We start from the raw sequence: 72,089 nt of genomic DNA on the forward strand, positions 1-72,089 counted from the left end.
CCAGGAGACTCCTGTGCTAGAAGTCGTCACAAATAGCAAAAAGAAAGAGCGAGAGCACTGCTTGTTTCAGTTCGATTTGCTAACTCAAGGAAACAGTGATTTATTTTTTTTACTGGGCACTTAGTTGTGGGCATTATTTCTTTTTATAACTCCAATAGCTGTCTGAAAGGACTTGGAAACACACCAAATTCCTTTTTTTCTTTTCTTTTTTAAAATGTTATGAAAAGAACAGTTTGAAGGTCTGCGTGTGCTGTGGGTCGTTAATAGAGATAATTGTCAGAAGTGGACAAGGCTATAGCTTCCTGAGTGGTGACCAAAAGAAAAATGAGGTGTCATTTTATTCAGCCCTTTTCAGTTCCTTTGTAAAACATCACTACTCCTTAAATAGAACTGAACCGCTCTTACATCCTCCTCACTGCAACCTATTTATCAAAAAACATTGATGTGGCCAAATGCACTGAGTGAAGCTGGGGCAACTCCTGAATTGCCCAGAGCATCTTCAGTGGTGCCCAGCTTCCTCTCTTAAACAACTTCACTTTAAGACTATCAATGTACTTCTGACTCACAAGCATCTGTTATTTGACTTTTACCCGTGGATTAGAGCCTCTTTCCCTCTCTCTCCTCCATCCCTGTAGTGCTTCACGAACCCATTCCCCGGCGTGATGTTCCCCAGCTGCTGCTGCTGGTCACAGGCAGCTGAAGCTCGTGGTTCTCCTGCATCTGCTGTTGGCGTTTCCTGGTGGGTGCAAGGCTGACACCACCGAAACAAATAACTCTTCAGTCCTTGAAAAGCAGCAGAAACCCCGGCGCGGCTCAGTCCAGCCCTTAGGGTGGGAATAACAGACGCTTTGCAACTTCTTTAAAAAAATGACAGCGGGGACATGAAACTGATGGATGTCTTAATATATTTATTTCTGGCATTTTGATCAAGTGCTGTGCTGATGGGAAGGGATATGTTTGCAATTAAAGCCAATGAGTTAACTGTAATCTTTTTTTTTTTTTTCCATCTTTTAAAAGAAAACATGCTTTTAAAAGGAATCAAAAAGAACTTTGGAATTTTCAATAGTACAGAATTGCTTTTGGAAAGGAAAATCTGTCGAACCGAGAGCAGCTATTTTGCAAGTAGCTGTAAGGAAAGAAGGAAATTAAGACATCCCTCCTCTCTTTTTCTTCTCCTAGTTATCAAACAATTTGATTAAAAAAAAACCCCAAAACTTTAGAATTATTAAAACCCAGTAAAAGAAATCCTAGTAAATGTAATAATTATAATGTAGAATTTTTAATCTGCTCTTAGGAATAGTTCTCTCTTCTTTGTACTTAACAATTCAAAGTTCTCATTTATGGGGTTTCACAACATACATTACAATATTTTGACAATTAATTTGTTACTCCTTTTCAAGAAGTAGAAGGAATTATTAATTATACCCTTATTCAGAAGTCTTAGTAAAGCTTTAAGTTAACATTTCCTAATAGGCATTTAATTCTGATTTAATAAGACATTTATGGCATTATAAACAAATATCAATTGATTATTAAACACATTTATTTTGGATTAGCAGCAATTCCATAGATATGATAGCCATTAAATATCAATGAAAAGACTTTCATTAATAAGCTGATTTATTTACCATGGCATAAGTGTCCTGTTCAATCTAAATTAAATATCTATTTGGGATCCTCAGCCTGTAGTGTTACCAAAGGCATCTTCATGTTTGAACGCTGCGCAAAAAGCATTTCTAGTTCAGATTTGCAAGATGCAATCTCAAAAATAATCAATCCGTATAAAAAAGACTTTGGTTACTGCTAGATAACTAATTATACAGACACAGCCTTTGTGCATGTCTATATGAGATATTCTTTGTTATTCTCTTTCTTCTGAACTTTGATGCTATTTAAAAATAAATTTCATTACCCAGTGGTTATTTACACTGCATTTATTTCTTCCATCTAGAATTCTTTTCAAATTTAAAACCTGAAGGTCACTATCATTTTAGAGCAGTTTATTATTCATGTGTATTGCAAAATTTCCAGGGAGAAAAATTGCTTTATTTTAAAATTGAAATGCAAGAAAAGAATTGTAAAATTGACTGCACTGGGCCTGATCCTGTGGTGCCTTGTAGCAGCTGTTTTGCTAAATAAAAACTACAGGATTAGGCCCAATATTTTTCTTCATTAATAACAATAATTTTAAAACTACCACTTAAAAAAAAAGTGCCTCTGTGTGTGACATACATATTTATGAAAAGATGACAGGATATCTATCTTTTTTTCTAGGGTTTTCAACATGATTTTTATGGGTCTTATCTGGTAAATTTGCACGAGGAAAATTACTCACATATACAAGAGTTAGCAAGGATGTGCTTTGTGTCCATTTTTCTTTGTTTCATTTTTTAGAGGCCAGATGTGACATGCAGCTGCAGACCTTCGTAACCTAATAAAACAATTTAGAGTAGCTAAATTGTTACATTATATTTGTTACATTGCTGATTTTTTTATTTTTAAGAAGGTATTTTTTTAAAGAATGTTTAAAAGGTCTTTTTCTATTGTAATAACCCAGTTAAATGCATAGATGACCTTAGAAAGATCAACCAGGTTTTGCCACTCAGGCATCTCTATGTCTTCCCAGACAAGGCTGTTGAGGCCAGGACCCTGCTGCCACATTTAGTTTCAGGTGTTTTGAAGAAAGATGGGAGAAACTGGGGATTTGCCTGCTGTAGGGGACACTTAATTTGGCTCCTGTAGGTTAGAAGTCTCCATGCTGAACTGCAGTGGTGGAGGGACAGGGGGAATTTAAGTCTTTGAAGGGCAGCAGAGGAGTGTGCTCATCCTGCTGCTTTCTCTTTCCCTTGCTCAGGGCCGAGGAGCGAGCAGCATCACTGAAAGTTAAAATGAGAGCAGCAGGAGGAAACGCTTCTGTGAGCGAGTGCAGCGGCCTCGTAAAACCTGCTGCTGCCTGGAGTTGGGAGGCTGCTGCTGAGGCGCAGCAAAGAGCAGGTAAGGTGATGGTGGCAGATGATGTGGAGTCAAAGAAAGGGTAATCTTAGTCCTGGTTTGCAAGGGACAGATTTATCACTCTCTGGGTCAGGAAGCAATGCTCTGTGAATGCAGAATGCCTGGTTTATGGTCCTGTCCTCGGACCCCAGCAGAGCAAACAGGCGTTTGGGGACAAGCGGACATCAGGAATGGTGTGTTTCAGCTCTCCCTGCTGTCATCTTGTCTTTGGGTCCACACAGCTCCGTGTTCAGCCACTGTCACTTCCAGGGATGGTAGTGGAGGGCAGCCTTAACTGGGTTATTTGGAGATCTCTGTCCCAGCTGGATGAAAATGTAGGAGGAAATTTTCTTCCTCTAAAGCAGTGACAGTGGCCAGGACTGGAAAAGTAGCAGAGGTTAAATGAGCTGTGTTAGGATTTTTGTACTATGGCTTTTTGTTTCTTGAGGTCGCATATAAAAATGGTGATTCCTGTCTCCTTCCCCTATAGCTCTGAAACAATTACTCTGGAAAAAACGATGGTCAAGAGGTGCTCATTCCCCCGGCCTGCACTGAGGCTGGGGGGCAGCAGGTGATGAAAGATATGGGACATTTTCTTTTGATCAGATTGTCTAGCATTTAACAAAAATGAAATAAAGCATGTGAGTGAATGAGTGGGGGATTACTCCTCTATTTGTGTTTGTGCAAAGGACTCAGCAAAGCTGTGACAACTTTGCCCAAGAGCAGAAAGTGGAGCTGAGTTCCTGATTGAATTATTTCTCTCCCCCTTTCCCCTGTTTTTGTGCATCAATTTTTGCTGAATGCCTTTGGATCAAACTGTAGTATTTGTAACTGTGCTTTACATGTGATTTCCTGGGGGTAATGACTTGAGACCCCAAGACTTGTTGCCCTTGTGACCTCCATCAGATCTGACCTGCAGCTGAAGGCTAGGCAGGCTGCTGTTCGCTAGGTGAAATGTCTCCTCCTATAGCTATCTGTTGATGGGTCTCCTCTTCCCTCAAAAAGAAAAGATCTTGTTAAGATCTTCTTTAGACTGAGAGAGAAGTGAGGGATTAAACCAAGAATGTTAGGTGCAAAGCTCCCCTCCTCCTTCTCCAAAGATGCTGAAGATGCATTGTACGTAGAGCTCCTTGCTCTATTTGTCTCTGCTTTCACTTAAGACTTAATTAAGTCAAATGATCAACTTACTAATGGGAATTGGCCAAAAGTTAGTCAAACCTGAATTGTGATGGGAAACACCTATTTGGATAAGTTGCTGTGGATGGTGTAATCAGGTCTGGAGCCAAAGGCAGAGATTTTCACTTGTGTGGAAAAGCTGGAATTAGCCAGAAATACCTTCCCTCTTTTAGCGTTATGGCTCTGCAGTGTAATTTCTACATGGCCATGTGCGGGTTGTTACTGACATGGGTCTGGTGCCGATACCACTGTCTGACAGCTCTGCTTTTTGTGGGGCATCTAAATTTCTTTCCCATGTTTCTTCTATCTTCTGTATTATTGTTTTTAAATCACTCTTCCTTTAATTGGCTCAGGAGAAAGGGCTTATTCCTTTGCCTCTAACTTTTCTTTTTTCCCATAAAGTATTTAGGAAAAAAATTGCCGAGTATGTAAACTAGAGATCATTAGAGGTTGTGGGGTTTTTTTGTTGCTGTTGTTTTTTTTGTTGTTTTTTTTTTTTTTTTTAAAGACCAGATTCAGCAAAATATTGTTTTCTCCCAGGCTCTGGGTCTCTATTTAGGTGATTTTAAGCTCTGTTATTTATTTATATATTTATTCATTAGATAGGCCCACAGTCAAGGAGAAGGGGAACGCGGGGTTATTAATCTTTCCTGTCATCCATTCACAGATGTGAAGTTCACACCACAGCAAATGTGAAGTCAGCAGTACGCACCCACAAGGTGGAAACTTCAAGCAAAACAGGCAGCGAGGGACGGGGGTGGGAGAAGGAGAACAGGAGGGGAAGAGGGGGAAAACAAGGGGGAAGGGGAAAAAAAAGGACAAGGGAGTGATGAATGACAAAAGGGAGGGGAGAAAGATGGATGAACAAGGGAAATGGAAAGAGAAATGAGACAGATGGAAAAGGGTAAAGAGGAAAGGAAGATAAGAGAGAAGAAAGTCTGAAGAAAGAGTAAGAGAGAAATGAGAGATACTGAGACAGAATATTTCAGATAGGGTGTTAATGTAGCTGGGCCTGTCTGGGTGCTTGGATATCCTGAAGATGTAAAGGGTAATCACTCTCTCAGCATGTATATGCTATTGATATGTTAATATAATTTTCTTTTTCATCTGAAAGCAATGAAGTTTTCAAACTGGCTGATTAACTGGGTCTGGCTGGTCCTGTGTACGTACAAGTATTCACAAACACACGTCGTATATAAATATTTATACTCTATACACAATAGTGTCTGAAAATTCCCATAAAACAGCAGCCAGCATTAAAAGTCCTATTAGTATTGATGTGACATTGGACAGGCATGTTTGTGCTGATATAACCTACCACAATATCAATCCTAATGTGGCTTTTTGGGAACCCAGAATGTAAACAGGCGATATTAGTAGAAACATTGAGTATGTTATATTAAAAACAAGTCTGCGATAATGCAATATAAGGGGTCTCAGACCACATATGGCTACAGGTCATAATATGGGCAGTCTTCCTTGCAATTATATAGTTTATCTTATAGGGTTTTTAAAAATGAGTAATTTCTCTGTTGCGTTGTGAGACTTAGCTCCTAATACATGCTTATATATTCACACATCCTACAAATTACTTGTTAAATCATTGTTTCAGTTAATTTACGGAGATGACCATTTAGAGAAATAACTCATTAAATCAGTTAAATGATCATTTTGGTCAGCTCACAAGAAGGAGTGACATGATCACCCCAGCTGCGGGCCCACGTAGCAAAGCCAGGCTGTTTGTTCCTCCTCTGGCTGTTTCAGAAATTCTGCAAGTTCATCAGTAGTTTTAAACCACAAGCTGCACAATTTAGTGGGGCGCTCCGAAGCCAACCACGGAGTCAGGATCTCTGTGGGACTGGGGAAAAGCTGAAGAGGGGCAGGTTGAAAAACCTCAGCTTCTCTGTATAGGTCAGCAAAAGCAGCCTGGCACTTTTGGCTTGTTTTTTCCCTTTGAAAAGGTTTAAGAACTCCTCTTGCTTGTGCTGGCCAGAGAACTTTTATCTGTCTGAAGTCTAAAGCTAAAATCTAACCCAAAGTACTTTCAGAGTACTTGCCCCTTGTTTGCAGAGTAGGGAAAAACATTTAATATAGTTTACAGAAATCTTACTGTCTTCACCTGGAATACTTCTGTGAAACATCTCTGAAAGAGTAATTTTTTTTTTTTTTTTGGAGTTAAATGGGCCCCATCCTGCATTCAGATACTCACAGAATAACTTGTATAGAAGCCTTGCATTTTGGTTGGTTTACCTGATAACCTGCTAGATATCTTGTTTACTGGACTTTTGGTGTTCAGAAGATTTCTGCTGGCTTCTGTGAGTTACTGTGTATCTGTTAATAGTCTTTTTGTATAACGCATCTGGGATCAGCAGCGTCAGAATTTAAATGTATCATCTGCTTTGTTCTTGTATCAGTTCATAATGTTAGCATGCTTGGGTAAATCAAGGAAATAGCTATGTAATTTATACCATATGTTAATATTTATTGTACTACTGGATCTGTGCTACAAGGTGACTGAGTCTTTCTGTTGCTTACCTCTCACTGACGATCAGAGCCATGCAATTGGACTTTTCCTTTGCTTTCTGCACAATGAGCAAGCATGGAATCTGTACATGTGGGACTGTACAGGAGAGACCCTGTTTTAATGTCTATTAAAAATCTCCTATGTAATATTAACACTGCTCATTAGGAACTGAGGAATATCAGCTTTCTGCTACCAGGATTCGTACAAAATGGGAATTTGTTATTCCTACTTAAAAGTGTGTGCTCAGTGTGGATTACTTGGTAATGCTGGTTGTGAATAGGCCAGAAATAAGCCAGGGGATTTTGGGGTATATCAGTGGAATTAATGTGACCAGTTATTTTGGTTTCATTTATAGAATCTGGGAAGTTGGCCCTTTTCACTTGAATACTGAGTTTCAGCAAATTAATTCAGAAGCCTCCACAACCCAGAACACTTCATCTCCTACTCTTCCTAGCCCAATTCTCAAATTCCAGATTGAATGCCACTTCCTTGTGAATTTCTGGCTTTGGTCCCTTGTATGTGTATGCGATGAAATTGATTTTCTTTTTTCTAAGCAGGGAAAAAGTAGAAATGAGACAAACTTCCCCTCCCTTCTGCAAAGGTTCAAGACAGAAGGGGATAAAAAAAAAAAAAAAAGAACAAAATAAAAACATAGCTGTATTTTTTCCCCCTTTGGAAGGACCTCCCACTGACTATATCATTATCTGTCTCATGTAGAATATTGGATTCAGGATCTATAGCAGCGAGCTATGTTATTATTGAATCTCATTTGATTTAATAAACCTCCCTTCTCCCTTGCCTGCTCAGTCTTTCCAGTCTTTTTCAGACATAAATAGCTCTCCCATAGTTTTGGCTGTAGAGGGACATATAATGCACCTCCTTCTTTATACAGCAATGTGGGGACCTTCATCCTCCGTTGGAAATGCAGATTCTTATTTTGCAAGTATAGCCCCTTCCTCTTTCCCTCCCTTTACACATATAAGCCATGTAGCCCACTCCATACGTATGTTGTTTGCTTGTTGTTATTCTCTATAGTGGGACCCATTTACAGTGAACTTGGTCATAATGAAACATTTATATTGAGCAGACTGAAGATCTGGAATTATTTTCTGTTTCTCCAGTATACGAAGTATAGTTTTGGAGATAATCTGAAGATTTCGGGGGAGGGAAGAGAACAGGGAGTAAGATTCAATTTAAGATCAAAAGGAGCATCAAAAGTGTTGTCAATGGACATTTTCAATGTATTAGAAAAAGCAGGATATAAAGAGAGTAAAATTTCAAACCTTGCAAAATTAACTACGTAGCAAAAGCTATGCTTCAGGAAGAGAGAACGTTTGGAACCTGTCTTTAATTTTCAAATGGGAGTTCTTTTGCTGAATGTGATGAGGCTTGGCATGTCTCTTGGCATGTATATGGATATGCAAGCTCTGTGTCTATGGGCTCTAATTTCCCTAGAAGAATTTAAGTAAACCTTTCTCAAGCCAATAGGAGTTAACTGTATGGTAAGAAACCGTGCTCTATGTCTATATTAAACTTGGAAAAAATGAAATGCTGTTCTCTGCTCTAATGTGTCAGGCAAAGCTGGCTTCAGAGAATGTGCAGAGGCAAGATTTCATTTTGAGAACTGGAAAAGGCTGAAGCTTGATTACAGGCAGGCAAACTGGCAATCCTTCTTAGCTTGTTTTAAGCATATACTGTGAAAGAGATTAAGTTTCCACAAGTTTCATTAAGATAGGGTGGCCAGTGTTAAAGGATTCTAGCTACAGAAAAAAACTGTATTAATGAGTACAACACCTTATTAGACTCCAGAGAATACACAAGAGCAAGCCAATAGGAATATGCTTACCAAAACCTCATCAGACCCTGTTATAATGGGGGTAATCCAAAGATGTGATGTTAATCTGTAAGGTATGATAACTGGTGGAACAACTTGCTTTGAAGCTAGGATGCTGTGGCCTTAGAAGTCAAAGTCCTATATGTCCTTGCTGACTATTTATACCAAGCATGTTTCTAAAATCGACCTGCTTCTCTTGTACATTACTAACTCAGAATTAGCAGTGAAAACACGGATCCCAGTGATTTCCAACATACTTTTTTGGACCACTGAAGTACTAGAAGTGACTCTTGGACAAGAGGGCCAAATCCCTGCCCTAAATATACTGAAAGCATTTGGGGTGCCTCGACCAGACTCTCATCGGTCTTTTTGCCTTCATAAAGGGTGTGTGTTTGTCAATCTCGAAAGCTTCTGCATCTCCTACAGCATCATCCAATGATGCCAGGCAATGGGAAAGGTGAGAACTGTTGCTTTGAATTGTAAAATCACCGTATCCATAATGCATGAAAAGACCTATGCCATAGCACAGGGTTTCAGTCCTCCTGCAGCTCTGGAAAATTGGACAACTTCATAGTCTTTTATGAAAATATAATGTATCTTTTCTGCCTTTTGAGTAGTAAATTATGAATTTGAAAGTGACAAATATTAGCAACTTGCCTTTATTGCTAACAAAACTGTGTAGGAGAGAAAAGGAGTCTGCGGAGCCTTTGACAGAATGTTTAATAACTTTGTGATTACTGTTTCCCAGAGGTGATGCGTATAATATGTATTTTCCCTCTTTCATTTTATCATAACACTTATGCTGGAGACTGTTGTTGTGTCTCTGCACTCCTGAACTTCTTCCTCAGTCAAAGGTTAGAGTGATTTGAGCAACCACAGTCAAAGCAAAGTTGTGAAGCCTTCTGCTTCCTTTAATGGCAAAATTGCACTGCTTTAGTTTGGCCCATTATGGTATGAAAATCGGCCATAGCCATATGGTAAACAAACAGTGAGGTATTAAAAAGTCTGCAGTACTGGGGCAGCTGAGACTGAAACTGTGACAATCATTTTGCAGACGGATGGAGACTAATCACAGAAGGTGTCAAAATAGACACCATCTCAGGTGTGTTCTGCTAGAAGAAAATTCATGTTCATTGTGGGTCCCTTCCTGTTCAGGAAACTTAAAATTTTGGACAGCCTTGGTACCTTGGCATAGAAATGTTCACAAATTTGTATATAAAAATTGATCACCAGATAAAATTTCAAGAGGTAACGTTCTTAACTTCAATTAAAAAGCAATATTTTGGACTTGGCAGCTAGAGCACATGTTTTATTGATGTGAAGGAAGAACAGAGGATGGGGAAGGCATGTGTGCCCCTCGAGAGAGATACAGCTTGGGAGGTGCAGAGTCAGGGAGCTTTTCAAGGATGCAGTTCAAGAATTAGGTGCTAACAGGCTGAGGTAGCAAGATATGTTTAGGAAGATTTTACGAGTAATGAGGATCACTTCTCCTTCCGAAGGAAAACACCGCAGATGGGGTGAAGGCTGAGTTCGCACTGAACTATGAGAAATGGTCCCACAGCTTCTAAACTGGGAGGGAGGATCACATCTATTCCTTTGCCTCTGTTTTTGTAAGTGCAGAAAGGACTGCTCAGACTGGTTTAATTTCAAGTGAGTAATGCTTGGATGAAAGCTGGTACCAGCAACAGGGCAAGGATGTAGTTCAAACCATCAGAAACCATCTCTCTTGTAAGGCCAAAGCACTGGAGCGCCAAACAAAGACTAGCCATGTTATGGAAAAATGATGGACAAGTCATCCTTTCACCAATCTATCAGCTATATCACACAAAGGCAATTTAATCAAGTATTAAAAGAGTGCATTGGTGAATACAACAGTTAAAGTAGTGCACATGTGCTGCTGTTCCCTGGGTCTTTTGCTGGGTGGGTTCCAGATAGAAGCTGGATCCAAAGCTGAACTCTGTCTCTGAAATCATGGTTGGTTTCTTGTAACAAAGCTCAAGCTACAGCCAGGCAAACATGCTGAAACTTAGTATGTGCTTTTGCTGCCTGGAGTTCAGGATGGGCTGTCTCTAGCTTTACTTCACTTCAATCTAGAAAACTATTCAAACCCTGACTGTTGCCTTGAGTGTAATCATCTTTAACATTTGTAAAGCCATCTCAAGCACACTGATGTGTGCACTCTTCCTGGTCTTCAACTTGCGCTCTCTGTACTCTGAGTTTCTTTCCAGGTATGGCTTTGCAGTCCACTTCATGGCACCTTCAGGTGAGAAAACATATTCTAGTTTCCATCACAACATGTTTCTTTTCCTTCAAACCAGATTTCAGTACCTTTTTTCCTAATCTTTTGTATCTTGTTCTTTGATTTTTTTGGTTCCATTAAATGGTCAGTGAGATGAGGGGAACATGGTGTTACTCCAAATGTTTTCTGTTTTCAGGCAGAGTGGCATGGTAATATTTTGCTTCTTTGCAATTTGTTGATAACCTCATATTCAATGTTATCAGAAAGCAAATTATTAGCTTCACCATCTCAAAAATGAGAACAGATCACAGAAAGGGTGATAGAAAGTAACTTGAACTGTGTTTGTTGCTGGCTGTAGAAAGCCCAAGAAGTGTCCAAGTTTGGAGATGCACTAAGTGTGGGAAGTGAGACCACGTGATGATATTTTTATTTGGCTGCTGAGAAAGGAACAACCAATGGAATGATGCCCAAAAGTCTTTCTTTTGTACAAATGTGCTTACATCATTAAAAGTCACTGGAACTCAGGATACTTGGTTCTTAAATCAGCTTGAAAATAGGCTTAGGGACACAAACTGCACAGGCTCTTCTGAAGAGTTTACTTTGAGGGAGCTTCTTCCTGGGATTTTCTCCCAGGGAGCAGCCCCCAAAACTTCTAAGTCAAGGATGAGGAATCTGCAGTCATCATAGAAGTTCATTGGCAGCACAGTTTGGAGTTAGTTATAAATAGCTTTTTCACTGTGAAATATTTGATATTTTAAAAATTAAGACAGTGTTATTTACTCTCTTCCCCTGCCCACCCCGCCATGGCTGGTGTTGCTTATGTGCTGTTGGCAGATGGGATGTGGATCATTTTAATTAGATTTTATTGGACTGTTATACAGCCCATAATTGTGATCATTACTCATTTTCACTGTGGTTCAGACAGATCCTCTATTTAGACATGATGATATTTTGATGAGACAAGTCCCATGTAACTTGTTATGTTAGGGGCCAGTAGCCAAAGCAGTGGAATTAGGTATTTTCACAGCATAAAAATTGGAGTAGATTAATAAAGGACGTAATGGTCAATTTGTGTTTCTAATTGTGCCCAGATTGCGGATGTTATGGGCAGAATGTCTCTTTGGGCTGCTGGGTCCTGCTGAAGGCTGCAGGAAACAAAGAGCCCTTGCAGCTGAAGCCCAGGTAGCGAGACATGGCATGGAGAGGGAGCAATTCCCTGTTTCACCTTCAGGGAGCGGGGCAAATCAGTTGTTGGTGTCAATGAGTGACCTTTTACCAAATCAAAGCTGTTGTGCTTATGTTCATACCAGCTCTATGTTTAGTCCCGTATGCTTTTTCTCCTTTTCTGTTGTGGTTTTTTTGCATGGCTGTTCTTGTAAATCACTGCAAGGAGACTAGAACTGCCGGCTAAGTCTGAACTGGGAATAGATCTGTAACTTCTCTACAACTGGGGGCATCTTTTCTTCTGCTGATGGCCCTCTGCTGGTTTTTGAGCAGCTGTGCTCAGGCACTGAGCTGTTCCCTTTGCTTCTTACACAACGGCTCTTCGGGAGGGTGTGGGGTCCTGCCATGTAACAGTAATGACGGTGTTCTGGCAAAGCCTTTTCTAGGAGCTTGTGTCCTATTGTCAGACAGAACCATCTTCTCACCTGTACCCCATGGTTTTCTTATTGTTTAGTGATCAGTCTTAGCTTTTTCCTCTTGACTTTTCAGAACCACGGCTGGTATTTGGACATAATACTTGTAGAGTACAGATCTAGCTCCCCCTTTGTGTCCTGAGGAACATTGGTCAGTATGAAAGTCACACACTACTGCCAGGAGTCATGGTTCAAGGGAACTGTCAAAAATATTTGAAAGAAAGATTTAGATTTTGAGTTTTTCCCCCTTATTTGTGAATAAAGTTGCCTTTGGCTAACTCTCTAAAAAATTTGTTTCTCTTTTAAAAAATAACTTCTAATCCCAACTACACTGCGTTTGCAGGAGCCAAGGTCGTTGGAGAATTGAAAATGTTGGGGCTCATGGGCTTTGGGGTGCAAATACTAACAGTTGCTTGTGTGCAAATGTTATCTAAAATGCACCTGTCTCTAGCCCAGTAACAAATCAGTAAAGTTAGTTTAATATAAAAATCAACTGCAGCTAAAGAGATAGGACACTACAAATAGTTCCAGCCTCCTGTAACAGAGCAGGGGATGCTTCAGTGCCATCTTCACGCTGGTGTGGGGGACACAGAATTTGACTCAGTCTGCTTATGTTCATCTGGACACACACCTTTAAAAGGATTCTGTTAAGGTACTGCCCGGAATTATAATTGCATTTAACGTAAATCTCAAGTCAGATTTTAGTAAGAATTGACTCGGATTACACTTTGCATATGGAAATGAGGCCAGTTATTCCTCCAGCTGCCCAGTTTGTGTGCATCGGCGGTCTCTGGAGCTGCCTGTGCAAACTGGAAAGGAGCTGAGCTGCAAGGTAGAGGAGAATACCATCTGAATCCACCCCTCTGGTCCGTGGGGTTTCTTTGCCATCTTCATCCTTTATTTAAACCAACCAAACAAAAAAATTCCAAATATTTTAGCATTTCTATGCAAAGACACAAGGTTTATTTCTTCTCTGCTCGTCCAAACAGGTCCATTGAGATCTAGATGCTACTCCAGTTAGGGCTGTTGTAGATTCCTCCTGTGTGATTGATTTTGCAGTCTGTTAGAAACTAGGGCCTAATTTACTGCTGGGTAACCTACCTTAACTTCTTGCTTCATTATCTCCTTCCACTCCCTTATATCTGGAATTCTTCTCTAGATGCAATATACAATAAAGTCTCACTTCTCACCTCTGTGGAAAAATAAATGTGATAATCTCAACAGATCCCTTCTCTGTTTTACCTTAACTGTCTTTTCATTCTTTTAAATTATGACTGTAACACAGCAGAATATTATAACAAATGGACAGACAAAACTGACTTACAAATCACTTCACTGGCTGTTCTGCTGTTGCTTATTTTCAATGATACTCTCACAGCTCAAAATTATAAATTAGTCCAAGTCAAATGCTCCATGTAAAGAATCAGTTTCAAACTCATCCACATTTTTCTGTTTAGCAAAAAATATTTTATTTTATTAAAATGCACTCATTTTTGGTAGGTGTTTTTTTGGCAGTTTTTTTTTCTGGGAATTAAACCAGCTCACCTTAGAAAATTATTTTTCTCTTTTGGTTAGTGTTAATGGACTCCAAATCAGTGTTGCTCCATGGGATGAGAGAACCTTTCCTAACAAGAGAATAATAATCACTGAATTCTGGTATGAATTTTCACACAAAGAATGTGTACTAAAATGGATGAAACATCATGCTTCATTTTCTCATGCTGATTTTTCAAGTGAATAATTGCAAGCCATGATTAATGTCACCCCAGAAATCTGGCATGCTTATTTGTGAACATATTAATGAGTCTAGTTTTATTACTATTCGACCAACTCTAATGCCTTAGTGAAAGCCTTATCTTTCCCAGCTTCTCTATTCTATGGAATATTACTTTTTTTCCCATTGGCTTTACAATCCAAATTTTAAGGACAGTAGATTTTGACTTTTCAAGATTTTATGAGTCCCCTGTGTGCTGATGGCACTCTAGAAATCATAGATACTGCTTTCCTTGTGCCATTTGAACTTGTCTCCTTCTTGCTAAGCCCCACTGTGATGGCTGCTGTGGACACACGGGATAGGCAAAATTATTATACCATGAGTATTGGATGTATCTTTTTTGTTTGGGTCCTGAGTATGTTCTTGACTAAATGATAAAGAATGTTACCTATCGAGACTGAAACCACTGGATGGAAAACGCATGCAAATTTTCACCACAAGTAAAGTAGGAAGCCTTTCCAAGTTATATGTTTTAAGGAGAGAGAAGTGGATTGGTTTTGCCTGGTTCAAGGTAAGCCATGGGCTAGAATTCAAGTGATTTAAGGCTAAAATTCACACATTGCCACAATTCAGTATGCTCTACAGCACACTGAACACAAAGCCAACACCTCTTAATTTAAGGTCATTAAATGAGGGTTTTAAGTTAAAATATGACCACCTGTTTCTGTCCAGGTGACAGTTTTGTTTTGTGAAAGCTGTTTTGTCAGTGCTTCGTCCTGCCATCTCCCAGTGAAATGGTTAAGATGGCTTTAAATGAGATTAACTATTGCATTACATTGGACAAAGATTTAGGAAGTCTCTTGATATTGAGTGGGTGATGAAGTGGATAAAATTTCATGTTGTTAAATGCAAAGGAAAGGAAATGGGGAAAATCAGTCCTAACTTTGTATACTCAGTAATGGGCTTTGAGCAAGATATTACTACTTGGGGGAAAGAGATCAGGGAGTCATTTCCATAGAACTCTCTCACTTATCCACTCACTGTAAGTATCTTTGGTGTGCCCACAGTCTGAATAGTCTGTGAAGTGTTTGTCCTCCTATCTCAAGTGCATATTTAAAACAGCAAAGGTGCAACAAAGGGCAATAAAGGTGATTAAATGTATGATACAATTAGTCACTATGGGATAACGGGATGAGTGAAGTTTACCTAGGTTCAATTAGCCTAATTCATGGGAAAAAAAAAATAAATCACTAGATACTGAGTATGTTGTTATATATTTTGCATTGCTAAGTCTACTTGACTTGTTCCTACATTTTGTTTTTCCCAAGCAGGCTGCTGTTGGAGGAGGGTTACAGGAGCAGCTAGGCTTTTAACCTGCCCCTGTTCTGTCATTATGCTGTAATGATTTCAGGAGGGATGTGAAAAGGATCCCAAAGGCCTGACATCTAAATTAATTCCCTGTCAGGGCACCAAAAAGGGGTCAAAGAAGCAGTTAACTTGGAGGCTAACACTTTCAGGTCTGTAGTGGCTGTCACCTGGATGAATTTGTTTCAGCAAAGCCCTGTGGAAGTCCCTAAGAAATACTTGCATGCAAGTTGCTGCAAAATCTGAGTTTATTTATGTGTTGCCCTGGACAGGAATGAGATGAGGAGTGTAATGTTAGGGTGGCAGAAAGCGGGGTAAGGATGAGGGGAAAATCAGCAAAAAGCAAAGTCCAGCTTCACCTACTGAGGGTGAATCAGATAAGGAAATGTCTGGCGATGTTCACAATAATTCAGACATTGTCCCAGACCTTAATTACTGGCACAGGCAACTGTGGACCTGGTAGGAGGGAGGTGGATCGCGTCTGTGCGCTCCATCTGCTGCCTGCAGAGATGGGAACGTTCCAGGCCAGGTGTTGCTGAGCATTGCTCTTGTCTAGCAGCAAGATAAGTTTAATTAAAGGGCTAATTATTGCCACTCTGGAATGGACCTATCATTGTACTTGCAATCACATTCTAACTCTTTTCCTCTGGTGTTCATGCGTTATACATTTATCTTCCATTGTCACATTACTGACTTGTTTTGCTTAAGTGAGGATAAGTCTTTGGTGCATGTGAAAATTGGAAACAAAGGGAATTGGCTAGACTTGAGTCTAGGTGATACTTCATTGTAATGGCATTTGTCAGCACAAAAAGGCGTTTCCTGCTGGCTTTCTAACTTTCTTGTGAAATAGGTATTTTACAGTTGTGGTAACTAAGGGCTTGGATCAGTGGGGAATTGGACCCAGATGTTTGTGTTCTGCTGCAACTATTAAGAGCATCAGGCAAAACTTCTCCTTCAGTTAAACCAGCAGTAACCCACTCCTGATTTCCAAAGAGTTGCTGGATTTTTTTTCAGAATAACAGACCATGGGATTATGTCTATTGAAGTTTTATCCTTTTTTTACATTCAGTTTGAAAGCTGTGGTGTAACCCATGCTTTCTTTCTCTGGCTTTGTGGACTCTGGAGAGCTCTGATTCTTCTCACCACTAATGGCGCATAGTCTTCTAGCTCTAAGTATTAGAAAGTTGCTCTTCAAGATGTGATCTTACCTTTCTTTTGACACTTTTTGACCTTACTTGAAGACACCCTATTTAGGTAAAACCTTAGTTTCGAGCCAGGTCATTTTCCTCAAGCTCCTGAAATTTACTGTCCTTTCATAGACCAAAGGCTGATGTCCTGTTTTTACAGGGTCAATAGAATGGAGTGACATGGATCACCATGTTGTCAGGCAGTAGAGAGCTATTTGTTGGGAACAAGAGTACTTCAAGGAAAACCTATCTTTAAAAACAAGGAGCTTAATTGTATTTTTGTTCTACTGTTTTGCATAATACAGTGAGGACTGTGGGGTCTGCATATGCCCTGATAGACTGGGAAGGGACAGGGAATGCTCCTCTGCCTAGTTGTGTGCCTATGAGATCTTAAACACAAGTGATGGTTTCCTCCAGGCTAGGACCTCTATTTTACGTCATTTAGGACCTTTTGTTGGTTAAAGCATTGAGTCTGGTCAAATTGATATGTGAGATTTTCCCCCCTTCCTCTTGTGGCCAAACTTCAAAAGACATATTACTCATACCGCTTTAGCATTCAAGGCTTGCATTAATTACCCACTAATGGCTTCATTTTTTTGCAGGAAGCACTTTATATTTTACTTATGGAGCCAGGAGAACTATCACTAGGATGGATAAGAATATACACGTAGTGTTTGTAACTTTAATATAATCTCTGAATATTCCATGATTCTGTAATGTCTGTCATGCTGGGCTTGAGCCCTGTTGCTGATGAACTGCCTGGGGCACTGTGTAGCAAATGCATTCTTTCACAGGCTAAAACAAAGCAGAGAAAACCATATAATGAATTCCAGTCGTGTAACATTATGGGCTAAGTAGAAGTGCCACTCCTTTACTAGGATAGTTGTAAGAAGACATTTTTGAAACCACATAGCTTAAGTGATAGCAGCCACCTGCCAAAACCCAAACACGTGTCTGCATATGAAACAGGCACATGTGGAATAGATGCTAAAGCTTTGGAGTGTTTTGTAAAACACATTTGTAGAAAGACCATGAAACCCGAGAGACAGCAGTGCAAAATACATTGTGAAAATAATTTCAAGAAAACCTAGAGAGAGATTTTTGGGCTGAGTGCTGGTCAGAAAGGCGATGGTGGGAGCAGTTCTGTGGAACAACCCTTTCTCACAATTTATGCCATGGAAGGAAGAATGGGACTTTTTATGTCCTTTATAAACAAATAGGATTTGCTCATCGACTCCGCCTTCAGTTATTTTCTTTTTACACTAGAAAAAACATGCAAGTACCAAAATTTTTTGGCTAACTGTCAAGGTCAAAAAGGGATAATAATAATGTACAATCTCTTGAAGCCTATGTGATATATAGTATATATAGCCTATGTAGGATTTATTATACTTTGATAGGCAATAATTAGGCTCTGAGAGCTCCTACCGAAGTTTTTAACATAAACATGTCTAACTTGCATCTCACAAGTATGATTGAAAGATGGGGGGGAACCCCCCAAAACCACAATTAAAAATTTTCGTTTCACAGGGAGACCTGAAAATGTAAAACAGTGGCAATGGGACTCAGACTTGGCAAAGTTTATCTAAAGGTATGTTCATTTGTTGTAACTTAAATTTTGAAAATACAGTGTTTCGGCAGGAGTATGTATTACAGCAGTGTTGTGAAACCAAAGAAAAGGTATGTGATGGTCTTGTCAAAATCAGCATGGGAAGGATAGGGACAGCCAGCAGTGGACGAACAAATATTTAAGGACTTCTCAGAGAAGTTTGACGTATTTGAACTTATGGGGTCAGATGGAATTCACCTGAAGATGATGAAAAAGTGATTGTGATTGTGAGGCTGCTGTGTATGAAACATCATGGTGATATGGGGGAGGTCCCTGATGACTGTAAAAAGGCTGATGTTACTCCAGGCTGCTAGAAAGGCAATGAGCAGGACCCAGGCAACAGTTAGCCCAGTCAGTCAGTCTACAGTTCACGGAGCATGTCTTCTTGCAACCTATTTTCAAACATGAGCTTGGAAGGACTAGATGACAATCAGAAAAATCGGCATGATTTTTTGAAGGGCAAATCATACTTGAGCAATGTGACTGCCTTTGATTAAGAAATAACTGCTTGTATGGATATAGCACAGGACAAAGAGTGTTTGTGGAACCACAGCCATGGCTGACCTGGCCTAGTGCTGGCAATGGTACTTCTCTGAGCAGGAGGTAGGATCTGAGAACTCCAAAGGTCCCTTCCACCGTTGTTTCTATGATTTTGTGGACTGCAGTAAATCAGATGCTGGACTGAAGCAAATGAGGAGCTGTCAAAACATGTGTATATGTATTTTTATAAGAAGAGAGGCTATCCCTTAACATTCAGAGCATAAACCAACTTTCTCTAATTGAATGTGGTCAGAGAGAGAGTTTATAATCAGGAAAGGTGCCTGGTCTGTAATGGGTCAGCAATGCCCAAATCTGGGGACCTGAGAAAAATATTTACATTTCCTCTGTCTTAAAATAATTAAAACTTCAAACAGTTTTCAAAACTTCAAACAGCATTCAGCCATAGTAGGGCAGATCTCAAAAAAGATCCCACTGATCTTAATTTTACTAGCCTATGTCGCTTAGGCAGGCTCAGTTTGGAGCCTGCCTTCACTTGTGCCAAGTGTCTGGGCCAGGTCTGAACCTGGCTGTGTGCTGCCCTGACGTGTTTTGCTTGCAGTGGATGGCAGAAGCCAGGCGTTACTTTTCTGGCGTTGTCTGATACGAGAGCTTGAAGCTGGGAGGTCCAGATCCTACACTGAAGTTTTCAGACTGTAATCCAGATGGCTACAGAGTGGATCAATTCTGCAATATGCCTGGACAGCCCTTGCTTTGTTTTAAACTTTTTCGGGATATCTAAGAAACTTGTAGAGTAGCATGAATTTTACAGCATTCAGGAAAGCCAAGCACCTTGCACCAGCCTCAGGGCGCGAGGAGCTGTTTAAACCAGCCTTGTACTACCAAAGGGTCCTTCTGTGTTAGTCTTAAAATGTTTCTCTAGGTGGGACAGCTTTTCTGAACTGGTAAGATGTATACTAAGAGTGTACTGTACAGCAAATGCAACTGGAAAGCCCTTTAAAAGCAACCCCTGGCACTCAGTAAACACTGCCCTGATCAGTTAGTCAGATCCTGCACGTGGAAGCCCTTTGTATTCATTATTCATGAGCACAGTATGATGTCAGGATCTGCAAGGTTTATGGACAATGAATTCTGAAATCCCTAAGAGAGGATATTTGCTATAGAAACCTGAGTCCAAGAGCTGAACGCACCCAGTTGGGGAAAGCACACACAGAAATGGTCTCTCATTTCTGGCTGCAGCTTATACAGGCAGAGCGCTTGTTTACCTAATCTGAATATTTGACCTTTATACTTTTTGGAAATGGTAATTTTTTTCTCTTAATTGTGTGGAAGGAGCACTTCCTTTCAGAGCTCTGACGGACTTCTCTATAAATAGCTACTCACATCCCAGAACCTCGCACTGAAGCCTTCAGCAAAGTCAGCATCCCTAGGACTTTTTAAGCCTGAGATAGGAACCACGTGGAGTTTAATCATTAATCACCAGTCTTTAATTAACAGCTCTGGGCTTTAAACAAAAGGTGCTTACTGCAAGGCTGCTGAGGGGCCCTGAACTCTTCAGCGTGCTTTCATTCGGGGGACCCGGTAGCCTTCCAAAGGGGGCTGGTGGAGCAGCTTTCTCCTCACGGGAAGGGTCACGGTTTCCAGGAAGAGCAGATGTTTGTGGCCTGATCTCCATTTTCACAACTGTCCTGTTGGCTGGCTGCAGGCTTGAGCTGTCTCAACGTGGGGATGCTGCCAGGTCCCCAAGGTGGACAAAGAAGTAGAGCGTCTCCAGAGCCCTGTTGCCTCCATCAGGTGAGGTGGGTTTTAACTGGTGGAAGGAGGAAAGTTGCTCCAGGCTTGGAAAATTTTATAGGGGAGTGTTCAAAATTGAGCACTCAGGAGAGAAAGAAAACATTGCTATAAAAGTTGACTCAGCCAATATTTTTTTGCATTCCTGCTGCTGTGATTGAAGATATTTGTTTTTAATATAGGTTTCTCCCATTTGTAGTCTGGCTTTCATGTAGTAAATACTAAAGGGCAGATCCTCAGCTGATATAAATTGGCTCCACTGACATTAATGGAGCCATGCTGGTTTGTACCAGCTGAGGGATCTGGCTCATGCTGCAGTGTTCGATACCCCCATTATATTGCCATGATTACGATACTAATTCAGTAAAATGGCTTCGCAGCGTAATAAAACCAACCCAGAGAATGGAAGATGAAAGGGCTTCCTCTCCAACTGACCTGGTATTTTTCAACAAAATTTTTTCCTTTATTTTATCTTTTGTCAGAAAACGCTCTCAGACAAAACTTTTTACAGCAAATGTACCCGTTCTGACAAAACTTTCCCTGGGAAAAGCTTCTTGGCTTCACCATCCTGCCTGCCTGTACGCAGAAAACACATGTAGCAAACTCAGTGGCCATGGGTCGGGGCATGTCAAGGTTTGTGCAAGAAAATGAATTGGATCTTTAAAGGGCAGGGGTGATACTGCAGAGCGGTTAAAGCCCTGAGGTAACCTTGACTTCTGAAAAATAGGAGTTATCATACTAGTAGGTAGAGCATTGATCATTTTACTCATGCTCTGCCCTGTCTAGTTTTTCTTGATCTGTCTGCACTGGGAGAAAGACCTAGTGGAGTTGTATAAAGCTGTATCCTTCCCTGTCACAGAGGTAAATGACATGTCGGTGGTTTTCCGCCTTGTGATAGGCTCTTCAGCAAGGAGAAGAAGATGCTGGGCTTGAGGAGCGAGGAGTGTGATAACCTGTGCTGCCTTATTGCTTGGAGCTGTTGAGCACCGAAGGGAATAAAAAGACACAAAGACCTAAATAAAGGCAGATAGATGCACAGCTAGATCCCTAGGATGAAATACTTTGTTTGCCATAGCACTGCTGAACTGCACAGAGGTTTTTCTGTGCCAGGAGGGATTTTTACAGGGACATTGCTAAATGGAGGCAGTAAATTTAACTTTAAAGGACCATGAATTGAAGCTTTTGGCTAAAGGCTGAGATGCTGTTACTCTTTACTGGGGCCTTTTAACTTCACTCGGAGCAAGATAGTATATTTTACTTCTAAGGCCCTTGGAAGTTGAAGGCCCTGCCTGTGGCAGGTCTCGTTCAGCTCCCTGGGAGCTGGGGCCTTGCGGAGCAGCAGTCCAACATTGCAGTGGACCTTTCAAGGTGAATACAAACCAGTCCAACTTTTCTGGGTAAAGGTGAAATACAAAAAGATCCCACCAGTGGGTTAAGGAGGGCTGTGGGTTACACTTCTACCAGCTGGGAGGAACGCCGTACCATTGCAAAACTAAATATCAGTACAATTTTAACTGTCAGAATAGCTAAATGGGCACACACACGTTTCAAAGGTGGAAAAAACAATGTCCAATGTCCTGATATGCAGGTTCAGTGGAATCTTGCTTCCAGACCTGAGCTGGTCCTCTAGCAGCAGTCATATGTATGCTGGTTCAAAGAAGTAGTTTCTGTATGTACTCAATACTTTGAAACAGCCTAGATTATTCCTGATTTTGACCCTTCTGGTGACATGATCCAATTTTAATCTATTTATACTCTCTGCTTCTTTTAAGGGAAAGCATTTGTTTTGCACTAAACCCCGTTCAGAAGCAGCAAAACTTTTCTTGTTAGTATCTAGTAGCAACTCATTGCAACCGCTTCTAAAAATGTGTCCCCAGTGTTTGAATTATTCCTGGAACTGGGATATTCAGTGTGTGGATGACAGACTGCAAGTCCCTAGTAAAGGTGGAATTTGGCTGCTTTTGGCATCCATGTTCTTGTCTTCCATGTCTTAATGAAAAACCGGAAATTCTTGCATTCGGCACAGGCTGACAGTGGAAGCCATCCTGGCTGTCTGCTCAAAGGCAAGGCTTTTGGACCAAGAGAGGACCGTTTCTCTCATCACAAGTGTTGCATGGCTGGGGTCTGAGTGCTTCAGCAGCAGGAGGCTCTGGTTACCCAAAGGGACTGGGAATCTTGCCCTAGCAGCTGGTATTTAAAAGAAGGCTTTGAAAGAAGGACCCAAGCTGGCAGGCTAAGGGGACAGAAGCATGCACCCAGGTCTTACTTTTGGGATCGATGTGCCCATTTCTTGCATTAATTAGAGAAAAGGATGATTGATCTGGAAACCTTTGCATAGCGCAGGTGTCTCTGCTTCCTTAGCCAGATGTTTGTGGCCAAGCATCTACCTGGAGCCCAATGAGCCTCAGTGCTCCTGGGCGTTAGTACCCCGTTCCTGAAAAGAGGAGGCAAAGCCTACCACCACAGCTGGAGTGGTAGGTGAAGAAAGTCATTGCTAGATCTAATCAGGCAAAGAAAACCTTTGGAGCATATGGACCCTAATGTGTGGTCCAAGTACAACAGCTTGGTGAGTGTCCTGCAGGGAGACTTTTACTAGCACTGCAACAACAATTCATCATTGCCTGAAGGTTTGATGGGTCTGGTACTCCTCGTCTTAATTGACCTCGGCTGGAGACCTGCATTTCAGTCCAGCTTTGTCACAAAGGACTTGGTCTGTGCTTGGGCCTTAAAGAGGATATTTATCAGAAAATCACTTGATTAATGGAACTGAGTGATCTCTGTTTGAGAATGGCCAGGAATTGAATTAACAGAACAGGGATTTTGGCAGGTGTGAAGCGCTGGCAAAGCTGAGACCCAAGTCTGGGGAGGCAGAGCACCCCTGGCCTCAGTGAAGTGCAGCTGCTTGTGGGGTGGGCGAGGCTTTGGGGGGTCAAGGAGGAGGTGGTCAGCTGGTAGAACTGGGGGCACAGAAGTTGGGGCTTATGTTTGGATAAAAATACTGTGAATGGATTATTAACCCTTCACACAGCAGCACCAAAATTAGTATTGCCCATGGTCCTCTGGCAGAAAGGGCAAAAGTAAATAGGAGGTTAACAGAAGTTGATATCGCCAAGTAAATGGTGATGGAGGGTGAGGAATAAATGCACAAATAAACAGAAATCATCAAATAACTTTCTTGCCTGCTTTTTTCCCCCCTCTTATTTCTTCTTCCCTCCATGTCAACACCAAACAAGACAGGACTAAAATTAATGGGGAAAGCAGCAATTAGCAAATTAGGTTAGCGGCGTGTTGCAGTGTGCCATGGCTGCCAGGTGTGAGGGGCTCTGGCAGTATATTTATTAATGGCTGTCAGAAAAGTGACACTTTGATGAATGAAGCTGGGTAATCGGCACCCTCCAACAGCGAGCACTGAGAGGCCTCAACATGCTAAACTGCAAAATCAAACCTTTTTTAACCCCCATACAAAAATACAACAACAAAAATCACTGCAAGAGGAGCGTGTTTTTCCATCAGGAACTGGAGTTCACACTCTCCTCTAAATACCCTTTTTTCTGTAACTTGCTGGGGAGGAGTTGTCAGGTTTAAAGGTTTTTCCTTTCCTTGGAATGTAGGACTCAAGAATTTATAAATTCAGGCAGCTTAAAACTGTATGGCCCGCTTGGCTGTTTTGGGTATACCCCGTTAGCGCTGTCAAAGCCAACGGTGCTACGCTCACACCTTCTGGGCTTTGCCCTTTAAACATAATGGCATTAATAATCCATAAATCGAGCTTGTGAACCAACTCCTGTGTATGATATTGCTGTCTCTTGACTGGTGGTCAGCAATTGCTCTGCTCCTAATTAATGCCACTGACACGTGCTGTCCAGGAGCCCACGCTGCATATAGGAACGGGTAAAATGTAAGAATCTATAAGGTAAAACACCTCTGACATAAAGTTTTGCCAGTGGCGTTGTTGCATCCTGATGTTTTCACTCTTGATAATTTTAGCTTTGAGTCCCTTCTGATGAATATGTTGTTACTGTTGGAAATCAATTACGCTAGTGATCGTTAAGGAGTATTGCTACATGATACGTGACAGGTGCTAGGTGCGTGGCAAGGTGCGTATCCACGGCGGAGAATGCTAATGCTGCAGATTGCTGTGTAAATTCACGGGACTCTGAACTCTTGGCCAAGAGTTTAGGGGAATTTTTGTTTTAAAAAATTTTTTTTTTTCCATAAAAAAGTTCTTGAGGAGATTAATCTGGCTTCTAGGAGAGCATCTGGATAAAAGATTGCTCTGCAAAATGCTGGGGTACGTGGAATTTTTTCCCAGGTTTTCAGACTTCGTGTTGCACACTGGAGGTAGGGTTTGTGCAGCACTTCAATAGCTCAGCACAGAGCTGCTCAAATCCCTCAGTTCCGTGGAGAAATTGAATACATTTTTATAAAATCCTAGTTCTGGTTTTGGCCAGCTAAAAGGACTGTGTAAGTTTTGATTAAAAACATGAGAATAAATGTAAATCATATCCCAGGCATTCATCTGTTCTTCTAGTTTGAAATGAAGCTGAAGGATCTTTCTGGAATTATTCATCAGGATCTGTGGGCTTGTTAAATTTGGATTGGCACTTGAAGCAAATCTGAAATTGTTCTCTTATGCTTTAATAATTGTATTTAGTTTCCTAATTTGGCTGGTAAGTTTATCAGAAGATAATTGAACTCTTAAAAGTATAATCTGACCAGATGGTAGGAAATACTTTAAAATAAACTTTCTCTCTGAAACTTTGCTCAGTTTTCGCTCTCTCTCTCACAAAAATAGTCTGTCTGCACAGCTCCAACCTGCAGAGGTGCACGTTCTTAAACCAAACAACTCCTGAACGAAACCAGGTTATTCTCTCTTATTCCAAAAGTCAACAGATCTCTGCCAAGAAAAACCAGTGGAGCCACCAAGTGCAGCCAGCTACTTGTGTTGGCTTCTGCACCAGCCTGCTGCACCCGTGAACGTCCCAGCCGGCGCGGGTGCTGTGTTCGTGCGTTTTTGTGAGTGCTCGACTCCATTAGCGCCCTTGCTCCTGTTCATGGCCTCTGCAATGCGCAGCAGCAGCAGCTCTGCCGGGAGGAGCCTGGCTCTGCCCTCCCTGCGAGGACGATGCTTTCAGGGCTCGGCAAGCCAAAGGTTGCCGATGGGTTGTGCTTTCAGGTAAAGATGGATCTGGTTTAAGTAAGGTATTGCTCTGAGCTGTTCTAAAAGAAAAAAAAAAAAACAAAAAGGAAAAAAAGAAATATTTCATAAATTATTCCAGGGAACAGGAGAAACTGTTTTCAGGTTGCTTTTGTTTCTTAATGCAACTTTTATTGTTGTTACTAAAGGATGCATGAGGGTCTTGTTTGCTTGTACACAGGAGAACTGTACAATCAGAAACAGATTCGTTGCTTGTTTTTTACCGACTCTTCCAGCCAGCACAGCACAAACTCCAGGCTCGGCAGTTGTGCAACCAGCTTTGTTAGCCGCTCGCTGGCTATCTGCTCTCGCGCGCTCTTTCTCGTTCCTCCTCTTTGCGGGCAGATGTGCTGATGCAGCCTGTGCTTGAGCGGCGCCTTGCCAGCTCCATCCACTGGGTATCTCGTATTCCAAGCTGGTTCACACACATTGTTGTTTCAGGTGACAGTGAATTTTCCTGCCCTTCACAGTTAGTTTCAATGAAGTGAGCATGTTTTCCAGTTTCAATGAGATTTAACCCAACTCCTAAATTTCTCGTAAGTGGTTCCTTGGTTTTGGGTAAGTGCAGTTCTCCAGTTTCACTGGGGGTGTGTAGAAGTTTATGGGTTCAGTGCAGACCAGTAAATCCAGGTTTTCCAAGTCCTACATTAGCATGTAAACTACCAGGCTGTTTTTCCCACTCCGCCACTCACCTTAGCCAGTTTCTTTCCTGTTTTAAAGAGGATTTGCTGCTCTTCGTGTTCTCCATTATATGAATTTGCAAAGTCTTCTGCCACTGTGGAAGCACACACCAAACATTTTTCCCACTTATTTTGGTGCTTATAGTTTACATCTACTTCCTATTGACTTGCACAGGAGTCAGCAAGGGGAAGACCTCTGACTTTGCTTTCAGTCTGTGTCGTGATGGGGAAGCCTCCCAGCTCCAGTAATCAATCATGCTGCACTGATAGCAGCTCGAAGAGTAATCAAAGATAAATGAGTTGTCCAGACTGAGCTTGTCTTGGCTTTACAAGGGGTAATACTGCTAGAAGTTCCCTCTGCGTGTCAGCCAGGTGTGATGAGAGGGTGCCTTTACCCATTGCTCGCTGTGGCTCCGGTGCAGAAATGGTCTGTTAGCATCAGCATTGCTCCTGCTCCTGGCTGATCTCTGGCCATCCTCGCCTGTATGAAGATGAGTATTTTTTCATGACAGCATGCTTGATATCCACCTGCCCGAGCTGTTTTCTGTTTTCTTGTCGCTGTCAGCTCAGCAGTGCTGTCATTTTCTGGGTACATGGTGTGTAATTAATGAGAATGTCATTTCCAGGTTGTTTTCAAAGACTAGATTGAGAGTCTGAGAAATTATTTCAGTCAATGCCTTAGGATTTTTTTTTTTTTTTTTAATTAAGAAAACTATCATCCTGGTTGCTTCGTTTGGGGATACATCTGGAGGGAAATTGCTGTGCTTATATTTTTAAGGACAGCCAGATTTGACCTCTTAATAAAGACACAAAGCTTGCATTCACATGCCACCGACCAGGGCAGTTGGGTGCACAGGGCTGGCTGGCTGGCTCTTTCCCAAATTGTGGCAGCATCGGCAGTGCCAGCCTCCACCCTGCGTGCCGTAAGGAGGATGGTCTCCTTGTGATAGTCTTGAGAAGCAGTGGTTGGTTGTGCTGTGAGTCAGGTCCTGCCCTGAGGAGCTGGAGCAGTAGAAGACGTGCTGTGACTTGGCCTGGAGTCCTCCCCAGTGCTCCTCTCAGCCCCTCAGGGCCGGCTGGGCTGGGCAGAGGTGTTGGCCGGGATATATGTATTTTATTATGCCTGTTAGTTCTTTCACAGGAGTAATAAGTCTGCTTTATGGGAGACCCCAAGTGACTCCATAAGGAGCACAGAGATTGGTTTTAGCCACCTTTGCTCCCCAGGACATTGCTGTCCCAAATGCTGGATCAGAATGCCCAGGCACAGGCTCTGATGATGCACGGCACACATCCTGGGAACTGGCCTTTGTGCTCATTTAGGGATATTCTCTGCCATTCTCCTCCTGAGCAAATACTCCGAAGTGTCTCTGCTGAGCCTTATATTGCTATATACTTTAATGTTACTTTGTTATTTGCAAAAAGGAAAGACTCTCAGGCAGCAAATACTCATCTTAGCCTCCTTTCTCCCTCAGTTGTCGAAAGCGGTATTAGCCTGTTTCTTCGCACTGATCATTCCCCCAAGTCCTACAGCATCGCTACTTTGCAGTAAGGCTCCCTGCAGAGCTCATGTCTCATGGGCTGGCAAAGGGGATGGGTGGCTTTTCTTCACAACAGTGTCCTGATCCATGCTTCTAGGCTGCCACTTTCATCAGGGAACATGCCTGTGTGTACTGGACAGGTTTATGTTTTGATTTTTTTTTTTTTTTTGAGAGGGTGAATATTCAAAAACAACGAAGTTACTGTTTGCTTCAGTGGATTTTCTGAGCATTGCAAGTATTTTATTCCAAATAATCTGCAGATGCCTCTTGGGCGGGTGAGATGCATGCAAACCTTAGCATGTGCATGTGTACATGTCTCCTGTGATATACGGAGCTTCGGCACTGCAGCTGCCATTAGTGTTAATGGGCTAAAACCCTTCACATCAAGCTGAGAATATACTCCCGCTAATTGTGTACCAGCCATCCCCTGGGACCTTTGTGAGAATGATGCATCCGAGGAGAGGCGCTTTCAGTGATACGATGCCTTGGGATAAATAAATAAGGGGCTAAAGTTAGATGCTGGTTCAGGAAGGCTGATTCAGTGCCAGCATTATAACACCGGGAAATCAGATAACAGCGATGCCAACCTTCATGCTCTTGGTCCTGGCCTAGTCCACTGCTGCACGGTACCATCTTCTGAGCCATACATCACCACTCAGCCTCACCTTGATGATGTATGATGCCCATAGATCCTTATAGCGGGAGTGCACTCTGATGTATTGCGACAATACATCATGGACAGGGTTCGCCTGGGTGATGTATTAGTGCCCTGAGAATGTATTACTCAAATGCTGGTATTGTTCAGGGATAAAGCCAAGCCAAGGAGTGGATTCAATTTAATTACAGTGCAAATGATAGCCCGGCGCCAGGAGCACTTTGGTGCCGAGATGTTGGCACCCTGTGGAAATATGAGCTGTGGCTCTGGTGCCGTTGAGTCACATCGCAATGTACCATGAGAAGAGGTGCCATATTTTAAAGGAATGGTCATTTTTTTTTAGAGAAATATAGGAGGACAGTTTTGAGAACTCTGTAGAGAGCAGTAGCGCAGTGTGCAGAAAGGCCCTGAGCAGGCAGTGTTGGTGGGCAGTGGTACAAACACGTCGCTTCTGCCTGTTTGGGATCTGTGACCTCTCAGGGTGTGAGAGGGTGGCAAAGCATTTTGAGAAGAGTGAGGCAAGGTATTTTTTGGTTTTTTTTGGTCACCTGTGACACTGAAAATTGCTGGACCCCTCTAAGCAGTGTAAAGTACACACTGACAAAACACTGTCTTCCCAATCAAGGAGATGGGCTTTGAATCCAACCTAATGCACATATTTTCTGTTGTTATTAGTAGGATGTTTTGATAGCAAATTTGAAGAGATGATTCTGTAGTTTCCTTGGGCTTACTTACATAGGTGTCATCAAAAACCTGAGGAGAAAACACTTAGACTGTTAGAAGACACCCTTGACTATCTTTGCTGGGGAACTGCCAAGTGATAGAGTTCAATGAAGAGCAGCTCTGTAAAGAATCCAGAAATGAGAAAGTAATTCCTGTGACAATCTACACTGGATGCTTGTCTCTGGTTAACTGTCCCTTCCTCTTTGCTCCCCTTTTTCACATCTCTTTCTATTGAGCAGTATGGAAACAAAAATGTAGATCAGCTTCACTTTAAAATCACCTTTACTTCCAAATAAGCCCCTGTAACCTTGTCTCATTGTCAGGGAATTTTTTGATAAGGAAAAGACTTGCATGTATGTTATCTGATTGTCAAAGGATGGCATGCCTTAAACCATGTGCTTTTTGTAACATCCTTGTCTGTAATGGGAGGTCCTCTGGGAACATGCAGACACTTGAGAATTAAGGTGAAATTTCACAAATGATTCGTTTAGTGCATCACGTCTATTATGTTCCTCTGAAAGCTCAAAATATGTTATGTTAGCTGCAGCAAGATATGAAAATGTTTTCTTGTTTGGATACAAAAGATAAAAATCCTCCTTCTACTAAAGTCAAGAGGATCTCTATGTAGTCAGGGTTTGACCCAGTCTCTTCCAGAAGAGTTTCTGATCGTTAACTATCAGAGATATTTGATTATTCTTTTAGAGAAATGTTTACATTGAGACTGGGGTAGCAAGGTGGCAGCAATACTTGGCTCGTGTGCAGTGTTTTCTATCTATAAACCCAGGCATTTTCCAAGCAAGGTAAATACAGGTTTGCAGATGAGAAATTTGCAGCACAAACAGGTAAAGTGACTTGTGCAAGGTCACGTAGCAAGCTGGTGGCAGGGTCTGGAAGAGAAACCTGTTGGTCTGACTCACTCCTCCGCTGACACCCCTGTTATTATTTCAGTTCTATTATTATCTTGACTTATTTGCTCCATTGTTTCAAATCAGATCTGCTCCTACCTTCCTATTGTTCATGGCTCTGACATTGTAATTTTTGGCAATCTTATAATGGAGAAGAAAATGTGTCTTTTTTCCCCCCTTTTTTTGCCATGAGTTTCACTGTCGATAACTCAGAAATGTTGATTATTCTTTATTTTTGGGTGCAGAATGAGGAAAGCTCAGTCTGATAGACAGGAACAGTGGATGACTTCTTTGCACAGCACTACAAATGTCCCTCTCCTGCTCCTTGACCATTCTACCCTGTCACAACCACACCAGCAAGCAAAACAACACAGATAGATACTCTTCTGTTTGGTTGTTGCTTAAAATGCAGAAGAGAGGTGGTGTGACTCAGGACAGTGGGTATTTACACTGCCCATTGCAGATCCTGGGCTTGCTCTGTTTGGAGAGGAGCATGCAGTGCTCCTGAGCATGTTCCTTCAGAGTGTCCTCCTCCATATTACAGGAAACCCGTTGGTGTCCCCATCCATGCAGGACCCTAGAAGCTCTTTGTCCCTTCTGTGCTGCTGTGTTGCCTCCTTCTGTCACTGGTTCATCACCACACTACCCCTCAGCGGAGTCTGTGGTTCATAGTGATCCTTATCATCTTGTGATAACTGTTGTAAAAGTTTCTATAAATAGAATTTCCTCCTGCCCAATTCTTCTTGCTAGATCAGCAGTTTTATTTTTAGCAGAAAGTCATGTTGATGCTAAGCAGAAATAATTTTTTTTTTTAAATCTCTCTATTAAACATAAAAAGATGCTGTGTCTGAGTAAAAAGGAAAGGTGCCCCTTAGATATTTTTAAAGCTTCCAAAAATAGTCTCAAGTCTGTGACAAAGCTTATTGAACAGGAATAGTTGTGGACAGCAGTTCTACGATGGAAAGGATCATGCCTCCTCGTGCTTCTGGCTGGGATCTGCAAGAAGGGAGATCGGTTGAACAAAGACTTCTAAAAGGAATTCACTCAGGGCTGCTCTTTAGAAGGCTTGATAGCAGCACTGCCCAAATAGTCTTGCTGATGATCTCATATGTGTTTTTCCTTCTGGGCTTGCAACTGCCCTTGAGGTTGGGAGCCCGTATCTGCAACTGAGTCTTCGCTGGAGACCTGCCGCCCCGCTGCGAGAGCCTCTGCTGTGCAGTGACAGGGTAATGAGAAAAGGCAGTGAGTTTGCTGTCTGGTATTTTTCAGTATAAAGAGAGAAGGACGATTGTTAATTTTGCCTTGTATGCACAACTGATATTGGATTTGAAAAAAATGCAAACTTGGTTATTGTTTCTGCTGCTACACCCCTGCACCCTCTGGGTCAGAGCACAACCATATATGCAGTTGATTCAGCCTCCAGCACAACTGAAGAGGCAGAAAATTTGGGGGGGAGAGAAGCAGATGGGGGTGGGACTCTCCAAGGAGATATGTTTTACAAGGTTCCCAACACTTTTTCTTCCCCCCCATAGCGGGGGCTTTTGTCTCCTTACTCATGGCAAATGCCAAGTCAAGTGTTTGTGTGTTCACGCCTAGTGAGAGGGGAAAAGTCTCTAGAGACTTCTGAAAATTATAAAAGATAAACTGATTATTTTTAAAATTGCAAAGTAGTCACTTGGTGACTGCTGAAGAGCTTATATGGAGAAGAAATGACAGCATTATAAAACAGAGGGAGATCTTCTATTGTTCGCATTTAGAAAAAAATATTAGCTTGTTTCAATCCCAAAGTGACTGATTAGCCATGCTAAACCAGCCTGCATTTCTGTTCAGGTTTAGTGAATTCACAGGTGAATTTCTGCCCACGTGAATGTAGGATTTTTCAGAGGGACGTAGCCAGTTTTGCTCTCCCATATGGCAGGGCAGAGAGATCGGTTTCTCTTGGACTTCATTGGCTCTCCAGGCAGAAAAGGGATTGGGCAGTAGATTAAGATTTGAGGATCAGTTCTTATTTCTCCTGTAAATATCCTGCATGCCCTCAAGAAAATTGATTTATCGCTTTCAGCCTTGATTCCTCACCTGTAAAATTGGGAAAAATACTTCTTTTGTGCCCCACTTATTTATATGGGCATCTCTTTCATGATGAATGCTCTTCCTATCTGTTTGGTACTGTGCTTGGTGCAGTGAGGTCTCATTCCTTCCTCAGCACTCTAGAGAGCAGTTTATATTGCAGCAATCCTTATAACTATCAGTAAAATAAAATTACTGGAGACAGACCTAACCTGCCTGAAATGCTGGTGCTTTAGATAGAATTTGAATGTAAAGCTTGCCTGGGTTTGGTGGCTGTCCTCTGCCCGTAGCTGTCAACATGCACCAGCGACTGTCAGGATGAATGATGGATTAACAAACGTGTAATGATTTAGTCCCTCTCCAGGAACAAGCAATACAGCCTGAGTGACATGCATTCCAGATATGCAGAGAAGAGGGATGTGTGGCGTTGTCTCATTCAATAACAGGATCTGGCAACTGGAGAAAACAATGTTTTTCACCCATTACAATGTGCATATATATGTGGACCTTCGAAAATGCAGACTGGAGACAGGAGGTTCTGGTTTAATTTAGTTTTCTTAATCCAAGGGTATGATTTGGCAGCAGAACATGAAACTTCCAAGCTGAAAGGCTTTGTGCTCTGTTTTTTTTCGAGATGATGTTAGTGAGGGACCGGCTGGGTTCACTGGACTCCACAAGGTACTTTTGTTTATGGATGAAGCCATGCAGATGGGGATCAAAGGTTGTGTATAGCTGCTGTAGAGCACGCTGGGGCTGAGAGAGGTCAGGCACCAGAGATTAATTTCTTGGCTGGTTAGAGCCAAGGTTTAATAGCAGACTTGGAAAGGACAGTGATTGAGTTTACTGCTAGCAGAACCTATAGTTCAGGTCAAGTAAAAGGAAGGAGCTAAGGGGCTCTGTGTGTTGGTTGCAGGAGAAAGTCTAATGGCTTAACAATATGTGGCCTCAACAAGACGTATTATAGTTGCTGCCACTAGTGAGCTCCGTGCTGCTGTGCTGGGGCAGGGGGTAGAGAGAGGAGACGCACCCCTTGCGTCTGGTACATCACCTTTAACAAACCAGGCATTGCTGGGGCTAGGCTAATGCTCACAGCGAGGCAAAGCAAACACACAAAGGAAGCCTTGTTAATTCTGAAAGTGAAGAAGAAAAAAAGGAAAACATCAGTGTTTCCTAAATAGGGAAAATGGTGTATTTGAGGTGCAATGGGGGGATGTATTTTCTTAGTTTTTTTTAATTGCATACTTCAACAAACCCACGTAGATATCAAATTTCCCAGGATCAGGGCTAGATGACCTATTTTGGCTAAATTAAGAACTGATTTTGAAGCTGAGATTAAACTATACTCTGACTATACTATACTCTGACTTTAACTGTACTCCATCTTTTCATACCACTATTCCATTACACTTCAGTTTCTAAGTTTTCAGTCCTTTTTTTTTTTTTTACAGTTATGTCCTTTAGGTAACCTATTTAATTGTATCTAACTACGCTGTGATTTTCCTCTGCCTTCTTTCAAAAATGTTTTTGGATTTTTTTTCTTTTAGAGCATGTATAACAAAAATTTGGCCAGGATAATTTGCTTTGAGCTTTCATATTTTATTTTGAATGAGGTTCTATGTTGTTATAAATAAGTAATATCTTAAGGTAAAGAATTTTGCAAATAATTTCAGACTGTTATCTTTTTGATGGAGGGAGCCTAGCTGTATGCAGGAGAGACTTAGTGCAGGTGGTAGCCTGCCAGCTTGGTCCTATAGACCTCAGACCAAAATCTGCAGGAAGAAAGTTTGTCTTTCATTGGTGATTTGTCCTGGAGTTCCCAGGGAACAGGAAAATTGGGATAGTATCACAGGCAGGACATGACCATGACACATGTAGTGCTATGTATGTCTCAGCTATGCTGAAAGCATCAGTTTGACCCCATGTTAGAAATTCCTCATTCTGTGGCTCTGAATTAAGTGTTCATTGGATTTCCTGTTAAAACACTTTCCTAACTGGTCCTGCCTTAAATTCTCTTTCTTGGAAGTCTCCTGGATCATGTGAAGTTTTGCTTTTTGTCACCTTAGTGTGCTTTTTTCTCAGGAAGGTAACAGAAGCTGTACCAAATGTGAACTGAGTGACATGAGTTTACTGGTTAAGCACAGATGGGATTCCTCTCCCAAAGTGCTCTTATGTTGTCTCCACCCATTAAACTTGCTACAAAAGATATTGAAACGACTCTGCTGTCTCTCCTGTTAGAGTTATTCCACTCTTTTTGGAAGTAAATGCTTGTTGGGTCACAATTAATGACCTGATCATGTAGTGATTAGGATCCTCAGCAGAGATTTTGGACTTCTGCTTCAAATCAGTTGCAGAGAGGTCTTTCTTGTCTCAGGTAGCTGCTGAGATGAATCCATGGTGACTTGCAGATCTCTTAATACACTCTTCTGAAAGGTTTCTGGTATTGCCATCATGTAAAGTGAGAACGAAAAAAAAAAGGTTTGCTTTTTAAAATTTGCTTTAAGGTTGTTTTCTTATCCAGTTCAAATTAGCAATATAGAAGGAGCTTGGACGCTTGTTTGGAAGCCATTAATATAATAATAATTTTGCCTTTCACAGAAAGAAATTTTGGAGGGGATTTTTAATCAAAGCTTGAATCAGTCTCTAGATCTGAGCCTGATCTGTAGCAGTGGAAGGGGCAGACTACACGAGGTTTGCCTGCTGCAGGCCTTGTTCCTCCTCCTCCAGAGCATCCTGTAGCAGCTGCATCAAAGGCAGGACAGCAGAGCTGATGGAGCCAGGTCTGCTCCATGCAAGCTCTGATTTTGGTGGTTTTCAATATGACTTTAATCTTTAATACCTTATTCTTCTTTTCTCTTCCTCTAGAACCTGTGTATTTCAGTCACTCTAACAGAGATGCCAACGTGCTTTTTCACCAGAACTGCGTGAAATACCCAAGTTCGTAGGGACTGAAGGAAAACTGTCACAGAGACAAACAGGTACGCAACTTCTCTGCTTTGCTGACTGTATACCAGATTTGAAATCTGTGGTAAGTTACTCTTCCTTTGATCTTTTACTTTTTGTTCACCTTGTTTAGGTATTACCAAATCATTTATGCTTTCTGCTCTGCATTTTCTTTTGTGTTTTTTTTTTTTTTCCCTATGGGGGAAAAAATACACAACGGAGCTGAAAGCATCTCCACTCCAGATGCTGACAGTCACTGACCTGACCCACCCAAAACCAACCGACAGCCTGTGCCCCTTAACTGCTGTTCAAACACTGCACCCCTCTGTAGGATCATGCAGTTATGGTGGTATTTAAGAAAGTCATATTGTATTAGAAAGGGAATTCAGTATATCCATAATTTTACCAATACAAATGCAGAGAATGGCACTGCTGTGGAAAGTCAAAGCCCTGCCTGTGAGTGGACCTGATTTTACTGAAAGATGGAGATAAGCAACTTTCTGACTTTGCTGCTATACTGCCCCTTCTCAAACCAAAATCAGCCCAGTTTTATCAGTCTTTTAGTCCCATCTCAGTTAGGCTTCTATTTAATCTGAAACATATAGTGCAGGATAACCAAAGCAGGATAGCATTATACATGATAGAAATGACGCTTTCAAAAAAGACATAGCTTGCTCTCATGGCCCTGCGGATTGCCCTGCACATTCTCCCTCTGATTGTATCACCCAGTTTCATGAGCAGGACTCAAAGTTTGGGATTTAGCCCCTCTGTCAAAGTTTTTGGCCACATGAGCAGATGCATTAAGGTGCTTTCCTGCAAATTCTCCTCTAATTGCTCCAAGTGCTGTGGCCATCAAGCAGAAATCCAGTTGGTAAACTCTGCAGCTTGTGGACAACTTTTCTTGCCAACCATGCATTACGAAGGGCTAATTGTAAAAGTGGTGCACCTGCTGGCTCCCTTGGTGGTTGAAGCCAACAGGAAAAAAAATAGTAATTTATTAATGATCGAGTCACAAATAGTAATGAAAACAATAGGAGCATCTGAAGGAAGCGCTGCCGGGGGCAGAGGTGCAGGTGCTGTGTGCCCTGAACAGGCTTGTCGGCATTTTTATAAAGCTACTTTACAGCCCTTATCAATTTCCTACTGCTTTCTGTGTACCCCCTGCCCCTTTGCAAATGTTTTGCCTGCACAACAGGCTCAGCATTTCTTGTTGTAGGTGATAAAATAGCTGTCACCCTGTGGAGGGAGAAAAGAGGCAAAAAATAAAAATGTTATGTCCAAAGAAACAAAGCAGAGGAACGCATTTCAGAGCAAACAAACGAGTACTAATGGAGCCGCTGAGTCGGCACGGGGAGAGCGATGATGTGATCTTAGCTGAGGAATGCTAAAAGATTTGGGGTAACAAATGCTGGAGGGCAAGAGAGACTCATTCCTTAAACTAAGGCAGCACTTTGTGTGTAGCCTTGGATTTCAAAGGTGACTGGCACATGTACACACCTCAGCCAACACCATGCACAAGGAGTTTTGGATCTAGTGCATGTCTCTGAAAATACCAGCCATAATTTAACTAACTACATTACACTGGCAAGCCTAAGACTTTTTTTTTTTTTTCTTAAGTAGGCAGAGTAGAAAGCACTACCAATTTTGTCAACCTCCTTGTACCATTTGAGTGCTTAAGTAGTCATAAGACATGGTCATGCTGTCTCTCAAAATACAGTGGCTCTTGGAATACTGGGGTAATACAACTGATATGCATAAATGGATGCAAAATCTCTGAGAAAAGGGTATGATGAGCTAAGGAGCTAATTTTCTTGTAGCTGGCTTTCACCACTGGTGCATAGCAGTACGGTGCCTGTGAAACACAGCAGCAGACTGCAAGTTGCAGAAGGACTGAAAAGACAGTCGGGTTGTGGTAGGCTCTCGTCATGGCCAGGAACAAGGTCAGTGATAACATGATGTGTGTAATCTTAATGTTTACATTTCCTCTGTTTTGACCATCATACATGGCTTTAACATGTTACTTTCCCCTGATAGAAAGCATTAACACAGACATCAGCTTCATGTGCTTCGTTCTGTGAGTGGTGGGTTGTGTCTGCAGCACTCTTCGGGGCTACATCTGTTAATAGTACAACTTAATTCAGCTTGCAATGAAGGAAAGCTGCACTAAGTGGAAAATTCTTGCATTGTCATGGTTTAAGTGCTCATACATGGATATTTACCATGGCTTAGGTGGGATTTGGAAACTTTTTAGACTGTGGGAACTTGCTTGTGTGTCTGAGCCCATAAACTTAACTGTAGTCTGCACATCTAAAAATTATCAGTGCTCAAAATGTTGCAGGTGTAGATGTCTCAGCAGAAAGGAGTCAAACTGAGAAGTCAGCCTGGGTCTGTACCAAATCTGTAAAGGTCCCATGTCCTGCATTTACTAATATTACAAAGTTTAGTAAGGTAGTGAGCACACTGCAGTCATCGTGGAGTAGCTGCAACTGCCTAATCGGTGAGCATGATGGGTCAACAGTTCCTGACATTTCACTGCCTATCCTACATTCAAGGGAGCAAAAGAGATGCTCTGCCTTTAACTTGATTTTAGTGGAGAGAGGGAAAAACCCCAAATATCTGTAGGAGAAAAAAACAATGTGTCTCTCCTTCAATGGGCCAGATGCAATTCTTCCTATAGCTGAATTGCTCTGCCTAAGGGGTGCTAAGCCAAAGAACAAAAAGCACCATAGTGCTCTTCATCCAATGGAGAGTTCCTTTGCTTCCTTTTTTTGTTGTTGTTGTTATTGTTGCTGTTCCTTTGTCCAGGAGCTATTATTTCTTTCATGTACTAAAAAAAAATACTCCTTTTTTTCTTTTTCCTTCTCTCATTCCCTCCTTCCCACCTCGCCCCCCAAAATCGCAAACCCTCAGACAAATGCCAGCAATTTACAAGACTGACTTAAAGCACATAGTTCTTTGCCTTAGGGACCAAGCTTCACCTTTTAAAGTTTTTTTTCTTTAGGTACAAGGAATCTCTTCCTGTAAAGACAGCTGAAATTCTTGTGAATTAGCATGAATTCAGGAGGTGTGTATTTTGAGAACCATGCCTAATCCTGTGGAAGCAGTGCTAAGAACGAAGAGTTGGCAATGCTAATTATTGCCGAGTGATTTGAGGGGGGACCTGCATGAAGTGTGGCAGTGTTAACATGACTATTATGACATGCAGCATGAAACATGAGGAAAGGTGAAGGCAAGGCTCATATATCCCCATAACATTGAATCTCTAATAAGTTACAAACGGTCACCATTTGCTGTCTGCAAAATTAACCTCTCGTCTCCTTCAGCCTGCAGATCAGGTGCATAGATATAGGATTTTAAGCTTCTTTATTGAAAAATGTCCCTGCAAAGCTGTCCATCAGAAGTCCCGCTGCTTTCTGGAGAGTATTATTAATAGAGTTCTCTATAGCAGAAATGGGACCCTTTTAGAGCTCAGATAAGGTATTTTCCCTGTTAACCAGCTGGGTTGTTTGGCTGTGGACAAATGCAGTGATGAATGACGGGTCAAGGATGGAGCAGGCTGATTTCTCTCCAAGCTTGACCTTGTCTCTGGTCTGACATCTGAAATGACAGATGCATTAAAAAGTTATTTATTTAGGGGAGCTGCAGTGCATCGTACCCTTTGCAAGGTAGCACCTAGTTTTGCAAGAGTGTTGGAATAAAGGCTGCCTGAGCCATCCTCTCTGCGTCTGCTGCTTCATGTACTGCTCGCTTTCTACAAGCAGCCGCTGTGAAAGCAAGCCGACAATCCGGTGCATGTCAGTGATGCTCTGTGAACTGAAAGACAAAAAAAGGAGCAGGGTCCACGCACAGTGGCAGGCTGCTCCCAAGCAAATAACCTGCATATCTGCAGATCACCTGCCTGTGGAACAGCATTAACTAACTATGAAAATGCACCTGAAGGTTTCTGGGCTGTTAAAGGCCCAATGTTCTGGATAAAATGCAGCACTGAGGATTAAACGACTTCTGCTGCTCAGCTTCTTACGGCATCAGTGTACTTGGGAGACTTTCTTTTTTTGACTTTGGGATTCTTTGTAACTTGTTGCACCGTGGCCCACGTCACTCTTCACTATAGCTGAAACTAAAGGAACAGTTTTGCTTTTTACCTTCATATTGTGGGACAAATGGGTGGAGGGGTAGCCAAGCTGCATCCCGTGAGCAGTCACACTTCACTTTTGAGAAATCAGTTGCTGAATGGCAAGAGACCTCAGACAAAATTGTCAGAAAAATGCATGCATAACCCCTTGTGCTTCTACATTTGTCTGCTTAAACTTTTGCTGCAAGTATGAAATATGTTTGTATTTTTTAAACCAGAACTTTATTTAGAAAAATAACCTTGCCTATATACAAAACTGCTGGTGTGTGGCCAAGTAGGGATGTTATGTCCTCCTGATAAGAGCTATGGTATGGATTAATTTGTAGAGCAAAATTCATGAAAGAGGCCATGTGCTGTGATTCTGCATCCTTTGGGAGTACTGGTAGAGCTTAGATTTGGGAGCACCATAGGAAAACCAAAGAGCTGTCACTGAGAAACATCATAAGTCTGTTGACCTCAACAGAATTATGGTATTGATACCAGCTCTGAATATACCCCTTCTTTCATTGCCATCTCCCCTCCTGCCCCCCTCCCGCAAATAAACCCCCTTTGAAACAACTGCAGTAGAAATTGTAAAATATATGCAAAGGACCATTTTGCATGACGGGACTGTTTTGAGAGCTGGATGTTGGTGTGCATCCAACTCACATTAACTTTGGTGTCAGACTGCAGCCACATTTGAGTGACTTCGCAAGTCCTTTCTATGACTGTCCAATTCAAATTGATGTGTGCAGTAAATCTGCAGTAGCTTTACAGTATTTCATATGTCTGTTACTTTCAGGATTCTAGTGGTTGGGTCTAGTATGTGGATGAAGCTTACCTGAAGGCAGCATCTGCAAGGTTTTTTCAGTAAAAAAATGAATGATCTGGTATAATGAATTATTTTGTATAATACCAAAGAATATATCAGCTGTGCACTTCGTATACAGTATTGATTGCAAGCACGGTTGTTAATTTGCGAGATACAGGAAATTCCAGCCAAGGTTAGGAGGGCTTTACTACACTGCTCCCTAATGTAACTGTGACTCCTATTGCCTTCAAAGAGGTTTGGATCAGGTTGCAACATGCCAAAATTCAAACCTGAATTACGTAGCTATGGAAGTGTGTTGTCCCGGACTCTCCTTCTCGTGGTGTAATATGCGTGTGCTGAACAACAGAAAAGTTGCTCAGAACTAGTAACACCAGTATTTCTTGACTTAACACGAGTGGCCTCAGGTGGTGAGGGCTCGCTTGCAGATCAGCAAGGAAAAATGGAGAGGTTATGTTCCTGTTTTGCTTCTGTTTAAAGGTTTGATCTTACTTTTGGGTGTTTTGGGGGGATGTAGGGTGCACAATAGACCTGGGCTATGCTCTCAACTTAGCACAACAAAAGACGGAGATGGGGAGGGGAGGGAGAAGGTATGTTTTCCACAATGACCTGTTTAAAACATTACAAGCAAACTCTCTTCCATCATGAGCCCTGGTTTAAAACTACTGCCCTGGAGCATAAAAATCAACTCCTAACAACTTCCAGTGGGACCACTATTCCATCAATGTTCCCATCAAATGTTGACTCCATGATTAATATTCACCCTCTTTCTTTGTTAATCATCAGTCTTCATTCATTTTTTTGTAACTTCCTGCTGACAGGGGTAGTGTTCGTAGAGCAGCTGGCAGGGAAAACAGAAAGAGCTGAACTGCTGTACACAAGCTGCGAAGGGAAAAAGCCACCTCGGTGCACTGTGTCAGCTCAAAATGATTCCTAAAGATGCAATTTTTTTCCTAGCCCTAGAAGCAGTGGGAGTGAAATTTCAGTAGTCTTTGTGAGATGAGACCTTACAATGACCTCTGATTACTATTGTACTGTTTTACCTTGAGTGTCATAGCACCCAGTAATTTAGAGCGGGAACTACAGTAATGAAGAACAAACTGTCGAAATTTGGCTCATCAAATTAAACCTGTGCGTGATCCTAAAATAGAGATTTGCAATTAACACTTGCACTGTAACCTGGGAATTGGAAGTCCATTCCCAGCTTTGCCACTGACTTCCTGAATGACCTTGCATGTGAGACTGAATCTCTTCCTCACTGTCCAACCTATAAATCAAGAATAATTATTGCTTTTTCCCTTGTTCTGTCTCTCTGAGCAGTTGAAATTGTCTGTCCTGCGGTGAAGGGACTCCCTGACTCTTGTCCAAGATACTCTATAAACACATGAGTTCAGTAAGGACTGGGGTAGATATGCACTCCTAAAATAGATGTTGCATGTTAATCTACTTTCTAGAAAGCATTATGGCAATTTCTGTGATTGCTCTCAACTCTGGTAACTTCATACAGAGATTTGGAGGCTGCATTCCCCAGACTTAGCCTATATCCCTTGAGATGCTTTGTGATGTGCTTTGATTTCTTTGATAGAAATGCTGAATAAGTTGCCTTACCATTGTGATTGTGGCAATACAAGCAATAAAGAAGCATCAAAAAGAGAAATATTTGAGTTATAAAATCTAGAGCTTGGTTTGGTCTTCTCAGACACATCAGGAATTCTGTACGAATCAAAATTTAGGACAATGAATTGGACATTAAGTCAACAAAGTCAAAATTCAAAGGACGATCTTGCCAGTAAGAGGAAGATTTGTGTGTTACGCCTTTTTTTCCTAGTGGGTTGATGGGACGTGTAAAGAGCTCCCTCAGTGTAGGTTTGCAGGATGCACAGCTAACGGCCATCGCACATCAGTGGGATGGTGATGGCTGACAGGACTTTGCTGGGAGTCTGTCTTCTGCTTCTCCGAGGGAGAAGGACCACCTTCGATCTCAGCTTTTCTTCATCATTTCCTTCCAGGGATGTCTTTATTGCATTGGCCTTTTCTGCCTCTTTCCCATATACAGCACACTTTTCACAAAGGTAGCATGCAGAGGCTCAGGAGTTGTGCTGGAGAACCTTGCCTTATTAGAGCACATTTCCCTTCTACTTCAGGCAAGCATGGATAATCCTTGGTTTGAGTAATTCATTTACTCAACATCCACAGTAAAAAATATCTTGCCCTGTGCAGCTGTGGTATTCGTTGACTGGCAGTAATAGCGAATATCTCTACTTCCAAATATAGCAGCATCTAATGCAACTTTTCTGGGGAAAAAAGAAAAAAACACACAAGCGTTATTGTTTGCTTGTAGAGAACAATATTGCCTTGAGTGCAGAGCTTGTACTTGTTTCCTTGTTTTCTGCTAAGTTTTTTAGGATAAATCTTTATCATTAAAGACAAAGATTATGAGAAAAACTTGCTCAGTGTAAATTGCATCTTTTGCAACATGGATAAAGAAATGATTGAACATAGTAGAGATATGGTGTCATTTGGGAGAGCATGATGGATTCAAGAAGGGTCAATAAACAGATAGCAAAATGACAGACTGTTGCAGTGCAGGCCTGGATAAGAGTCCGCTGTAACTTTTGCTGCCTCAGTCAAACTGAAAAAAAAAAACTTTGCTGCAGAAATAATTTAAAAATGCCGATCCTAACAAATTTTGGATTTAAAACATTTTAAATTAGATTTTTTTAAGTTGCAGTAAAAATGTTTGCATTTTTATAAGCCAAAATTATGCTACATCTCCATTAATATTTTTTTCCCTTGCTCTTCTGGGGAGAATTCTGCAAAACAGCAGAAGTCACTACTGTAAGTATTTAAAAGCTTTCTCTCTTCATGTTCCAAATATTTCCCCCTACGACTTAAATAATGTTGTGCAGGTATTACTTCATTTTTCTCTCTCCCTTTATTTTCCAATTTGTTGTTTCACCAATGTCTTTTCGAAACTTCCTCTACATTTTGAAACCTCATTTGGCATTAAGAGAAATGGAGCATTAAAAAAAAATTGAAACATTTGGTTATCATTCTGCATGGGGAAAAAAAGGGCAATAGCCAGGATAGTATTACAAATGCATTTCATTGCATTTGATGAAGTGAAAGAAAAGATATGAACCACATTCAGCATTCATGAAAAAGATTTAAAATTGGTGGCAGAAACTTTACATTATTAATTGAAAGCATTGCACAGGAAGCGTTTTGGGTTTGGATTTTTTGTTTATGAAAACAAGGGGGTTGTATCTTGTATAGCTTTTATTCCTCCTTCTTAACCAATTCCAGCTTAAATGTCAGCATCAAAAGATATTTTTCTGACAGCTTTTGCCTTTCTGTCAGTTTTGTGTCTTGATAGTTCCTGTTTTCAAATCTAAGATAATTTATCTGATATCAGAGACTAATCTTTTACTGTTTTTTATTTACTGATTCAGGAGATGGAGCAAGAGGATATACTGTTGCTGTAGTCGCATGCACAGACTGATTACACACCAGCTCAGTATCTAATTTATATGCTCCTTTCTTACCAAATTAGTGTGAACAACTGCAGAAGCCTGCTAGGAATGTGCAAGTGGCTACATGTAAGTTTTCTCATTTTTTACATAAACTTGGACCCATATTTTGAAAGTGTTTTCCAAAATGTAGCTTGCTAAGGGAGTGGAGGTTTACTAGCTCCAATGCTGATCAGCATACCTCTAACATTTACATAAGAGACAAGTAAGGTTTGTCCCATTGTTTTAGAAGAAGAAAAAAATCACCAGGTAATTTGGACAATTCAGCATCAATGTCCTCATTACCAACTGAGTGTTGCTTTTTATTCTTTAAGTGATGTTTTGGGTCAGAACTCTCTTCTTTTCTCTTCTTTGCATCCCAACACTTGAAAGCTGCCTGGGCATTAGCTTCCTAAATCAGCATCCTTCTTCGTTCAGGGAAGTTGCTTGGGTCCCAGCATGTCACTAACCCATCCTACCATCCTGATGATATCCTTTTTCTTTCCCTCATCTTTGCCTCAGTTTCCCCACATAGAAAACCATTAGGGCTCCATCTCTGCTGTGCAAAGTGATTAAGGCTTAAATGAGGAAGGATTTCAAGGTGTTGATGCGCCCTCATTTAAGCAATAATACACCTTTTGTCTTACAGGAATAGCGTAGTGCCATTTTAAATGTCTTAAGCTCTTTCGTCTTTCAGTGATATTTATCATGTTTTTGCATTCAGAAAGTGGTTGAACAGCAGTAGGTAGATAACTCCACTTACTTGTGTGAGGGGTCCAATAATATATAAAATAGGATGTTATCCTTTTAATTACTTCAATTGTAGATCACATTTAATATTATTTTTTGGACAGGAAATGATAGTGGGAGCCTAGAGGGAAATTTTCTGTGATTGCCCTCCTCCATTACCCCAAAGATTGCTTGTTGTAGCATTAACAGCATGAGTAGGAAAGGTCTCCAAAATACGGTTTACCTGCTCACTCGATGCAAGACCGCAACAGCCGCTGCTAAAATAAACCAAACATCAGCCATTATTAGCCATGCAATGGGAAGAGCTGCCATTAGCTGAAGAGGACAGTTAAGCTCTGTTATACACAAGTGTCTGGACCTTGGAGACTACCCTTGGCTGGGCCTGTTCACTGATCCTTTCTTGGAAAAGAAGAACTGAAGCGTGGCACCAGAACACCTCTGCTGCCATGCATGGTGGTACAGCGGTGGCACGGCTCCTTGGCTCTCAGGGGTTTGTGATCCCCAACACCCTGGGTGTTCCCGAGAAGGTAAGGCACCAGCTACAGGGTTGCCAGGGAGGAAACGTGTTCAAGTGAATAAAGATGATAAGAGAATTAGTAACTATTTCTGTTGGGTGTTTATTTTTTGAGCACTGGGCTGTTCCCCACTAGACTTCTTAAGGAGGAAAACAAAATTACCCTGTAAATACTTCCCTATCACCAAGAACTGTGAATACAGAAAACAACACATCAATGCTCATCAGCAAGGGCAAGACCTTTATGTCAATGTTCATTTGTGGAACAAATGTGCTGCGGTATCCTCCCTGGGGTTGTAAATATCCCCATTGTGCTCATGCAGGAAGGGCTGCTGCCCGAGGTGGCTGGGCAGCCTTAATGGGAAACCTGGATTCATGTAAATAGAGCCAACCCGTTCCTTCCTCCTTGCCAATCACACTTTTTCAGAAAACCCAAATACTGTCCAAGTATCATCATAGTAGAGGCAGTAAGGCTGATCACCTGGCTTTTTTTATGGTGCCCCTTTTCTCCCTGTGAGGCAGCAGGAAGAGAGGTCTTATCACCGCTGCAGATGTGTATCACAGCTGTACTTCTTGCAGAAGAACCAGGATGTAGAGAAGCTAAAGGGCAGCAATCCCACCCAAGATCACCTCTGCAACTGCAGGGCCCGAGCACACCAGCAGTTACTGTGCCACAAGCTGGGATATGAACCTGCAGCGTATCAGCGATGTGTGTGCTGCTGCTCAGTGGAGCTGGCTTACCAAAGGAGCGACGTACCCCTTACTAAATGCCACACAGCTTGGAGTAAGCACATGCAACTTGCAGTCACCTTGGCAGATTTGTGGTTCTCCGCCATCTTTCTGTGGGCAGATCATAAGGTACCTATTTTATTTTCCTGCTAAGCTGCTTTAACCCAGGGTGCTGTGGGACTGTGAAGCTCTCATATTTATCAGCATTAAATAAGAAGCAATAAGCTCTTGGCTGCACCATGAAGAGCTTTCCTTTCCTGGGTAGTAAATCTGCAGTAACTCTCTCTTACAGTTTTATTGAGGGTTATCAAGTGTTTATTCAAAAGGCATTTCCGTGCATTCAACGTTCTTCTAATTGGGCAGTGAGTGGTAATGTTCTCTCTGGACAGACTGTTATTGCTGTGGTAAAATTTGCTCTGTTTAGTCAATAGATTGTCCACGTCGCTAATTTACTGGGTGGAGAGAGGAAGTAGGACTGTATTGGCATATGGTTTCTACTAAATGGAGTTTGAACTATCTCACTTACAGAATCAGCTTCCCTGGAACGTGTCCTGTGCTGTCTTGAAAAGCACTGTAAGACAAGAAAATCTGTATAGAGACATATCTCCTCCTTTGAAGAATGCTTAGGTTGCATCTCCACAATGTGTAAGGGCCACGCTGATGCCCTTCTTGCATGGCATGGCTGAGTTTCAGCCCAGACCTCTAGTTCTCAAATAACAAGCACTAAAGAAGAGCCCATTGCTGAAGCTGGCTCCTGCTGCTTGCTGGCCCTATGTCATGTGAGTGTGCTCCATTGCTGTGGTGCAAGGAGTGTTTGAAGATGGTCTTTGTAGTCTGGACTCAAAAGAGAAACTGTTAATTAACAGGGTGGTTTAGAATGAAATCCCTTTCTAGGGACATCTGGAAACCTGGAATGGGCACTGGGAGGAAGTGTGTGTGTCGGGGGGGTGAGCTTGGAGGTTGGCTTGGCTTATTTGGAGAAAATAAGTTGTTTTTGCATTTGGTCTGCCTCTTATTTTAGCTACTGGTTGTTGGGCTGAAGAAGTCAGAAATGAGGTGGTCAAAAAAAAAGGGGATGGAAAAGGAATCACCCAAACTTGCCAGGTAACAGCAAATTATTTCAGACATAGTAAAAGCAGGCTCACATTTGGGTGAGGTGTGACCTACGTGTGGCTGTGCCCCTGCTCGTTTGCTGGGCTCTTGTGTCTCTCCTGCCGTCAAAGCTTTCCCCCTGCACAGGATGAGCTCCTGCTTCTTCCTCAGAGGGAGGCAGGGGAGGAGGAAGGGTGGTTCAGCCATGCTGATCCAATGTGCACCTGGACAGCTGGTACTTCTCACAGTGCCTTCATTTTAAAGCTATCCATCATGCTCGGGGGATCACATACAGGCCCTGAATTGCAGAACTGGCACCTTGGGAAGTGTTCAGCTGTGAAAACTGACTTGGCAGGACAGCTTTGCCATATGAAAAAAAAAATGCTTTGACTTTCTTATTTTTAAACGGCAAGGTAAATGGAAGGGGCTGAATCAACTCGCAGGCATTTTCAGCAGATATATGGCTCTCCTATGCCCTGCTGTTGGATGGATACAGGCAAGTCTGGCCCAGGTGGAGATTTGGTACAGATGGAAATGGGCAGGCTGTTGCACCTGCAAACTGCCATGTCTTTAGAGTTGGTGCCTAGTGTCGCGTTGAACTTCAGTCTCCCACTGATGTGTGCGTCTCCACGGCAGATTGGATCGGTGAAAAGAAATGCAGGCTCTTAGGTCAGAGCTGCAAACTTTGGGGCTGAGGTTTTGATTACGATGGGATACTACAGTGCTCTTAGATGAGAATTTTGGGCTGGTGTGATATTGGACACAATGGGTCTGAGTTGTCTGAACGTAGTTATTTGGGATCTGTGCTGCTGTTCAGGTGAGGACATCTTTTTGAGGCACCAGCTGACCTCAACCTGATGATCTGGAAGTGAAATGAAGTTATACCAAGGAACAGTTGATGAATTTTCCTTGGTTTTATTGCTGATAATTTAGGTTGCATTGGTTTAGTAGTCTGCAGGAGGAGTGGATTGCATGATACAATAGGAGGCTTAATTAGTGTGCAAAGTGCTTTGAGATCTTTGATGAAAGGTGAAATAGATGCAGAAAGTTATCTTTCGTCCTCCTCAGAGGCTGTATTTCAGTAATGGATGAAGTGACCCCTAAAATATAATATTAATTCTGCAAAGCACTTGGGAGTTCTTCTGAATCAAAGGTGCTATGCAAATATATCCTCACTTTCCTTTACCAGTCCCTTTGAGCCAGCCAGTCCACCATTAGTGGCGATTCTCATTTAATCAGAATTCAGCCTTCACATTTTCTGCAAGTCCATAGGTAAATAAAGCAGCAGCCGTAGTTGATCATTTATTTATAAATCTATTTATAATCTATGTTTTGCATATTAATCAAAACCACTCCATGTGGCAATTCCTGATTAAGAACCATTTTTTTTGTCTCATCTCTCTTACCCCTAGATAATATGCAAAGAATTAGATTAGAAATAGTTTTTATAAATAAATTATGATAAACTCCTGCTTTATTTATATACTCAGACAAAGGTGCCACTCTTCCAAACACTGGATTTCTCCTTCCTTCTCCTCATACTTCCATCTCCCTGACATGTGGTAAGCTACATCGGTTGTAGCACTCAGAGTGGTCCTTTAAACGAGAAATCCTTGATTTTTAGGTGGAAAAACACCACTTCCCACCTCAGGTGAGACAGCCTGAGGCCTGACCCAGGGCAGCATTGTCAGAAGGAGTTGAGGAGTTCAAGGTGCTTCTTGTGCACACAAAGACTAAAGGGTAAAAATAATATAAATTCAGGAAACATCTTGCAAAGTTTGGGGCTGTAGAGTGTGACGGGCAGTCAGAAGACAGGAGGACAAACGTTAGAAACAAGGAAACAGGGAAAAGCAGTTCTGAAAAAGCAGGAGCTCTCGACCTCCACCTGTAGAAAAGGACTAAATGCAAATTGTTTTGCTAAGGTTGGTTGGATGAAGAGGATAGCTGCAGAAAACAGGTAGCTAAGGTCTTGACAATGCAGGTCTTGCTTCCGCCCTGCAACTGGGCAGCAGATCCCATGTCACACGACTGAGATTTTGGGCCATACTGAGAAATGCTAATGGCATGCACTCCCTTTAGCTTCAGCGGTAAAAGGGCCCTGAGCCACATGAGGATCCACGCATTTGTGAGTTGCCATATTGCATGAAGTGTTCCTCCCTGATCTATTGTGACACCTGACCGTTGAGTGCAAGTGTAGCACGGGGTCTGTGGGGCTGCGCTTTGCACCCCCATTGCCGGGCATCATGGGTCTCGTCCCAAGTCCAGCCCCAGCACCCGTGGGCTCCTCCTCTCCCTGGCTTTCCCCGTAGCAGGCTGCAAACGAATGTAAATCAAGCCGCCTGCATTTTGTCAGTGTGCCCAGGTCCACAGTCCCAGTGCTGTTGCCATTTTGTGAGGATGCGGCTGTTGGCACAAATACACCGGGCTTCAGCTGTGCGGCACAGGGCCAGGCTGGATCTGGTTGGGCAAAGTGTGATGCAGCCGGTGCGGGGCTGCCTGGTGTCAGGGCTGCTTGGATGGGAGGTTTTTGGAAGCTGCCTTGCACCCCTTGGGAGCAAGTATCCACTGAGATCAGTGTCTTGCTACACTTTTTATGTCTAGCTAAATGAAGCCTTGATATAGTGTAGTTAATTGTATCAGCAAAATAGTCATCATCTGTAAATGTATTCCTAGAGGCTCCTGTGTATGGTCTGTTAAAGTGTATGTATTTGAGAAATAGTGAACTAGAGTACGTTATTGTGGAATATAATTAAACACTGATAGTATCACATGTGCTGCATATTTGAATTGGCCTTGGTGGGACTATTCAAATGTTTAAATAGTTTTAATTTAATCTAGGGTTTTTGGTTATGTGCATATTACCTGTTGTGTAAGCATTTTAGACTGTTATGGAATACAAACGCGGTGTTGCAACCAGTTGGCAAGAACTGAGAGCAATTATCAGATAGTGTTAGGTCCTGGGTCACTTGTATTTATGGTTGAAATCATGTTTCTAGCCTTAAGGGTTGAACGGAAAAGGTTTAAAATAAAATCTAAATACATTCTAAGGACAGGAAGAAAAAGAAACAAAGGAAAAAAAATCCCCAAATTTCTTAGGTCATGATGAAGGAGGTCAGGAATTAGGGTATGATGAGGGCTGGGAGGCTTGGCTTCACTTCCCATTCCTGCCACATACTTTCTGTGTGACTTTGAACAGGACAATCTTTTTTGTCTCTGTAAAGTGGGAATAATAACAACTTACTATGTTATGGCAATGTACGTAAACTAAATACAGCAGCGACAGCTATAGTTATTTAAGAGAAAGTTTTGGATACAAACAGATGATCCTGAAGGTTTTTACCATGCACCTGAGATCTTTTCATTCAGCAATGAAATGCGGAAGCTTCTGGGGTGGGATGTGGCATGCCTAGAATTAGAGCTGTCATGTTATAGAGTAAATGTTTCCTAGAGTTTATGGAGAGTTTGTGTTACTGCAGCTTGCCTGAAGACACCAACTAAAGAATTTCTATGTGCGCGCTTGAAGAAACTGAACTTGTAAACACAGAGTTTGGAGTTGAGTATTTTATTTCTGTTTCGTTGCTCTGTTTTGTACAGATACCTGTTCAGAAGTGGAAGCAATATCGTGTCAGGCAGTCAGAATTTAACAGATCTCTAACATAGAGCAACAAATGTTTACTGAGGGCCATTCTTTAACCAATCCAGAATTCATACGTGCAACATGCTGTACTAGAATAATGTTGAGGAGCAAGTTTAGGTTAAGAATATTGTTGGGAATTATTTGTTCAGCCGACTGCTGAACTTTAATTTAAACAAGGGCTGATTTAGAAGACCAGTGAGATATTGCACTTTGGGCTTTCCACTCATTAACGCTCTGCTCCTCTGGCTCCCGGCTCGCAGCCTTACACTGTCCTATGTGTAGCTCTGCGGCGTTAGCCCTCAAATAGCTGATGTTGTGTAGGGCACAGCGGATAGGGCCAGGAATGCGTGCCCTGCTGTGCTTTATCTTGCTTAATGAATGCTGTTCCTTCAATAACTTTATTGCCCTCTGTGTGTTCCAGGACCCTTAATTACTTTATGCTTGGCAGACAGGATCCTTTTATTTTTTTATTTTTGTTAAGTATTACCAGATTCCCCAAGCATCACTATCTGCAGGGAGAATGTCATAATAATTGAACCACAAACAAGCTGTACAAAAAAGAAGACAAAAGGGACAAATTTAAAGTCAGCTCTTCTTTCACCATTCAAAAAGAAAAAAAAAATAGAACTAGAGGCTCCACTATATTTTTCTGTTACCTTTAGAAGGAGATGAGACATCTCCATATGTGCCAACTGTGTACACAAAGCCGGTGGGCAGAGACAAAAGGCCAAACCTGGAGGCTAAATCAAGACCTGGTGCAAGATTAAACTGCTCGGTTGTAATTATGGCCTTTGGCAGTAAGATTTCTGTTGAATTATCCTCTCTGTGAGGATGTTAGACTCTTCCTTGCTCTGCCTGTGCTGTTAGAAATGACTTGATGAACTCACTTCTCTTCTTGCATGTTCTAATTTCTTTCATATTTGCAGCTGCATATTAAGTCAATGGCGGCTGTGATCCCTATACTGTCAACCTGTGCTTTTTTCTTTTCCTTTTCAGTTACATCAAGACAAAGTGAGTCTTGGTATTTTTTGGACTTTTTTTTCCTCTTCACTTCCACTTGCATGCAAACCTTTGTGTTTGGGAAAAAAAAAAAGTAAGCTTTTTCTACTTTCTTAGTTACTAAGACAAGGTTGAAAACACGATTCGCTGTATCCCGATGGGGTCAAAATGCAAAGGCAAATTCAAGCTGTGAAATATGAGTCTGATCATTCATTTGTAGATTTTGTCTCTCTTGAAGTCTGAATACCTGCATATTCATACTGATTTTCTCCACCTCTTCTACTGACTATCCAAAAATACCTTTGGTATTCTCTCATCTGAAATTCAAATATAATAAAAAAAAGCAACTTTATACTGGCTATTCAAAAGTTGGGTTTGGGGTCAGGGTTTAGAGATTTTACTCCAAGGATTTCCTCTCTATAAATTTGGTAGAAAAAACTAGGAGAACAAGCTTTCCTTCAAAACTAGTTTTATTTCCTGAATTTTTATCAGACTGACAGGCGTCATTCTTTGTTGTCCTGGCATTCCAGATTGACTACGTAGTTAAAGATTTTTCCCTCCCAAGACTGAGCATAGGTTGACATTACTATGTGTGTGATTGCTTGAGATTATTCTAACTTCCTCAAAATAAGAATTTTGTTTTTCTCAACCAAAGACCCATCTCCTTGTACATTGTACCTAACATCATTGACTTAATACAGCCAGAATTGGCTCAATTGAAAGCTATTACAGGTGTGGTTTTTTTTTTAAGCTATCCTCAAAGATTCTTGCGGTGAAAAAGAAAAGCAATCCAACAAGCTGCCTGCTGCTTGCTGCCAACAGTTCCTGATTACTTCAGCTAATTTCAGGGCCTGGAAACATTGTTGACAATGTGATTTCTGAAACATGGGAAGTGTTATTTGGTCGTGCAATCTGTACCATATCTGTGTCAGGAGTTTCACTGCTGTCACTTGCAGCAACTTTCACCGCTCTATCATCATCTCCCAGAACTAATTACCTTAAACTGATGAAAGTAGATTTTTAAAAGTAAAATGCTTCCAGTTATTTGCTTTTCAGGTTGTTTATGAAGTTGTTTTAGCATGCTCTGTTGAGCTGTATGCTTACCTACATCAGAAAGAGGAACAGAGCTGTAGTAAGGCATTTTGGAGGCTGGTGCCAGCTGAAGGAAGGATTAAGTAGGCAGAAAAATGTGTGGCCCATGTTGCCTCTGCCTTGCTCTGTTTCACACAGCTCTCTGCTGTCTTTGCATCTCCCTTCCATCTGCTCCCCACGACCTGCTGAGAGCCACATCCTCTCTGCTCCTCCTGGCTGGCCATGGCACCCCTTGCTGATCCCCTTTCCCATATATATATATATATACGTTGGGTTTTTTTTCCCCCTGCTTGGAAGTAATGTCAGTCTGCATCTATGCCTGTCTTTCACATCCAAATGGAATAATGCTGCAGAGCATTTCTGTTTTTAAGGCAAAATTCATAAAATAGGCTCTGGTCTTACTTTAGCACCTCCTAGTGCTACATTTCCATGACTCTAATGAGTGCTGTAGTTTATAAGCCCTGGTGCAGGACTAAGAACTTGGAGGATGTCTGTATTACTAAGGGGTGAACAAACTCCTTGAATTTTAGAGCATTCAAAATGATGAACTGTAGTTTGGGGGGAAAAAATGGTAGCATCTAATTTAAGAAAAAAACAATTGTAAATGTAGTTAATTTTGGTAAGAGGCTTATTAGTAAGTGTGTGTGTGCCATTTGGCATGAGTACTTGGTTTATGCTTCTTTCTGGGACAATCCTTAGGTTGAGCTGACAGTGTTGCTCACTAAAGCAAGTTCGGTAGCACCTAGAGCTTCCTTGCTTGTATGTTTGGGTTTCTTGTGTCTCGCCTTCTGAAGAAAAGTTATGGAATATTAAGTGAAGAAGCTTGTGCCCCATGATCAAATTTGTTTCAGTGATTTATTTCTTGTTAAAATGATTCACAAGGCTCAGTGTTCTTTGCTTTCGCTTGAGTTTGAATACTAGGGGGAAGCATCCTTTCTTCCTCTTCACCTAGTTGAAATTATTATGTGTTATTAACAACCTTAAAACTATTTTGATTTAATACTGAGATATTTCAAATTGCCAATGGCAGTTTTATGAAAGATGAAACTAAAACATAGATAGGCTTAGTGTGTTTATTACTATCTCAGTTGACCAGTGATAATAGTACTTAAAGTAAAAACTAGTTTAACTCATATAAGACCTTTTTCGAAGTAGTCACCGATGAACTACTGCTGTTTACTACCCGTTCAGAACTGCTAGCTTAACAGTGGCCACATCATCTCGGTCTGTCTGGCATCAGGCAATAATTTCCTGCTGTCCTGGGCTTGTCTCCTTTCCCCTGTGTCTTCAGTACAAATTTTCACCCTGTCCTCTCCTTTTTCACATCAGCTTCTTGCACTCTGACACCTGTGATATGCATCCACTCAGCCAGTGCTTTAAAAACCACCCTTGCTATCAAAACAAATTTTACATGTGGAGAACAGATCTCTGAGTTATCTTACAAAAGGAATCTGCTGGCTGGCTTTTGTCTTCCTTTTTTTTTTTTTTTTTTTTTTTTTTTTGTGTTAAGGGATCACTTAGAAAATAAGTGGCACTTTTAGTGTCCATTAACTCTCATTTAACTAATGCTAAATTGCACTTGAGCACCTATGGACACACTTGTGAGAGGCATGCTAATACCAGATGAATTCATTAGAAGTGGGACTACTACTTCCAATGTAAAATGAATTCATAATCATGGGAAATCTAAAATAAAGGCTTACCAAAAAATACTTGGTAGCATGTTAAGTATCCATTAATGCAGTGGAATGACACTCAGACTTTTACAAGTACAAATGAAATCCCCACGAAGGAGGGTGGCACAAAGCAGTTCTGAACAGGATTGTTCATAATCTAAAACATGGAAATTCATCCCCTACCTATGACCTTCAGTGTGCATAGGGGGGAAGAAATTAATACCACACTTCCCCGATAACAGGCTTTTATAAATATTATAAATCACACTAGAAGTTTCCTTTGAATTTCAGGATTTCCCTTTCTCCTTTAAGAGAAAAAGGCTTATTTTTCTTTCTCCTTTTTTCAAACAGTGCAATTGCAAAGAACCAAGATCTGAGTGGAACAGGGCTCAGAACAGACCCGCTGGCTTTCAGAGTTCCTGTCCCCTGGTGTCGTCACTACCTCCTGGGGTCCTCACTCAGAGCCGGTGCTCTTCGCTCAGCGGCACTGCAGTTTTGCTTTTGGTGCTTCACGTGGCAAGGCACTCAGCTTGTCAGCTCTGCTCTTCAAGAGCCCTGGCCCTTGCTGCAGCTGAACCTTTTGCTGTCCTATACAGGACACTTGTCCCCATTATCCCAGCCTGCCACTTACATAAGTAAAATGTTCAAAAAACCCAGTATGGCAAAATATAACAAATAGCATTAAAAAAGTTTTGCAGACTTGGTAACTCCTTCTGGTTGCAATAGGCAGATGATTATTTTATTCTTGTTTCTATATTGCTATTGGGTCCAGCTGAGACCTTATATGTAAATACAGAGAGTGTTCCTGCCCTACAGGGCTTGCAAACTATCAGAAACTAGTAAAACAGATGTTCCAAGAGATGGAGAACTTGTTCAGTGGCACATGGTGCAATCGGAGCTCTCCTCATCTCCTTAATACCACAATGTATGGAGGCAAACACATCCCGTGGCTCTGTGCTGCATCTTTTTGCTATCAGACCTTCTGCTGACCCTGAATAGCTTCTGTTCTTTGAGGGCTCTTTTGTTTTTTTCTTTTTCTGTTGTTGCGCATATTTTCCCCTCACATTAATTATACAGATGTACTGGGGGCCATGTGCTTTGCCACATCACAAAGGAAACCACAGGACTTCAGATCAGAAGAGCTGCCAGATGTACTTGCCTGGCAGAATACCACACAAGGGTCACGGCTCAGGCTGCCAGACTGGGCTGACTGCCTCGGCAAAACAGGATGGGGACATCACCTGTTTCCAGAAAAAGGGACCACAGAAGAAATAAGCTCAGTGCAAACATTTGGAGATTGATTTTGTCAGTGTTTTCATCTTTTTTTTTTTAGTATATGCACTAACTACCCTGATTCTTTAGGGTCAGAGCTGCCTGTCTATACTTAGGCTGAACAGTATCTTATTTCCTGACAAGCCCTTTGCCTCTTGGTCCCTTTGCAATTTCAAGTCCAGAATCAAGACTTCCATGACTCTGCTTGCTTGGGAAAAAGAGTGTTTGTGTATGGCTCACATAGTTCTTATGTACGTATTTCATTTTTGGTACGTCAGTAAAATGAAGTGATTGCTTTCTTCAAGTAGCAGCTCAGGAACAGGTTGTACTTTGTCTCCTTTAGCAAACTTGCAGCTGCATCTCTCCGAACAGTCTGCTGGGGATGCTTTTTTTTTTGAGCTTATAGAAATGGCAGACAGAAATGGTTGGTTTCATTTTTGGGACTCTGCTTATGTATCTATCTTTCTCTCCTTCGGAAAAGTGACTTAAGATTTACTTTTTTTGCTGGAGGAAAAAGTTCCCACTGACTTCTCTCAGCAAGGAGGATACCATGTTAATTTATATTTTTTAGGCTATGTCTCTAACCTACTCGGTTCCAAATACATGGAGGGACAAGGAGAGGGAAGAAAACTACTATGCTATTTCTGTCTCTGTTCCTCAAAAGAAATTCAAAGGGGAAAGCCCGCCATTACATATATCCAGCTGTCATCTCTGAATCCTGCTCCTATTCTTTAATCTGTTTTCCTTCAAGAAACTGGGGTTCGTGATCAGGAGACAAGTGACTTTAACGAGGCAGCAAAAAGTTCCCCTTCTACCAGTCATCTGTGAATCTGGTTTTCTACTCTGGTAAAAAAAAAAAAACAAACACAAAACCAAAACAACTTCACTGAAATAACCCCTGGAGTAAAATCTGCAGAAATCCAGACTCCAGAACTTAAGCCCAGTGGTTTTTGTTTGTTTGTTTTCAAAAGAGAGCTATACATTTTTGTTACCTGAACATATTAATTGCAGAGCCTGTTTAGACCCCGGACTATTGCCGAGTGAGCTGGAACAGCCACACAAAATATACCAGTGGCATACAGACGTATTGGCTCCCAGAAACAGCAGAGGTGCATGGGTGTAATGCTGTACCTCGTTAGCCCAGCTGTAGCTTAGTGCTGGCTCAGGACCTAGCTTATCCAGCCTTAGCCGGGCAACACTGTATTTAAGTCTCACTGTCAGATGCTGAGTGTGTAGGAAGCCTTTGATACAGGACTAAAGGCTCTGTGGCACTTCAGGCATCCTTGAAAATTGTATCGTTCCTCCTCTTAAACCTGGTGACTTTGTCTTTAGTTATTCTTGTCCGAGGCTTCCATTGAACAGGTTATAATTCCAAATTCTCCAGTCTAAAAGTAAATGGGAGCTGCTGATGGCAAATCCATTTGCCAATCTATCTGATGCATGTAAATACAGGATACCAATTTCAATTATTCGATAAATTCAGTCTATCCAAAACAAGTTAAAATCAATGTAATATTTCACTAGTCAGAAAAGTAAGGAGCAAAATACATGACTTATTTTAAAATAGTTTACAAGTGTTCCATTTTTTTCAGGTAAGTGAAATATTGACAATTGAGGACTGGGTTTGTATCTTGCCTGTTCTTGGAAAATTCCACTGGTGTCTTTTCCTACTGGACACAGGATAAATGAAGATCAATTCCCTATCACCCCTCACAGTCATGTAATCTGTGATCTACAGAGTTTTCCTCCCTTAAAAGAAAAAGGAAGGCAAGAGAGAGAATCCTCTGCAAGACATAGAGAAAATGATTTCCTTTTCATGCTGAAAATGGTGCCTGTGGGAATTCTATGGCTTGTGTTACATCTTCGTGTAATTTCACTTGAGCCTTTGTATGAATCAATGATGAAGCATTTTCTCTTTTATTCAGAGCCTGTAACTTTGTGTAGTCTTAAAGAATAAACTCCTCTTCATTTTCTCCTCCATGTATAAGCCTTAAAGAATTCTGCAATCTCATCCTGGATGAGCACACCTGGGAAAAGGCAGCTAACTATCTGACAACACGGGCAGAAACACTGCAGACCACCAGAGCAACTTCAGGGCTATTCTCATATTTAAAGCAGAAAGAGTTCATGTTGAATAGCATTGCATCTCCATCCAAGTAACACAGCAAAGTAGCAAAACATGCTGTAAGTTGCAGCTGATGTTGCCTAGTCTGAACCTCTCCCTGACTCGCAGGCATCGAGAGCTGCAGGGGGGTAACCACCCCCCAGCACCCCCTTTCTGGTCCCTTCCTGCTAATTGCCTCATTTCTGCCAGGTGGAGCTTTGGGTCAGGGCCTTCTCCTGACAGGCTGCTCTGCAGCTCGCTCTCAGATACAGGGCAACAAGAAGCAGCTGAATCCATTTTGTAAATGACCATTTCCTCTCCCAGCTCTCTCTTCTGGCTTGTAAGTAGAGTGCTGTGGGGCTGTTAAGGTTTTCTCTTAGATGTTTTGTTCTGAGGTGAGTAATATCTTCTTTGTTGCTAACAAAGGGAAAGAGTTCTTTGTGGGTTGGTCATGCAAAACGTTGTTGTACATCTGTTTTGGTTCTGCTTTCCTGTTTGGCCTCTCCAGCTATCTCCTGCCAGGGCAGATGTCTCTGTATGTGCCAACCCTTGTGAACTTGGGATGGGATTCTCGGTTGATTTTCAGGACTTTGTCCTTTGATGCTGCTGGTGCAAAAGGACTGAACTAAACAACTATGACAGTAGTGTCAAAATGCTAAGCTGGCATATTTCACTAGGGCTAAATAGATTGAAAACGAAGAAAGAATCCACCTTCTTGTGGATTTTTTTCTCCCCCTTTTTCTGTAATTGTGCAACTAGCAGGAAGCTGTATTGCAATTCCATCTTGATCAGGGTGGGATATGAGCTTGGACCTGGTTACAAGAGATTACTATGAGCTGAATGTAATTTTTTCACCTATTTCTGCTTTAAGTGCTCCTGGCTGAATTTTGGTTATTTGTGGTATAGTTTGTCTGCCAAAGAGGCATTCATTTGTGAACTTAGCCTCTCCCATGGTAGGAGAAGAGGCTGGGGCTGTCACTCTTTCAGGGTTTCCCTAGAGAGTTTTGGCATGTAACAGATTTAATTATTTAGTTAAGAGAGTTTCTTGAGTTCACCAATGCAGGCAGAAACTGTAAATGACAGAGAAAGTGAGACAAGGGGTGTGAGAGAGTGAATAAAGAGGAATGAAACTGTGATCTCTCCCAGATGTTAAAGAAATTTCTGTGCAGCTGAACAAAGGTGCTGTCTGTCCAATATCATTTTTATTCCAAACCTTCAATATTGAAGCTGACGGCAGAAAATGTGCAGTAAAACATGGGGAGGCCACTGGGTAATATCCACTGTAAAGTGTTAATTGCCTATTGAGGCTGTAAACTATGTCAATATGCCTGGATCTGAGTTATTGACAGACTCCCATTTATTCCAGCCTCACAAAGCTGGGCTCTTTAGAACTGGGCTCTAATCAGTCATGCTTTACTGAACCCACCAAGAAGCACCAGTCAATAAATGCGCTTGCTGTCTTAACCCTTTGAAGTTTGTAAAATTACAAGTGGGATTGATAACATTGATTTGGGGAGAACTCTTGACAGTGGAAACCCTTTGGAAATGAAAGCTGCCTGCGGTAAATGGCACCTACTTTAGCCGATGGCCGTTCTGGGTTTGTGGGGCTGAACCTAACCTCCCTTGCTCTGTCAGCACCTGAGGTCTGAGCTGGAGGGAAGGAGTTACTTCTTGACGTTAAGTATTTGCAGTGATAGAGTACAGTGACAGCTAATGCTGTCTGTATTGCATTTATCGCTGTTAAAAATTCTGACCTCGGTGGCATGTCGCTTCTGATCACATAGCTGGCCAAAGGCATAGAACTAAAGCCATTAAGCATCCTATAGGATTATTTGCAAGAACGGGGTTTTGCCCCGTATCCACCAACTAAAGACCCCCAAACCATTCTGCCTTTCCAGTGTTGATGGGAGTCTCTATTTGAACATCCTTGTCTTAAACTGTTACTGAGTGTTGTACAACAGCTGGTGGCATTTGAGGTGTGAACCAAGCATCAACTAAAGGACCAAATCCTGCTTTCTGAGGGTTGTGGGGGAGGAATGCCTTTGCCTGCAGAGTGCAGGTTTTGCTAGCTTCTGAGACATGGTCTGGCTTGTAGAATGCTTTGAGATGAAGGACTCTTGCTGATGTGAGGATAAAAGTTTATCGGTGGACTCAGTGGAATTCACCCTACTTAGTTACTCATGAGTATTGGAGCTAATACAGTTGTAATGATTTACTACATGTGGGTTGTTTTAGTGTTTTTTGTTTTTAAACAAAGTGGCTAAAGCCTGGGGATAGCTGCTTTTTATTTGCAAGGAACAATATGCAAATAAATACAGATGAATGTTATCTGTGAAAGCTGGAAGAGAAACAAGACAAAGGAGCTGCTACTGCTTGACATAATCTGTAACCAATAAAGGTCTTGGAAACATTGCAAAGAATTAGAACTGGGGCAGAAAACCCGTCCTATTGCATTTGCTTATAAAAATACCTATTTGTCTTGTAAATTAATTCTGGTTAAGTGTTTCTTCCTCAGTCTTTTTCTAACCATATATAAAGCGATATTTATCCTTTGATTCTGCTTTTTTCCAAACTGATGAGCTTTTGTATTGAAGTACGGGATCAAAATCTGCTCATGTTTAGACCCCAGCACTTCCTGGAAAAAGAGGTGTTTTTTGCAAACTCTTAACATATAGTTCCTTGGTGTAGGCAAAAAGAGTGTTAGCTGGTCCAGGCCTTGTGAGACATGGTGATTAAGATGACCAGCTAATGTGTTTTTTAAATACTAGCAGTCTGCCTGTACTTGGTGCTAAGTGGTATTTTAATAATACTAATTAATTTGTACTTGATAAATTAAGTGCATCTAAGTTTCAAGCAGGGAGGTTAGACTCAGGTTAACTATTCTGCTCTTTTCCATGTAGTAGCGAAAATCTTTTGTCTGTCAGAATAAAGCCAAATATCTTGCCATTTTTTAAGGGATATATGCAACTAAAATCCATACTTTGAGCCTGAAAACATGCACTTGCTGGGTAACTCTCGTATCTGTTCTGTAAACAATGCTGACTGGCTATTTCTTACAGCACCAGCAGCTTTATATGCTACAATCTCTCTGTTTGTGGTAAATAGGTGCACTTGCAGATGCTGATATTATTCATATAATCTCAAAGAACTTGTGATTTTAAGAAAATCAGAGTTGGGTATGGTTTACTGTTTGTGTGAAATGAGCAGCTGTTCTAAATAAATACATTGCTTTTGCAGTATGCAGACTAACACTTGAAATAACCACTCCCAAGCTGCAAAAGGAAATAAGGAATTGGTTTCATTTTCAGTTCTTTCCAGCCTTCCCCCCCAGGTCTGTACTGATTTTAACATAACTTAAACTTTTACATCCTGGATGAAAATCAAGTGGGTTTCAGAGGAGTTTGGCTGCATAATTCTGTTAGTATCAAGCTACCCAAACTTGAGACTGGAAGTGCCCTAGTCCCTGGGTTTGGGACGAAGCAGGTTATTGCCATACGGCAGCATCTGTGGATAGAGCTGTTAATTGTTCTGTGGGGAAAACTGCTTTGCTCTTGCACACCCCTGGTGCAGTGTGCGGGTGCTTTTATGGGGAATGGGTACAGGTTCTTTTCAGGCAGTTGTGAAACACAGCAGCGCTGCTTGATTGAAAGACCACTGACTGATGTAAGGCTTATATTTCAGTGTCACTGTGGTATACCTTGTTTATGTTAAGAGGGTGGGAGCAATATTACTGGTTTCTTTATCCTGCTTGTATTGCAATTCAAAATTATGTGACTGTCTTCATTGCGAAAGAGAAGGATGCAGGTTAAACTCAGTTAAATGAGAAGCTTTACATGTAATGAGAGCAAAATGCATAGAACTTCTCAGGCTTGCCAGTAACCGACTGCAGGTCAAAATACTCCTGGACAATGCCTTGGACAGAAGGTGGCCACTTGTGGTTCAGGGTTATGGACAGCAGGGTGTATAGATTGTATGTTCTCCATCATTCAAAACTGTTTGTGCTGATTGGAGCAAAGTGTGTTTGATTTTAAATAGCCGCAGTTCATTGTACTCTCCTCTCGTGCCAAAACTGAGCGCATTGATAAAAGTATACAAAATTCTGGCGTGGGGGGGAGAATACAAGACTCTTTATGGGGAAAGAAATGCTGGAAGTTGCAGCAGCAGGGGCAAGTATGATATACGTTGAATATTTTTTTCCCCTCATACTTGATGGAGAGGAATTCAGCTACGGTTTAAGATATCGTTTTCCGTAGGCTTTTTATATGCTGTATTTGCTGTGTGATATGACCACTAGAGAGCAGACTTAACCTAGTAACAAGAGCTAATTAGTTCTCGGCATCTTCAATTCCTCCTCTTCCCCAACCCCCTTCCACCTTTATGTCTTGGCAGAGGGGACTTCGATGGTTCTTAGCTTTGCCTCCAACGCTGTGCAATCTTAGGGCTAATTAAAACGCCACAGACGGCCTGAACCCCACATTAAAATTTGATGAGGAATTGATCAGCCAAGCAAACAGGAAATTTAGCTGTGTGAGTGAAGGTAATGTTTGCTCAAATGTGTAATGAGGTCCATGGGGAATATTTATGGGGACCTTAGTGACGGTTTCAGCAGTTCCTTCTCCTTGAAGTCATCTTACCTACCTGCCCTCTCCTTCATAAGAGTGTAGGCATAAGGAAAGCCAAAGCTGCATCAGTCAAAGGTGAGCATGTTTCGGAAAGTGGGTTGTCTTTGGCTAAGATGGTGCCATGTAAAGCTTTGCACGAGGAGTTGTGGAGCTGCAAACTGGCTCTTCTGAAGTTTTGCCTTCGCACTAAAAAAAAAAAAAAATTCCCGTAATCCAAGGAACTGTGTAGTAAAATTGCTGGTGGAACTCCTTGCAGTGTGTTAGCAAACTAAACAGCTTGCTCAAAAGGGATCAGGTGCTGCGTTACAGCAGATGTTAGCCTTATCTATGTAGACTTTAGGATAAGCTATAAAAGCTGTCAACACACAGGTATTTGGAGGAAAGGCAGTATGCTGTCAGAGAGGGCCCTCCTCAGCAGATTTTATCCATATCTAATAATTGCTCATTCTAAAGTATAAATGCTTTCCACGTGCAGCAAATAGATAAATTTACCTGCTTCTTACTTACCACTACTCTGTCCAGGGTAAATCAGCATATGCAAGTCTGAAATCTTAGAGCGGGCTTTTCTGGATAGATATTACCTTCAAACTTGTATCTGCAAGCCACTTCTATTGAATACTCCCCTCAGCCTCTGGCAGCAGTTCAGCCCGACTCTGGAAGCTCTTTGCTTCCCTTTGCAGAGCATGCCCACCCAGGCATGGGGCTCAAGCACAGCACATCTGTTGGTCCCAGCTCCCTAGCATCCTTCCAGTGCCCCTCAAGGCTCCTTCGGATTTTGACTGCCTATACTTAGAGGTAAGGCTGATACCTAGAAGGACTTTAGTTTGAGGAAAAGGAAGCAGGCTGGATGACTGGTCCAAGCCCTGTGATATAAAACAGGCAAAGAAAGATAGCCCGCTTGGTGTAAATGGGGTGAGGGCAGCTCCCAGTGTGAGCCCTACAGCGAGAATGGGCATGCTGGTAACCTGTGACTGCGGTCGCTGCCAGTGTGCATACCATTGCTTTGTTCTACTATGGGAATACAAGACCAAAACCTGCTGTTTACAGCAATGCTGTGAATTGTTGTGACTGAATACAGCATGAGAAGTTAGCAGAGCAATAGTGTTTCTTACCTGAAATAAAATCCAGGGAAGTTTAGTCAGTTTGAAGTATGTACAGAACAGCACTGACGCTGGGCAACTTTGTCTTTCAAGTGTTCTAGCTACAGTAGTGATGAGATTTGTGTAAAAGGAAAGCAATTATTCTTACTTTCTAGAGGGAGATATTGAGGGGAGAAATTTGGAAATACTAAGTTATATTCTTAAATGATCACAGAAAGCCATGGTGTCTAAACTAATTTTTTTTTTTTTTTTAATAGGCCAAGGAAACTAGATTCCTGGTCTTCTGCTCAGTGCATTGGAATAAAAAGTTGATCTTGTACATCTAGGTTACAGTTTACAACAGTGTCTCAGACTCTTTTCTAGGAGGAGGAACAGTATAAAAGCAGTGTCAGCACACTCTTAACTGAGCTGGCTGTCTTGCTGCCAGGGGCTAGTGTCTGCATGCTGCTACACAAAGCCGTGGGGACATCTAACCTGGTATATCTTAAATATGGTTCTCCATTAGACCATTTAAACATTCATTTATGAGTCTAAGACTCACCAGAAGAGCAGCTGTATTTAATTCCTGTCTGCATTGGATCAGCAAACATTTAAATGAAGGACCTGGCAGGACATGCTAACCAGACTGCAACCTGCCTCCTGCGGAGACTCAGGCCACTCAGCCTGGTTTGGTTGCATAGGAAAAGTGTTGTTCAAAAAGCTAAAACGTGAACTTGAAGCAGAATCTAATTACTCATGTTGCAGTCATAAGTCACTTGTTTACATCCAGCTTTATGTCTATTACTGAACATGCTGCTTTCCACCTTGCTGAAACTTCGTTCAACTTGTGAGATGTGGATTTGAACCAAATATTAAAACTTCAGGGACTGTCAATAAATCTTATTTTGCATTACTTCCATCGTGCTAATTAGCAATACTATTCAGAGACTGTGGGAGGGGACACAGGATTGTATAAGCATGCATTAAATAAACAAGCAGTGCACACATTAATTTTCAAAAGCAGGATAATTCATAGTTTAGGATAGTCTGCTGGGATTCTTCTCTCAGGTGTTAACTCATTTTGCCCTTGTTTACTGGGAGTGTTGCTGGGAAGTGTCAACAGTTCTGCCCTGGCTGGAGAGAGACTCACAACCCAGAACCAAGAGGCGTAAGATTTAATTGCAAGAATACCTGGATGCAGGCTGAATGGCTGCATGGGAGGTGAGCCTCTATGAGGAATAATTTTCTTTAGAAGTGTTTTGCCCTGAACTCATATTTTGTTTTAATGATAACTGTCTTGTCACTACTGATACCAGCCTTCAAAGAAACAGAACTTTCCACTACTCCAGCCTTTGTCATCTGTTAACTTTATTGACAATAAGTTTCATTACCACCTTGATCTTTTGCAGAATACTGAACAGGGTTGGACTGAAAACCAATCGCAGTGCAACTGCTGTACTCCCTGGTAGCTCTCCATTAACAGCTACAGTTTGAGGTCAGTCAGTGAACCACTTATTTAATCCCTTTGGAGACTAGAATATGGGGCTTTAAGTAAGAATTTAGGTACAGTTGAGTCAGAAATCTTGGAGAAGTCCAAGTCTGCTTTATTATCACAGCTGCCTCTATCAATCAGACTTATAATCGTGCCAGAAAAAGATAAGTGTGGTTTGTTTAAACTGATTTTCCATGAAACATCACAATTGTAGTTCTAGTCTGCAATTCTTTGTTGATAGTTCATTAATAAATCTTTTATTATTTTGCCAATTATTAAGACTAGGCTAGCTGGCCCATGGTTCTCTGGAGTCATCCCTAACTCTCTTCAATTTGAAATTATGTTGGCAATCCTGCAACTTTAGGTGTTTATGAGGTTGTTTGCCATGGTGTATTAAAAGGTTAACAGTCCACTAGTTCCTTTGAAACTCTTTGGTCTCTGTTGTCTTGACCTGTTGATTTAATTTTTTTTTTTTTTTACCTTTGGCAGACAGATGAAGATAATGCAGGCAACTTAGCTGCTTGATAAGTTATCTGATCCAACCAAGTAGAGCCATAACTCTCTGTTAAACTCCCTAATCTAGCTATAACACATAGGGAATGCATATATACGTTGGTGTCTTTTGTTTCAAATATAGACGAAAAGTATCTCTGAAACATTCCTGTCTTTTCAGCATCTTCATGTATAGTTTTACTGTCTGCATTTAGCAGTGAATATATGCTTGCATATAGGGGTTTTGGTGTTTTTTTAATATATTGCTTAGTTATTGTCTGTTGATATTATGTTTATTCCATTAGCCTTCTCTTACAATTTTTTTTAACTTTTTAATATTGCTTTTCTAACAGGAATATTTTTTGGCCAGCATATCATTCTTTTTAATTGTTGTTTGTGTAGTCATGGCTTTTTCAGCATCCACTAGAAAGTCCCTGAACAATTTACAATTTTTAAGGATGCTTTCATTGTTAAACTTGATGCTCCTGGTCAGTTATTAGTCCAAGTCTTTTAGGGATAGGGAATAGGTCTTTCTAAAGACTGTAGTGTGAAAGGTGTGAAAAAATACAAAATATACTTGTTATTAATGACGGTTTGAATTCTCCTGGCTTTAATCTTGCAGTCGTCTGTGAGCTGCAGATCTCTTAACAACGTTGGTAAGTTCCTCTACTTGTAAAACTCCTGTTGGTTTTAAGATGCTTCTGTCTGTGCAAGTGTATCTGAAGGATCTGGCTCTAACAAAGAACCTGTGTCAAAGGAAAGGTTTAATGTGAAAGTAATGTGATCAAGCACCAAGTTGCCTTCACCAACAATTAAGTGTAACAGCACCTAATGGCAGGCTAGGAAGGATCAGCCTGAGGGCAATTTCTACCACTGCTTCTCTGCGGCATCGCTGTCTAACTTAATAAACTTTTCATGCACAAAGTTTCAATTAAAGGGAACGTGCTTTGTATTTAAAATCAAATCAGGCATGTGTTCTCGATAGTCATGTGGTAGCAGAGATGCTATGGTAAGAGCGCTCTGCCTCTGTTACGAGGCCGATTAGAAAGGACCGCTGACATGCAGCTCTCCCCAGCAGATAGAGCACCACGGTGAAGGACCCTGGTGAAAACCATGCCTAATGCAGCAAAAGGGCCGGGGTGGATTTGAATCACACTGAACAAGGTTGACTGACACCTGCCTCGCAGTGCCTTCTCTTCAGTGCCTTAGACAAAGTGTTTCTGCCTGAAACCCCAGTGTTTTTCTTTCAGAGTGAGAGGGAAGAGGGAGCATGTTAATTATGTGAACGTTTTGGAAAATACGAAAATGACAGCCCTTAGTTTCACTGGCATTCCCAGGGCTAATATCAAGGCACATACTGTTATTGTAAAGGTGAGAGGATTTTTTGTTCCCTTTAACAGCAGAGACCTAACTTGCTTTCTGTTTTGTGGTTGGTTTGATTTTTTTTTTTTTTAAGCAGCATTTTCTCATTGCCTTTCCCCCCCACTGCTCAAGTCTGAATCCCCTGTGGGTGCTGCTGTGCTTCAGCTGCTCTGAGGCACAGCAGAAATATATCCACTTGAGATGTCTCTTTGTTTTCTTACTGTAGTCTCTCACCCAAACTCTAATTGCTCTAGGAGCACTAATGAGCATGTCATCAGACCTCCCTGTGATAGTGGCAAATGTTATGTTCATTTTATAGACAGGGAATATATCTGAGCAGGCTCACACTGATTTCATCAGTGGAGCCAGGAACAACTTTCATTTTCACTGTTTTTTAAAACAGGGCCTTTCTTACAGGGTCATCCTTTGCTTTTTTTTTTTTTTTAATAATAAACATGTTTTCAAGAAAATGGGATGCTGTACAGCTTCCAACAAGTTCAGGTATAGATGAATTTGGGAATGGGGATGCTGTCATGCTGACTGTGAGCATGGTCAAATGATGACTAGCCAAAGTAGCGCAAGGGTGCAGAGGGGTGAGTGTGGAGGCAGACCCACAGGATCCTTTCCTCATCACAATTTTGGTAAAAAAAAAAAACAAAACAAAACCAACCTATCTTGGTGGAGAAAAAAAGCATCAAGTGCATTTTGGAGATACCTCACTTAGAGATGAATAGCAATTAATGGGACCAGGCAGGCTGCAGCTGGCTAATCTGAGCTGAAGCCTCTGCAGGATAAACTGCCTGTTTTGGGGGAGGTTCTATCGCCAGGTGCTTTGCTCCAACACCCAGACCAAGGGCAAAGAGAATGCTTTTCAAACTTTTTCATGCTTTTATGGTTTTTGATTTGGCAGTGTTTCTACCTGTGACCATATTTCTGGTAAATTGGAACACAGGCTTTTTTTTGTGTCCTAAGTTACTAGCGGAGTTCTTCTACAGACACGTTATGGATGCTTGCCAGCTTTTTGGGGCAGTGTGGACTACCAAATATTGCAATAATGGACTCCCTTCTTAATCGTTGTTTAAAAACTCCACAATAAAAAATGTACAAGTGTATCAATACCTTTGTCTAAGCTAAGGCATTAGTAATGTACTCATCAATTGCATCCCTGAATGTGTGTGAACGCTAGCTCTTCAGTACTGGGAGCTCTCAAGCCATGAGAAGCAGCTGCTTCCCCACGTTGGGAGTAAGGGACCAGGCAGAAGGTGGTTGTGTCACCACAGCTGAAGACTTAGAGAGGAGTTTGCTATATTGAAGTCTCTTTGTATCTATGTTTGAACAGGAGCTGAGCAGATGTAAACTACACTTTGCGGATTTACTCATTCTCAGCAATGCCTATCTGGGAGAAGAGGCCCTCTGTAGCCTCTTCAGTTTCTTCTTGTAATCTTTTGAGAACTTGCAAATAGAAATTATGCCAACTGTTAACGTACTTGGTGAGTCACTTTAATCCCTCAGCAGACAAACTATTGTCATGTTTTTGACAGCGATATCATTAGTAGCAACATTATGAATGTGTGGGCTTACTTGTTTTTCCTTTTCTGTGTTTTTTCCCCCAACCTGCAGACTGGCTAGTCACCCATCCTGTATGCTTCTCTCCTGTAATTCTGGGATATGCAAAGAGTTCAGACCCAGCAGCTCAGCTCCTTCATTATTTCTGAGGGTATCTATCTGTGTTGCTCCTTACCAAAAACCTTCAACATTTTTTGGAAGGGCTTCTCTTGACTGAAGGCCTCAAGAGCCCAATCTTCAAGATGATTCCTTATGGAAGTCCTTCAGCATCCCAGGAAAGACTTCTTACAAATGTCCTGTCATCACTTCAGATTCAGTTCTGACAAGAAGCCACAAGGGTCCCATTCATAAAAGCCTTGCATATCATATTATATGCCTGTAGTTACTGTAGACATTTCTGGGCTGCAATAAACTTGTGTGACAGAAACCATTCTTTCTTTTTACAGGTGACATCTTCAAATTGCTGGGTCCTATTCTCCATTGCTTTGCACCTTAGCTGGTCTTATCCAGTTATGCAAACTCCTACCAGCTTGGAACAGTAGCATTTCATCCTCCTGCCCAGGAGAGTTGATGTCGGCAGAAGTGAAAGGCAATGGAGAATTGAGTTATATAGCTTCCCTCTCCTCCCAGTGTGAGCATTTAAAAGTTGTTCATTCCAGACATAAATGAAGGTGTAGGATTTGAAGATGGCTTGGATAAATGCTTTACATTGTGTGTGACCTCTAAAAATGAAGGGACAAACTTGGTGCAATATGTCACAAGTTGCAGAACAGTAATTAGCAGGGGGAAGGGTCAACCTTTTTGTCAAAAGTACAAAATTAGATTAGAGAAGGCATTTTAGCCATGGGGCCTTCCTTAGGCTAAAGAAGAACAGGATGTTGTTTAGTTTTGCTGTGTCCTAGTTTCACCATGCCCTGAGGAAGACCCCCAAGGCTGAAACCTTATTTCTAATTGTTTTATAAATGACTTTTTCTTCCTTTTTTGGCATTCAAGATGACACCAATTTTGAACAGTAGAGTTTCCGTTGGACAGACACTTCCTGAACAAAGGAAGAATTTTATTCAATATTTAAATAGCTACTAATTTGTTGACACTTTCCTGGTTTTCTTCCATATTCCTTTTCCTTGCTAGGCTAAGTGTATGGCATATCTCACATTTTTAAGTGGTCTGTATGCATATCTTGCCCAGAAAGAGTAAAAGTTCCAAAGAAATATAAGAAATACTAAACATCATTCAGAATGTGTTTTGTTCAGGTATCTGCCCCCAGAAACTTCCAGGAAACTGCTGAAGTCTAAGTCAATGCTGTGCAGGAGGTGAGCACTTCCATCCTTATTTCAGAAATAAGATGATCAAGGCAAGCCTAACTAAGGCTAGAGTCTCAGCTTTGGATGCTCTATCTAATACTCTAGTGGTTGGTTTGTTAGTGGTCTTTCCATCAGAGAGTATGAGTGCTCTTTGTGCCCGCTGGCTAAATTAGTTATTTGGAGAACTAAACTTGTTACTAGCATCTGTGTGGCTTTTAGTGCTTTTTTAAGATGCCTAGGTAGTAGGCATACGGATCTGACTATAGTGGTAGGTAAGGTGAGATTTACTTTTTGTAGCTATTCATGTTAAACTGTGACTGATAAGTGTTCTTGTGCAGTAAATTGCTTAGGATATTTTGTAGCAGAGTCTTAGTCTCGTGAGAAACTGAGTAGCTTGAGAAGCTGAAACATCCAGGATTTCTAAGTCTGTGCTGCAACTTTTGAAATAAAACCCACTATCTTCAGAATCTGGTGATAGGCGAAAGATCTAGAAATTTTGGATACGTAGGGGACAATTCTCTCATTTCTTGGGAGGAAGTTGAGAATAAATACAAACTTGTGATTGGGAAAAGACATAGGCATAGCTGCATGGGTAGCTTGCGTATCGAAACCAAACTTTATTTACGCTTTGAGTGAGATAATTGTTATGTGTAACTTGAATTTAACACTCCTAACATACTTTGACATACATTTATGGAAGAATTTTTTCTTGCGTAGTATTAAGTATGGACCACAATAACATATACAGGAAAACTGATTTTGTCTAACACCTTTCTAAAATAAGAGAAATAATTAATTTAGAAATGTCAGTGTTGATGACTGGAAAACAGAGTTGGACTGCAACTGTAGGGTTTTTAAGTTGTACACAGAGATGCTTTGCTGTAATTATATAACATGTATGGTTTCAATGTATATAGTAAAACTAGTCATCTAAAACATGGTAAATTAGTTTCTAACAATCAGTGAGATAGTAGCTTAATATCTTAGATTATTTTACATAGTATATGTCTACAGAAGATCTAGAACTTCTGAGTGTGAATTTTGTGTTTTCCATGTACTTTGATCTTTTTTTTTCCTGAAAGGTCTGTTTCCAAATACTTAAGACCTCAGTAACTGTCATGATTTGAATAGCTAGAATGTTACCTGATTAATGGTTATTAAAATGTCTTACTTTATTCACCCTGCTTTCACAAACTATTTTGTCAGTATTTGACAATTTTTTTTTTTCTTTAATGTGTTTTCTAAATTGCCTGTGTTGATGCTTGACCTACAGCTAGTCTCAAGTTAGGTTTTTGTGACAGTCACATCGGCTGTGTGAGGTAGTCCACTTATGCAACACCACCTAGGAAAGTGAAATTTTTGGAGAAATCACTTGACTGCTAACTACCTTTTCCTTCTTTGGCTATAACTGGTCATACTGAAAGGAAACTTCTTTTCTCAGACCAGAATTTTTAGAATTGGATGTCTCATGATGGTAGTATCATACTGACTCTAGAAATATGCCTGGATTTTACACTCCAGTTAAAATCTTTTTAAGCAGCTACTGGCTTCAGGTGGCTGTTTCTGACTACCAGCTGATAATCCTTTTAGAGGTTACGGTATGCGTGTTTCCAAAAGTGTTGATCAACAGTTTTTGCGCAGGCACAATTTCAATGGGAGTTTGCTCTGATGAAAGGCAGCATGGACAGACTCCTTTGTAAGATTTATTAAGCAACACGCAAAAATTGCTGCCACAATTACAAGCTGAAATACAAAATAAGGCAAAGTAAAAGTCAAAACCAACATGAACTGATGATACATCAAATAAAAATGTCTTGTGCATTGCCCAGAATGTCAGGCTGTCCTTTGGGAAGAATGACTTCCACGGGGCAAGAGGCCTGCGGGTGAAAGCTGGCCTGCCAGCCCTTTATATACTTACAGTAGATATTTATAGCATGCTTAGAAATGTAAATAGAAGGCATATGAAAACGCTGAGTATAAAACATTATCAAAGATGACATGAATCCTGGTGCTTAATGAATCTAAGCAACCAGCTTTACAACATTTTTTTAAAGTGTATTTTATCATACACATAGATCTCTAATAAGTGGGAAGAAACTCAAAATGTTGCCCCAAGCTATCGTGGCAGATCTGGACTGATGAAGCCGAGTAAGCACAAGAGGGTTTGGAGGTGAGGGATTGGGTTTTTCATGGGTTTTGCCTTTTATTTAGAAACATACCCAAAGGCATCACTGACTTTAAGACTCAGAGGGGTCATTAGACTGTATTATCTGATTCTTGTGTAACTGGGACCATATAAAAGCATCTAATTCCTTCATTTTGGAGACATGGAGAGGTTTGAAACTTAGGTGTCAGGATCACCCAGTCTTTCCCCACATTGCTCAGAAGGATGGGGATCTGGCTTTGTCCCAGCATAGAAAATGTCCAGTACTATTGTACAATTCATTATTAGGTTTCTTTTCTGGCTGTTATTGGTTTGGGATGACTTTGGTGAGAGATTTTATTCAGAGTGATAGCAAAAGGGTGGTAACACAAATAATAGATTTAAATCAAAGTCTGAACATCAGGGAAAAGCTGCTGGCACTGTG

General features: G+C 41.4%; 1 long non-coding RNA gene across 1 annotated transcript; it reads left to right on the top strand.

Moving 5' to 3' along the window:
* The first annotated feature begins 20,332 nt into the window (after positions 1 to 20,332).
* LOC148056541 (uncharacterized) lies at positions 20,333 to 37,211 on the top strand. The gene is made up of 3 exons (XR_015702851.1): positions 20,333 to 20,568; positions 35,193 to 35,305; positions 37,088 to 37,211. It is a non-coding gene; the product is annotated as an uncharacterized LOC148056541 (long non-coding RNA).
* The last annotated feature ends 34,878 nt before the right edge of the window (positions 37,212 to 72,089 follow it).

The sequence above is a fragment of the Nipponia nippon genome, unplaced genomic scaffold (assembly GCF_047370975.1).
Source record: "Nipponia nippon isolate SJK-2023a ecotype South Korea unplaced genomic scaffold, ASM4737097v1 scaffold_13, whole genome shotgun sequence".
Lineage (NCBI taxonomy): Eukaryota > Metazoa > Chordata > Aves > Pelecaniformes > Threskiornithidae > Nipponia > Nipponia nippon.